Consider the following 72,089-nt stretch of genomic DNA (forward strand, 5'->3'; position numbering starts at 1 on the left):
GTACAAGGTGAATCACGGTGCTGTGGGTCTGGGTACACATGTAGGGACGGTCCAGGTCAATGTGAATCACGGTGCTGTGTGTCTGTGTACACATGTAGGGACAGTATAGTACAATGTGAATCAAGGTGCTGTGGGTCTGTGTACACATGTAGGGACGGCACAGTACAATGTGAATCACGGTGCTGTGGGTCTTTGTACACATTTACGGACGGTACAGTACAATGTGAATCACGGTGCTGTGGGTTTGTGGACACCTGTAGGGACAGTACAGTACAATGTGAATCACGGTGCTGTGGGTCTGGGTACACATGTAGGGACGGTACAGTACAATGTGTGTCACGGTGCTGTGGGTCTGTGTACATTGAAGGGACAGTACAGTACATTGTGAATAACGGTGCTGTGGGTCTGTGTACACATGTAGGGACGGTACAGTACAATGTGAATCACGGTGCTGTGGGTCTGGGTACACATGTAGGGACGGTACAGTACAATGTGAATCACGGTGCTTTGGGTCTGTGAACACATGTCGGGACGGTACAGTACATTGTGAATCACGGTGCTGTGGGTATGGGTACACATGTAGGGACAGTACAGTAGAATGTGAATCACGGTGCTATGGGTCTGTGTACACATGTAGGGACGGTAGAGTACAATGTGAATCACGGTGCTGTGGGTCTGTGTACACATGAGGGACAGTACAGTACAATGTGAATCACGGTGCTGTGGGTCTGTGTACACATGTAGGGACGGCACAGTACAATGTGAATCACAATGCTGTGGGTCCGTGTACACATTTAGGGACGGTACAGTACAATGTGAATCGCGCTGCTGTGGGTCTGTGTACACATGTAGGGACGGTACAGTACAATGTGAATCACGGTGCTGTGTGTCTGTGTATACATGTAGGGACAGTACAGTACAATGTGAATCAAGGTGCTGTGGGTCTGTGTACACATGTAGGGACGGCACAGTACAATGTGAATCACGCTGCTGTGGGTCTGTGTACACATGTAGGGACAGTACAGTACAATGTGAATCACGGTGCTGTGGGTCTGTGTACACATTTAGTGACGGTACAGTACAATGTGAATCACGCTGCTGTGGGTCTGTGTACACATGTAGGGACAGTACAGTACAATGTGAATCACGTTGCTGTGGGTCTGGGTACACATGTAGGGACGGTACAGTACAAGGTGAATCACGGTGTTGTGGGACTGGGTACACATGGAGGGACGGTACAGGTCAATGTGAATCACGGTGCTGTGTGTCTGTGTACACATGTAGGGACAGTACAGTACAATGTGAATCACGGTGCTGTGGGTCTGTGTACACATGTAGGGACGGCACAGTACAATGTGAGTCACGGTGCTGTGGGTCTGTGTGCACATTTAGGGACGGTACAGTACAATGTGAATCGCGCTGCTGTGGGTCTGTGTACACATGTAAGGACAGTACAGTACAATGTGAATCACGGTGCTGTGGGTATGTGTACACATGTAGGGACAGTACAGTAGAATGTGAATCACGGTGCTGTGGGTTTGTGTACACATGCAGGCCCGGTACAGTACAATGTGAATTACGGTGCTGTGGGTCTGTGTACACATTTAGGGACGGTACAGTACAATGTGAATCACGCTGCTGTGGGTCTGGGTACACATGTAGGGACGGTACAGGTCAATGTGAATCACGGTGCAATTGGTCTGGGTACACATGTAGGGACGGTACAGGTCAATGTGATTCACGATGCTGTGGGTCTGTGTACACATGTAGGGACGGTACGGTACAATGTGAATCACGGTGCTGCGGGTCTTTGAACACATGTGGGGGCGGTACAGTACAATGTCAATCATGGTGCTGTGGGTCTGGGTACACGTGTAGGGACGGTACAGTACAATGTGAATCACGGTGCTGTGGGTATTTGTGCACATATAGGGACGGGAAAGTACAATGTGAATCACGGTGCTGTGGGTCTGTGAACACATGTAGGGACGGTACAGTACAACGTGAATCACATTGGTTTGGTCTGGGTACACATGTAGGGACGGTACAGTACAATGTGAATCACGGTGCTGTGGGTCTGTGTACACATGTAAGGACGGTACAGTACAATGTGAATTACGGTGCTGTGGGTCTGTGTACACATGTAGGGACGATACAGTACAATGTGAATCACGGTGCTGTGGGCCTGTGTACACATGTAGGGACAGTGCAGTACAATGTGAATCACAGTGCTTTGGGTCTGTGAACACATGTAGGGACGGTACAGTACATTGTGAATCACGGTGCTGTGGGTCTGTGTACACATGTAGGGACGGTACAGTACAATGTGAATCACGGTGCTTTGGGTCTGTGAACACATGTAGGGACGGTACAGTACAATGTGAAACACGGTGCTGTGGGTCTGTGTACACATGTAGGGACGGTACAGTACAATGTCAATCACGGTACTGTGGGTCTGTGTACACATGTAGGGACAGTACAGTACAATGTGAATCACGGTGCTGTGGGTCTGTGTACACATTTAGGGACGGTGCAGTACCATGTGAATCACGGTGCTGTGGGTCTGTGTACACATGTAGGGACGGTACAATACATTGTGAATCACGGTGCTGTGGGTCTGTGTACACATGTAGGGACAGTACAGTACAATGTGAATCACGGTGCTGTGGGTCTGAGTACACATGTAGGGACGATACAGTTCAAGGTGAATCACGGTGCTGTGGGTCTGGGTACACATGTAGGGACGGTACAGGTCAATGTGAATCACGGTGCTGTGTGTCTGTGTACACATGTAGGGACAGTACAGTACAATGTGAATCACGTTGCTGTGGGTCTGGGTACACATGTAGGGACGGTACAGTACAAGGTGAATCACGGTGCTGTGGGACTGGGTACACATGGAGGGACGGTACAGGTCAATGTGAATCACGGTGCTGTGTGTCTGTGTACACATGTAGGGACAGTCCAGTACAATGTGAATCACGGTGCTGTGGGTCTGTGTACACATGTAGGGACGGCACAGTACAATGTGAGTCGCGGTGCTGTGGGTCTGTGTGCACATTTAGGGACGGTACAGTACAATGTGAATCGCGCTGCTGTGGGTCTGTGTACACATGTAGGGACAGTACAGTACAATGTGAATCACGGTGCTGTGGGTATGTGTACACATGTAGGGACAGTACAGTAGAATGTGAATCACGGTGCTGTGGGTCTGTGTACACATTTAGGGACGGTACAGTACAATGTGAATCACGCTGCTGTGGGTCTGGGTACACATGTAGGGACGGTACAGGTCAATGTGAATCACGGTGCAATTGGTCTGGGTACACATGTAGGGACGGTACAGGTCAATGTGATTCACGATGCTGTGGGTCTGTGTACACATGTAGGGACGGTACGGTACAATGTGAATCACGGTGCTGCGGGTCTATGAACACATGTGGGGGCGGTACAGTACAATGTCAATCATGGTGCTGTGGGTCTGGGTACACGTGTAGGGACGGTACAGTACAATGTGAATCACATTGGTTTGGTCTGGGTACACATGTAGGGACGGTACAGTACAATGTGAATCACGGTGCTGTGGGTCTGTGTATACATGTAAGGACGGTACAGTACAATGTGAATTACGGTGCTGTGGGTCTGTGTACACATGTAGGGACGATACAGTACAATGTGAATCAAGGTGCTGTGGGCCTGTGTACACATGTAGGGACAGTGCAGTACAATGTGAATCACAGTGCTTTGGGTCTGTGAACACATGTAGGGACGGTACAGTACATTGTGAATCACGGTGCTGTGGGTCTGTGTACACATGTAGGGACGGTACAGTACAATGTGAATCACGGTGCTTTGGGTCTGTGAACACATGTAGGGACGGTACAGTACAATGTGAAACACGGTGCTGTGGGTCTGTGTACACATGTAGGGACGGTACAGTACAATGTCAATCACGGTACTGTGGGTCTGTGTACACATGTAGGGACAGTACAGTACAATGTGAATCACGGTGCTGTGGGTCTGTGTACACATTTAGGGACGGTGCAGTACCATGTGAATCACGCTGCTGTGTGTCTGTGTACACATGTAGGGACAGTACAGTACAATGTGAATCACGTTGCTGTGGGTCTGGGTACACATGTAGGGACGGTACAGTACAAGGTGACTCACGGTGCTGTGGGACTGGGTACACATGGAGGGACGGTACAGGTCAATGTGAATCACGGTGCTGTGTGTCTGTGTACACATGTAGGGACAGTCCAGTACAATGTGAATCACGGTGCTGTGGGTCTGTGTACACATGTAGGGACGGCACAGTACAATGTGAGTCACGGTGCTGTGGGTCTGTGTGCACATTTAGGGACGGTACAGTACAATGTGAATCGCGCTGCTGTGGGTCTGTGTACACATGTAGGGACAGTACAGTACAATGTGAATTACGGTGCTGTGGGTATGTGTACACATGTAGGGACAGTACAGTAGAATGTGAATCACGGTGCTGTGGGTTTGTGTACACATGCAGGCCCGGTACAGTACAATGTGAATTACGGTGCTGTGGGTCTGTGTACACATTTAGGGACGGTACAGTACAATGTGAATCACGCTGCTGTGGGTCTGGGTACACATGTAGGGACGGTACAGGACAATGTGAATCACGGTGCAATTGGTCTGGGTACACATGTAGGGACGGTACAGGTCAATGTGATTCACGATGCTGTGGGTCTGTGTACACATGTAGGGACGGTACGGTACAATGTGAATCACGGTGCTGCGGGTCTATGAACACATGTGGGGGCGGTACAGTACAATGTCAATCATGGTGCTGTGGGTCTGGGTACACGTGTAGGGACGGTACAGTACAATGTGAATCACGGTGCTGTGGGTCTTGGTGCACATATAGGGACGGGAAAGTACAACGTGAATCACGGTGCTGTGGGTCTGTGAACACATGTAGGGACGGTGCAGTACAATGTGAATCACAGTGCTTTGGGTCTGTGAACACATGTAGGGACGGTACAGTACATTGTGAATCACGGTGCTGTGGGTCTGTGTACACATGTAGGGACGGTACAGTACAATGTGAATCACGGTGCTTTGGGTCTGTGAACACATGTAGGGACGGTACAGTACAATGTGAAACACGGTGCTGTGGGTCTGTGTACACATGTAGGGACGGTACAGTACAATGTCAATCACGGTACTGTGGGTCTGTGTACACATGTAGGGACAGTACAGTACAATGTGAATCACGGTGCTGTGGGTCTGTGTACACATGTAGGGACGGTACAGTACAATGTGAAACACGGTGCTGTGGGTCTGTGTACACATGTAGGGACAGTACAGTACAATGTGAATCACGGTGCTGTGGGTCTGTGTACACATTTAGGGACGGTGCAGTACCATGTGAATCACGCTGCTGTGGGTCTGTGTACACATGTAGGGACAGTACAGTACAATGTGAATCACGGTGCTGTGGGTCTGGGTACACATGTAGGGACGGTACAGTACAATGTGAATCACGGTGCTGTGGGTCTGGGTACACATGTAGGGACGGTACAGTACAATGTGAATCACGGTGCTTTGGGTCTGTGAACACATGTCGGGACGGTACAGTACATTGTGAATCACGGTGCTGTGGGTATGGGTACACATGTAGGGACAGTACAGTAGAATGTGAATCACGGTGCTATGGGTCTGTGTACACATGTAGGGACGGTAGAGTACAATGTGAATCACGGTGCTGTGGGTCTGTGTACACATGAGGGACAGTACAGTACAATGTGAATCACGGTGCTGTGGGTCTGTGTACACATGTAGGGACGGCACAGTACAATGTGAATCACAATGCTGTGGGTCCGTGTACACATTTAGGGACGGTACAGTACAATGTGAATCGCGCTGCTGTGGGTCTGTGTACACATGTAGGGACGGTACAGTACAATGTGAATCACGGTGCTGTGTGTCTGTGTATACATGTAGGGACAGTACAGTACAATGTGAATCAAGGTGCTGTGGGTCTGTGTACACATGTAGGGACGGCACAGTACAATGTGAATCACGCTGCTGTGGGTCTGTGTACACATGTAGGGACAGTACAGTACAATGTGAATCACGGTGCTGTGGGTCTGTGTACACATTTAGTGACGGTACAGTACAATGTGAATCACGCTGCTGTGGGTCTGTGTACACATGTAGGGACAGTACAGTACAATGTGAATCACGTTGCTGTGGGTCTGGGTACACATGTAGGGACGGTACAGTACAAGGTGAATCACGGTGTTGTGGGACTGGGTACACATGGAGGGACGGTACAGGTCAATGTGAATCACGGTGCTGTGTGTCTGTGTACACATGTAGGGACAGTACAGTACAATGTGAATCACGGTGCTGTGGGTCTGTGTACACATGTAGGGACGGCACAGTACAATGTGAGTCACGGTGCTGTGGGTCTGTGTGCACATTTAGGGACGGTACAGTACAATGTGAATCGCGCTGCTGTGGGTCTGTGTACACATGTAAGGACAGTACAGTACAATGTGAATCACGGTGCTGTGGGTATGTGTACACATGTAGGGACAGTACAGTAGAATGTGAATCACGGTGCTGTGGGTTTGTGTACACATGCAGGCCCGGTACAGTACAATGTGAATTACGGTGCTGTGGGTCTGTGTACACATTTAGGGACGGTACAGTACAATGTGAATCACGCTGCTGTGGGTCTGGGTACACATGTAGGGACGGTACAGGTCAATGTGAATCACGGTGCAATTGGTCTGGGTACACATGTAGGGACGGTACAGGTCAATGTGATTCACGATGCTGTGGGTCTGTGTACACATGTAGGGACGGTACGGTACAATGTGAATCACGGTGCTGCGGGTCTTTGAACACATGTGGGGGCGGTACAGTACAATGTCAATCATGGTGCTGTGGGTCTGGGTACACGTGTAGGGACGGTACAGTACAATGTGAATCACGGTGCTGTGGGTATTTGTGCACATATAGGGACGGGAAAGTACAATGTGAATCACGGTGCTGTGGGTCTGTGAACACATGTAGGGACGGTACAGTACAACGTGAATCACATTGGTTTGGTCTGGGTACACATGTAGGGACGGTACAGTACAATGTGAATCACGGTGCTGTGGGTCTGTGTACACATGTAAGGACGGTACAGTACAATGTGAATTACGGTGCTGTGGGTCTGTGTACACATGTAGGGACGATACAGTACAATGTGAATCACGGTGCTGTGGGCCTGTGTACACATGTAGGGACAGTGCAGTACAATGTGAATCACAGTGCTTTGGGTCTGTGAACACATGTAGGGACGGTACAGTACATTGTGAATCACGGTGCTGTGGGTCTGTGTACACATGTAGGGACGGTACAGTACAATGTGAATCACGGTGCTTTGGGTCTGTGAACACATGTAGGGACGGTACAGTACAATGTGAAACACGGTGCTGTGGGTCTGTGTACACATGTAGGGACGGTACAGTACAATGTCAATCACGGTACTGTGGGTCTGTGTACACATGTAGGGACAGTACAGTACAATGTGAATCACGGTGCTGTGGGTCTGTGTACACATTTAGGGACGGTGCAGTACCATGTGAATCACGGTGCTGTGGGTCTGTGTACACATGTAGGGACGGTACAATACATTGTGAATCACGGTGCTGTGGGTCTGTGTACACATGTAGGGACAGTACAGTACAATGTGAATCACGGTGCTGTGGGTCTGAGTACACATGTAGGGACGATACAGTTCAAGGTGAATCACGGTGCTGTGGGTCTGGGTACACATGTAGGGACGGTACAGGTCAATGTGAATCACGGTGCTGTGTGTCTGTGTACACATGTAGGGACAGTACAGTACAATGTGAATCACGTTGCTGTGGGTCTGGGTACACATGTAGGGACGGTACAGTACAAGGTGAATCACGGTGCTGTGGGACTGGGTACACATGGAGGGACGGTACAGGTCAATGTGAATCACGGTGCTGTGTGTCTGTGTACACATGTAGGGACAGTCCAGTACAATGTGAATCACGGTGCTGTGGGTCTGTGTACACATGTAGGGACGGCACAGTACAATGTGAGTCACGGTGCTGTGGGTCTGTGTGCACATTTAGGGACGGTACAGTACAATGTGAATCGCGCTGCTGTGGGTCTGTGTACACATGTAGGGACAGTACAGTACAATGTGAATCACGGTGCTGTGGGTATGTGTACACATGTAGGGACAGTACAGTAGAATGTGAATCACGGTGCTGTGGGTCTGTGTACACATTTAGGGACGGTACAGTACAATGTGAATCACGCTGCTGTGGGTCTGGGTACACATGTAGGGACGGTACAGGTCAATGTGAATCACGGTGCAATTGGTCTGGGTACACATGTAGGGACGGTACAGGTCAATGTGATTCACGATGCTGTGGGTCTGTGTACACATGTAGGGACGGTACGGTACAATGTGAATCACGGTGCTGCGGGTCTATGAACACATGTGGGGGCGGTACAGTACAATGTCAATCATGGTGCTGTGGGTCTGGGTACACGTGTAGGGACGGTACAGTACAATGTGAATCACATTGGTTTGGTCTGGGTACACATGTAGGGACGGTACAGTACAATGTGAATCACGGTGCTGTGGGTCTGTGTATACATGTAAGGACGGTACAGTACAATGTGAATTACGGTGCTGTGGGTCTGTGTACACATGTAGGGACGATACAGTACAATGTGAATCAAGGTGCTGTGGGCCTGTGTACACATGTAGGGACAGTGCAGTACAATGTGAATCACAGTGCTTTGGGTCTGTGAACACATGTAGGGACGGTACAGTACATTGTGAATCACGGTGCTGTGGGTCTGTGTACACATGTAGGGACGGTACAGTACAATGTGAATCACGGTGCTTTGGGTCTGTGAACACATGTAGGGACGGTACAGTACAATGTGAAACACGGTGCTGTGGGTCTGTGTACACATGTAGGGACGGTACAGTACAATGTCAATCACGGTACTGTGGGTCTGTGTACACATGTAGGGACAGTACAGTACAATGTGAATCACGGTGCTGTGGGTCTGTGTACACATTTAGGGACGGTGCAGTACCATGTGAATCACGCTGCTGTGTGTCTGTGTACACATGTAGGGACAGTACAGTACAATGTGAATCACGTTGCTGTGGGTCTGGGTACACATGTAGGGACGGTACAGTACAAGGTGAATCACGGTGCTGTGGGACTGGGTACACATGGAGGGACGGTACAGGTCAATGTGAATCACGGTGCTGTGTGTCTGTGTACACATGTAGGGACAGTCCAGTACAATGTGAATCACGGTGCTGTGGGTCTGTGTACACATGTAGGGACGGCACAGTACAATGTGAGTCACGGTGCTGTGGGTCTGTGTGCACATTTAGGGACGGTACAGTACAATGTGAATCGCGCTGCTGTGGGTCTGTGTACACATGTAGGGACAGTACAGTACAATGTGAATTACGGTGCTGTGGGTATGTGTACACATGTAGGGACAGTACAGTAGAATGTGAATCACGGTGCTGTGGGTTTGTGTACACATGCAGGCCCGGTACAGTACAATGTGAATTACGGTGCTGTGGGTCTGTGTACACATTTAGGGACGGTACAGTACAATGTGAATCACGCTGCTGTGGGTCTGGGTACACATGTAGGGACGGTACAGGACAATGTGAATCACGGTGCAATTGGTCTGGGTACACATGTAGGGACGGTACAGGTCAATGTGATTCACGATGCTGTGGGTCTGTGTACACATGTAGGGACGGTACGGTACAATGTGAATCACGGTGCTGCGGGTCTATGAACACATGTGGGGGCGGTACAGTACAATGTCAATCATGGTGCTGTGGGTCTGGGTACACGTGTAGGGACGGTACAGTACAATGTGAATCACGGTGCTGTGGGTCTTGGTGCACATATAGGGACGGGAAAGTACAACGTGAATCACGGTGCTGTGGGTCTGTGAACACATGTAGGGACGGTGCAGTACAATGTGAATCACAGTGCTTTGGGTCTGTGAACACATGTAGGGACGGTACAGTACATTGTGAATCACGGTGCTGTGGGTCTGTGTACACATGTAGGGACGGTACAGTACAATGTGAATCACGGTGCTTTGGGTCTGTGAACACATGTAGGGACGGTACAGTACAATGTGAAACACGGTGCTGTGGGTCTGTGTACACATGTAGGGACGGTACAGTACAATGTCAATCACGGTACTGTGGGTCTGTGTACACATGTAGGGACAGTACAGTACAATGTGAATCACGGTGCTGTGGGTCTGTGTACACATGTAGGGACGGTACAGTACAATGTGAAACACGGTGCTGTGGGTCTGTGTACACATGTAGGGACAGTACAGTACAATGTGAATCACGGTGCTGTGGGTCTGTGTACACATTTAGGGACGGTGCAGTACCATGTGAATCACGCTGCTGTGGGTCTGTGTACACATGTAGGGACAGTACAGTACAATGTGAATCACGGTGCTGTGGGTCTGGGTACACATGTAGGGACGGTACAGTTCAAGGTGAATCACGGTGCTGTGGGTCTGGGTACACATGTAGGGACGGTACAGGTCAATGTGAATCACGGTGCTGTGTGTCTGTGTACACATGTAGGGACAGTACAGTACAATGTGAATCAAGGTGCTGTGGGTCTGTGTACACATGTAGGGACGGCACAGTACAATGTGAATCACGGTGCTGTGGGTCTGTGTACACATGTACGGACGGTACAGTACAATGTGAATCACGGTGCTGTGGGTTTGTGGACACATGTAGGGACAGTACAGTACAATGTGAATCACGGTGCTGTGGGTCTGGGTACACATGTAGGGACGGTACAGTACAATGTGTGTCACGGTGCTGTGGGTCTGTGTACATTGAAGGGACAGTACAGTACATTGTGAATAACGGTGCTGTGGGTCTGTGTACACATGTAGGGACGGTACAGTACAATGTGAATCACGGTGCTGTGGGTCTGGGTACACATGTAGGGACGGTACAGTACAATGTGAATCACGGTGCTTTGGGTCTGTGAACACATGTAGGGACGGTACAGTACATTGTGAATCACGGTGCTGTGGGTATGGGTACACATGTAGGGACAGTACAGTAGAATGTGAATCACGGTGCTATGGGTCTGTGTACACATGTAGGGACGGTAGAGTACAATGTGAATAACGGTGCTGTGGGTCTGTGTACACATGAGGGACAGTACAGTACAATGTGAATCACGGTGCTGTGGGTCTGTGTACACATGTAGGGACGGCACAGTACAATGTGAATCACAGTGCTGTGGGTCCGTGTACACATTTAGGGACGGTACAGTACAATGTGAATCGCGCTGCTGTGGGTCTGTGTACACATGTAGGGACAGTACAGTACAATGTGAATCACGGTGCTGTGGGCCTGGGTACACATGTAGGGACGGTACAGTACAATGTGAATCACGGTGCTGTGTGTCTGTGTATACATGTAGGGACAGTACAGTACAATGTGAATCAAGGTGCTGTGGGTCTGTGTACACATGTAGGGACGGCACAGTACAATGTGAATCACGCTGCTGTGGGTCTGTGTACACATGGAGGGACAGTACAGTACAATGTGAATCACGGTGCTGTGGGTCTGTGTACACATTTAGTGACGGTACAGTACAATGTGAATCACGCTGCTGTGGGTCTGTGTACACATGTAGGGACAGTACAGTACAATGTGAATCACGTTGCTGTGGGTCTGGGTACACATGTAGGGACGGTACAGTACAAGGTGAATCACGGTGCTGTGGGACTGGGTACACATGTAGGGACGGTACAGGTCAATGTGAATCACGGTGCTGTGTGTCTGTGTAAACATGTAGGAACAGTACAGTACAATGTGAATCACGGTGCTGTGGGTCTGTGTACACATGTAGGGACGGCACAGTACAATGTGAGTCACGGTGCTGTGTGTCTGTGTGCACATTTAGGGACGGTACAGTACAATGTGAATCGCGCTGCTGTGGGTCTGTGTACACATGTAGGGACAGTACAGTACAATGTGAATCACGGTGCTGTGGGTATGTGTACACATGTAGGGACAGTACAGTAGAATGTGAATCACGGTGCTGTGGGTCTGTGTACACATTTAGGGACGGTACAGTATAATGTGAATCACGGTGCAATTGGTCTGGGTACACATGTAGGGACGGTACAGGTCAATGTGATTCACGATGCTGTGGGTCTGTGTACACATGTAGGGACGGTACGGTACAATGTGAATCACGGTGCTGCGGGTCTATGAACACATGTGGGGGCGGTACAGTACAATGTCAATCATGGTGCTGTGGGTCTGGGTACACGTGTAGGGACGGTACAGTACAATGTGAATCACGGTGCTGTGGGTCTGGGTGCACATATAGGGACGGGAAAGTACAATGTGAATCACGGTGCTGTGGGTCTGTGAACACATGTAGGGACGGTACAGTACAATGTGAATCACATTGGTTTGGTGTGGGTACACATGTAGGGACGGTACAGTACAATGTGAATCACGGTGCTGTGGGTCTGTGTACACATGTAAGGACGGTACAGTACAATGTGAATCACGGTGCTGTGGGTCTGTGTACTCATGTAGGGACGATACAGTACAATGTGAATCACGGTGCTGTGGGCCTGTGTACACATGTAGGGACAGTACAGTACAATGTGAATCACGGTGCTGTGGGTCTGTGAACACATGTAGGGACGGTACAGTACAATGTGAATCACATTGGTTTGGTCTGGGTACACATGTAGGGACGGTACAGTACAATGTGAATCACGGTGCTGTGGGTCTGTGCACACATGTAAGGACAGTACAGTACAATGTGAATCATGGTGCTGTAGGTCTAGGTACACATGTAGGGACGGTACAGTACAATGTGAGTTATGGTGCAGTGGGTCGGTGTACACATGTAGGGACGGTACAGTACAATGTGAATCACGGTGCAGTGGGTCTGTGTACACATGTAGGGACGGTACAGTACAATGTGAATCACGGTACTGTGGGTCTGTGTACACATGTAGGGACGGTACAGGACAATGTGAATCACGGTGCTGTGGGTCGGTGCACACATGTAGGGACAGTACAGTACAATGTGAATCACGGTCCTGTGGGTCTGTGCACACATTTAGGGATGGTACAGTACAATGTGAATCACGCTGCTGTGGGTCTGTGTACACATGTAGGGACAGTACAGTACAATGTGAATTACGGTGCTGTGGGTCTGTGTACACATGTAGGGACGGTACAGGTCAATGTGAATCACAGTGCTTTGGTCTGGGTACACATATAGGGACGGTACATACAATGTGAATCACGGTGCTGTGGGTCTGGGTACACATGTAGGGACGGTACAGTACAATGTGAATCACGGTGCTGTGGGTCTGTGTAAACATGTAGGGACGGTACAGGTCAATGTGAATCACAGTGCTTTGGTCTGGGTACACATGTAGGGACGGTACAGTACAATGTGAATCACGGTGCTGTGGGTCTGTGTACACATGTAAGGACGGTACAGTAGAATGTGAATCACGGTGCTGTGGGCCTGGGTACATATGAAGGGACGGTACAGTTCAATGTGAATCACGCTGCTGTGGGTCTGTGTACACATTTCGGGACAGTACAGTACAATGTGAATCATGGTGCTGTTGGTCTGGGTACACATGTAGGGACTGTACAGTATAATGTGAATCACGGTGCTGTGGGTCTGGGTACACATGTAGGGACGGTACAGTACAATGTGAATAACGGTGCTGTGGGTCTGTGTACACATGTAGGGACGGTACAGTACAATGTGAATCACGGTGCTGTGGGTCTGGGTACACATGTAGGGACGGTACAGGTCAATGTGATTCACGATGCTGTGGGTCTGTGTACACATGTAGGGACGGTACGGTACAATGTGAATCACGGTGCTGCGGGTCTATGAACACATGTGGGGGCGGTACAGTACAATGTCAATCATGGTGCTGTGGGTCTGGGTACACGTGTAGGGACGGTACAGTACAATGTGAATCACATTGGTTTGGTCTGGGTACACATGTAGGGACGGTACAGTACAATGTGAATCACGGTGCTGTGGGTCTGTGTATACATGTAAGGACGGTACAGTACAATGTGAATTACGGTGCTGTGGGTCTGTGTACACATGTAGGGACGATACAGTACAATGTGAATCACGGTGCTGTGGGCCTGTGTACACATGTAGGGACAGTGCAGTACAATGTGAATCACAGTGCTTTGGTCTGGGTACACATGTAGGGACGGTACAGTATAATGTGAATCACGGTGCTTTGGGTCTGTGAACACATGTAGGGACGGTACAGTACATTGTGAATCACGGTGCTGTGGGTCTGTGTACACATGTAGGGACGGTACAGTACAATGTGAATCACGGTGCTTTGGGTCTGTGAACACATGTAGGGACGGTACAGTACATTGTGAATCACGGTGCTGTGGGTCTGTGTACACATGTAGGGACGGTACAGTACAATGTGAATCACGGTGCTTTGGGTCTGTGAACACATGTAGGGACGGTACAGTACAATGTGAAACACGGTGCTGTGGGTCTGTGTACACATGTAGGGACGGTACAGTACAATGTCAATCACGGTACTGTGGGTCTGTGTACACATGTAGGGACAGTACAGTACAATGTGAATCACGGTGCTGTGGGTCTGTGTACACATTTAGGGACGGTGCAGTACCATGTGAATCACGCTGCTGTGTGTCTGTGTACACATGTAGGGACAGTACAGTACAATGTGAATCACGTTGCTGTGGGTCTGGGTACACATGTAGGGACGGTACAGTACAAGGTGAATCACGGTGCTGTGGGACTGGGTACACATGGAGGGACGGTACAGGTCAATGTGAATCACGGTGCTGTGTGTCTGTGTACACATGTAGGGACAGTCCAGTACAATGTGAATCACGGTGCTGTGGGTCTGTGTACACATGTAGGGACGGCACAGTACAATGTGAGTCACGGTGCTGTGGGTCTGTGTGCACATTTAGGGACGGTACAGTACAATGTGAATCGCGCTGCTGTGGGTCTGTGTACACATGTAGGGACAGTACAGTACAATGTGAATTACGGTGCTGTGGGTATGTGTACACATGTAGGGACAGTACAGTAGAATGTGAATCACGGTGCTGTGGGTTTGTGTACACATGCAGGCCCGGTACAGTACAATGTGAATTACGGTGCTGTGGGTCTGTGTACACATTTAGGGACGGTACAGTACAATGTGAATCACGCTGCTGTGGGTCTGGGTACACATGTAGGGACGGTACAGGTCAATGTGAATCACGGTGCAATTGGTCTGGGTACACATGTAGGGACGGTACAGGTCAATGTGATTCACGATGCTGTGGGTCTGTGTACACATGTAGGGACGGTACGGTACAATGTGAATCACGGTGCTGCGGGTCTATGAACACATGTGGGGGCGGTACAGTACAATGTCAATCATGGTGCTGTGGGTCTGGGTACACGTGTAGGGACGGTACAGTACAATGTGAATCACGGTGCTGTGGGTCTTGGTGCACATATAGGGACGGGAAAGTACAACGTGAATCACGGTGCTGTGGGTCTGTGAACACATGTAGGGACGGTGCAGTACAACGTGAATCACATTGGTTTGGTGTGGGTACACATGTAGGGACGGTACAGTACAATGTGAATCACGGTGCTGTGGGTCTGTGTATACATGTAAGGACGGTACAGTACAATGTGAATTACGGTGCTGTGGGTCTGTGTACACATGTAGGGACGATACAGTACAATGTGAATCACGGTGCTGTGGGCCTGTGTACACATGTAGGGACAGTGCAGTACAATGTGAATCACAGTGCTTTGGGTCTGTGAACACATGTAGGGACGGTACAGTACATTGTGAATCACGGTGCTGTGGGTCTGTGTACACATGTAGGGACAGTACAGTACAATGTGAATCACGGTGCTTTGGGTCTGTGAACACATGTAGGGACGGTACAGTACAATGTGAAACACGGTGCTGTGGGTCTGTGTACACATGTAGGGACGGTACAGTACAATGTCAATCACGGTACTGTGGGTCTGTGTACACATGTAGGGACAGTACAGTACAATGTGAATCACGGTGCTGTGGGTCTGTGTACACATTTAGGGACGGTGCAGTACCATGTGAATCACGCTGCTGTGGGTCTGTGTACACATGTAGGGACAGTACAGTACAATGTGAATCACGGTGCTGTGGGTCTGGGTACACATGTAGGGACGGTACAGTTCAAGGTGAATCACGGTGCTGTGGGTCTGGGTACACATGTAGGGACGGTACAGGTCAATGTGAATCACGGTGCTGTGTGTCTGTGTACACATGTAGGGACAGTACAGTACAATGTGAATCAAGGTGCTGTGGGTCTGTGTACACATGTAGGGACGGCACAGTACAATGTGAATCACGGTGCTGTGGGTCTGTGTACACATGTACGGACGGTACAGTACAATGTGAATCACGGTGCTGTGGGTTTGTGGACACATGTAGGGACAGTACAGTACAATGTGAATCACGGTGCTGTGGGTCTGGGTACACATGTAGGGACGGTACTGTACAATGTGTGTCACGGTGCTGTGGGTCTGTGTACATTGAAGGGACAGTACAGTACATTGTGAATAACGGTGCTGTGGGTCTGTGTACACATGTAGGGACGGTACAGTACAATGTGAATCACGGTGCTGTGGGTCTGGGTACACATGTAGGGACGGTACAGTACAATGTGAATCACGGTGCTTTGGGTCTGTGAACACATGTAGGGACGGTACAGTACATTGTGAATCACGGTGCTGTGGGTATGGGTACACATGTAGGGACAGTACAGTAGAATGTGAATCACGGTGCTATGGGTCTGTGTACACATGTAGGGACGGTAGAGTACAATGTGAATAACGGTGCTGTGGGTCTGTGTACACATGAGGGACAGTACAGTACAATGTGAATCACGGTGCTGTGGGTCTGTGTACACATGTAGGGACGGCACAGTACAATGTGAATCACAGTGCTGTGGGTCCGTGTACACATTTAGGGACGGTACAGTACAATGTGAATCGCGCTGCTGTGGGTCTGTGTACACATGTAGGGACAGTACAGTACAATGTGAATCACGGTGCTGTGGGCCTGGGTACACATGTAGGGACGGTACAGTACAATGTGAATCACGGTGCTGTGTGTCTGTGTATACATGTAGGGACAGTACAGTACAATGTGAATCAAGGTGCTGTGGGTCTGTGTACACATGTAGGGACGGCACAGTACAATGTGAATCAAGCTGCTGTGGGTCTGTGTACACATGGAGGGACAGTACAGTACAATGTGAATCACGGTGCTGTGGGTCTGTGTACACATTTAGTGACGGTACAGTACAATGTGAATCACGCTGCTGTGGGTCTGTGTACACATGTAGGGACAGTACAGTACAATGTGAATCACGTTGCTGTGGGTCTGGGTACACATGTAGGGACGGTACAGTACAAGGTGAATCACGGTGCTGTGGGACTGGGTACACATGTAGGGACGGTACAGGTCAATGTGAATCACGGTGCTGTGTGTCTGTGTACACATGTAGGAACAGTACAGTACAATGTGAATCACGGTGCTGTGGGTCTGTGTACACATGTAGGGACGGCACAGTACAATGTGAGTCACGGTGCTGTGGGTCTGTGTGCACATTTAGGGACGGTACAGTACAATGTGAATCGCGCTGCTGTGGGTCTGTGTACACATGTAGGGACAGTACAGTACAATGTGAATCACGGTGCTGTGGGTATGTGTACACATGTAGGGACAGTACAGTAGAATGTGAATCACGGTGCTGTGGGTCTGTGTACACATTTAGGGACGGTACAGTATAATGTGAATCACGGTGCAATTGGTCTGGGTACACATGTAGGGACGGTACAGGTCAATGTGATTCACGATGCTGTGGGTCTGTGTACACATGTAGGGCCGGTACGGTACAATGTGAATCACGGTGCTGCGGGTCTATGAACACATGTGGGGGCGGTACAGTACAATGTCAATCATGGTGCTGTGGGTCTGGGTACACGTGTAGGGACGGTACAGTACAATGTGAATCACGGTGCTGTGGGTCTGGGTGCACATATAGGGACGGGAAAGTACAATGTGAATCACGGTGCTGTGGGTCTGTGAACACATGTAGGGACGGTACAGTACAATGTGAATCACATTGGTTTGGTGTGGGTACACATGTAGGGACGGTACAGTACAATGTGAATCACGGTGCTGTGGGTCTGTGTACACATGTAAGGACGGTACAGTACAATGTGAATCACGGTGCTGTGGGTCTGTGTACTCATGTAGGGACGATACAGTACAATGTGAATCACGGTGCTGTGGGCCTGTGTACACATGTAGGGACAGTACAGTACAATGTGAATCACGGTGCTGTGGGTCTGTGAACACATGTAGGGACGGTACAGTACAATGTGAATCACATTGGTTTGGTCTGGGTACACATGTAGGGACGGTACAGTACAATGTGAATCACGGTGCTGTGGGTCTGTGCACACATGTAAGGACAGTACAGTACAATGTGAATCATGGTGCTGTAGGTCTAGGTACACATGTAGGGACGGTACAGTACAATGTGAGTTATGGTGCAGTGGGTCGGTGTACACATGTAGGGACGGTACAGTACAATGTGAATCACGGTGCAGTGGGTCTGTGTACACATGTAGGGACGGTACAGTACAATGTGAATCACGGTACTGTGGGTCTGTGTACACATGTAGGGACGGTACAGGACAATGTGAATCACGGTGCTGTGGGTCGGTGCACACATGTAGGGACAGTACAGTACAATGTGAATCACGGTGCTGTGGGTCTGTGCACACATTTAGGGATGGTACAGTACAATGTGAATCACGCTGCTGTGGGTCTGTGTACACATGTAGGGACAGTACAGTACAATGTGAATTACGGTGCTGTGGGTCTGTGTACACATGTAGGGACGGTACAGGTCAATGTGAATCACAGTGCTTTGGTCTGGGTACACATATAGGGACGGTACATACAATGTGAATCACGGTGCTGTGGGTCTGGGTACACATGTAGGGACGGTACAGTACAATGTGAATCACGGTGCTGTGGGTCTGTGTAAACATGTAGGGACGGTACAGGTCAATGTGAATCACAGTGCTTTGGTCTGGGTACACATGTAGGGACGGTACAGTACAATGTGAATCACGGTGCTGTGGGTCTGTGTACACATGTAAGGACGGTACAGTAGAATGTGAATCACGGTGCTGTGGGCCTGGGTACATATGAAGGGACGGTACAGTTCAATGTGAATCACGCTGCTGTGGGTCTGTGTACACATTTCGGGACAGTACAGTACAATGTGAATCATGGTGCTGTTGGTCTGGGTACACATGTAGGGACTGTACAGTATAATGTGAATCACGGTGCTGTGGGTCTGGGTACACATGTAGGGACGGTACAGTACAATGTGAATAACGGTGCTGTGGGTCTGTGTACACATGTAGGGACGGTACAGTACAATGTGAATCACGGTGCTGTGGGTCTGGGTACACATGTAGGGACGGTGCAGTACGATGTGAATCAGGGTGCTCTGGGTCTGGGTACACATGTTGGGACGGTACAGTACAATGTGAATCACGGTGCTGTCGGTCTGTGCACACATTTAGGGACGGTACAGTACAATGTGAATCACGCTGCTGTGGGTCTGTGTACACATGTAGGGACAGTACAGTACAATGTGAATCACGGTGCTGTGGGTCTGTGTACACATGTAGGGACGGTACAGGTCAATGTGAATCACAGTGCTTTGGTCTGGGTACACATGTAGGGACGGTACAGTACAATGTGAATCTCGGTGCTGTGGGTCTGGGTACACATGTAGGGACGGTACAGTACAATGTGAATCACGGTGCTGTGGGTCTGTGTGCACATGTAGGGACGGTACAGGTCAATGTGAATCACAGTGCTTTGGTCTGGGTACACATGTAGGGACGGTACAGTACAATGTGAATCACGGTGCTGTGGGTCTGTGTACACGTGTAAGGACGGTACAGTACAATGTGAATCACGGTGCTGTGGGCCTGGGTACATATGAAGGGACAGTACAGTTCAATGTGAATCACGCTGCTGTGGGTCTGTGTACACATTTAGGGACAGTACAGTACAATGTGAATCACGGTGCTGTTGGTCTGGGTACACATGTAGGGACGGTACAGTATAATGTGAATCACGGTGCTCTGGGTCTGGGTACACATGTTGGGACGGTACAGTACAATGTGAATCACGGTGCTGTGGGTCTGTGTTCACATGTAGGGATGGTACAGTACAATGTGAATCACGGTGTTTTGGGTCTGTGAACACATGTAGGGACGGCACAGTACATTGTGAATCACGTTGCTGTGGGTATGGGTAGACATGTAGGGACAGTACAGTACAATGTGAATCACGGTGCTGTGGGTCTGGGTACACATGTTGGGATGGTACAGTACGATGTGAATCACGGTGCTGTGGGTCTGGGTACACATGCACGGACGGTACAGTACAATGTGAATCACGGTGCTGTGGGTCTGTGTACGCATGTTGGGGCGGTACAGTACAATGTGAATCACGGTGCTGTGGGTCTGTGTACACATGTAGGGACCGTACAGGTCAATGTGAATCACGGTGCTGTGGGTCTGTGTACACATGTAGGGACGCTACAGTACAATGTGAATCACGGTGCTGTGGGTCTCTGTACACATTTAGGGGCGGTACAGTACAATGTGAATCACGATGCTGTGGGTCTGTGTACACATGTAGGGACGGTACAGGTCAATGTGAATCACGGTGCTGTGGGTCTGTGTACACATGTAGGGACGGTACAGTACAATGTGAATCACGGTGCTGTGGGTCTCTGTACACATTTAGGGGCGGTACAGTACAATGTGAATCACGATGCTGTGGGTCTGTGTACACATGTAGGGATGGTACAGGTCAATGTGAATCACGGTGCAATTGGTCTGGGTACAATGTAGGGACGGTACAGTACAATGTGAATCACGGTGCTGTGAGTCTGTGTACACATGTAGGGACGGTACAGTGCAATGTCAATCATGGTGCTGTGGGTCTTGGTACACATGTAGGGACGGTACATTACAATGTGAATCACGATGCTGTGTGTTGGGTACACATGTAGAGAGGGTACAGTACAATGTGAATCACGGTGCTGTGGGTCTGGGTACACATGTAGGGACGGTACAGGTCAATGTGAATCACGATGCTGTGTGTTGGGTACACATGTAGGGACAGTACAGTACAATGTGAATCACGGTGCTGTGGGTCTGTGTACACATGTAGGGACAGTACAGTACAATGTGAATCACGGTGCTGTGGGTCTGTGCACACATTTAGGGACGGTACAGTACAATGTGAATCACGCTGCTGTGGGTCTGTGTACACATGTAGGGACAGTACAGTACAATGTGAATCACAGTGCTGTGGGTCTGTGTACACATGTAGGGACGGTACAGGTCAATGTGAATCACAGTGCTTTGGTCTGGGTACACATGTAGGGACGATACAGTAAATTGTGGATCACGGTGCTGTGGGTATGGGTAGACATGTAGGGACACTACAGTACAATGTGAATCACGGTGCTGTGGGTGTGGGTACATATGTAGGGACAGAACAGTTCAATGTGAATCACGGTGCTGTGGGTCTGTGTAGACATTTCGGGACGGTACAGTGCAATGTCAATCATGGTGCTGTGGGTCTTGGTACACATGTAGGGACGCTACATTACAATGTGAATCACGATGCTGTGTGTTGGGTACACATGTAGAGAGGGTACAGTACAATGTGAATCACGGTGCTGTGGGTCTGGGTACACATTTAGGGACGGTACAGGTCAATGTGAATGACGATGCTGTGTGTTGGGTACACATGTAGGGACAGTACAGTACAATGTGAATCACGGTGCTGTGGGTCTGTGTACACATGTAGGGACAGTACAGTACAATGTGAATCACGGTGCTGTGGGTCTGTGCACACATTTAGGTACGGTACAGTACAATGTGAATCACGCTGCTGTGGGTCTGTGTACACATGTAGGGACAGTACAGTACAATGTGAATCACAGTGCTTTGGGTCTGTGTACACATGTAGGGACGGTACAGGTCAATGTGAATCACAGTGCTTTGGTCTGGGTACACATGTAGGGACGGTACAGTAAATTGTGGATCACGGTGCTGTGGGTATGGGTAGACATGTAGGGACAGTGCAGTACAATGTGAATCACGGTGCTGTGGGTGTGGGTACATATGTAGGGACAGAACAGTTCAATGTGAATCACGGTGCTGTGGGTCTGTGTAGACATTTCGGGACGGTACAGTACAATGTGAATCACGGTGCTGTGGGTCTGGGTACACATGTAGGGATGGTACAGTACAATGTGAATCACGGTGCTGTGGGTCTGGGTACACATGTAGGGACGGTACAGTACAATGTGAATCACGGTGCTCTGGGTCTGGGTACACATGTTGGGACGGTACAGTACAATGTGAATCACGGTGCTGTGGGTCTGTGTACACATGTAGGGACAGTACAGTGCAATGTGAATCACTGTGCTGTGGGTCTGTGTACACATGTAGGGACGGTACAGTACGATGTGAATCACGGTGCTTTGGGTCTGTGAACACATGTAGGGACGGTACAGTACATTGTGAATCACGGTGCTGTGGGTATGGGTAGACATGTAGGGACAGTACAGTACAATGTGAATCACGGTGCTGTGGGTCTGGGTAGACATGTTGGGATGGTACAGTACGATGTGAATCACGGTGCTGTGGGTCTGGGTACACATGTACGGACGGTACAGTACAATGTGAATCACGGTGCTGTGGGTCTGTGTACACATTTAGGGACGGTACAGTACAATGTGAATCACGGTGCTGTGGGTCTGTGTGCACATGTAGGGACGGTACAGGTCAATGTGAATCACGGTGCTGTGGGTCTGTGCACACATGTAGGGACGGTACAGTACAATGTGAATCACGGTGCTGTGGGTGTCTGTACACATTTAGGGGCGGTACAGCACAATGTGAATCACGATGCTGTGGGTCTGTGTACACATGTAGGGACGGTACACGTCAATGTGAATCACGGTGCAATTGGTCTGGGTACAATGTAGGGACGGTACAGTACAATGTGAATCACGGTGCTGTGAGTCTGTGTACACATGTAGGGACGGTACAGTGCAATGTCAATCATGGTGCTGTGGGTCTGGGTACACATGTAGGGACGGTACATTACAATGTGAATCACGATGCTGTGTGTTGGGTACACATGTAGGGACTTTACAGTACAATGTGAATCACGGTGCTGTGGGTCTGTGTACACATGTAGGGACAGTACAGTACAATGTGAATCACGGTGCTGTGGGTCTGTGCACACATTTAGGGACGGTACAATACAATGTGAATCACGCTGCTGTGGGTCTGTGTACACATGTCGGGACAGTACAGTACAATGTGAATCACAGTGCTGTGGGTCTGTGTACACATGTAGGGACGGTACGGATCAATGTGAATCACAGTGCTTTGCTCTGGGAACACATGTAGGGACGGTACAGTACAATGTGAATCACGTTGCTGTGGGTCTGGGTACACAAGTAGGGACGGTACAGTACAATGTGAATCACGGTGCTGTGGGTCTGTGTACACATGTAGGGATGGTACAGTTCAATGTGAATCACAGTGCTTTGGTCTGGGTACACGTGTAGGGACGTTATAGTACAATGTGAATCACGGTGCTGTGGGTCTGTGTACACATGTAAGGACGGTACAGTACAATGTGAATCACGGTGCTGTGGGTGTGTGTGCATATGTAGGGACAGAACAGTTCAATGTGAATCACGGTGCTGTGGGTCTGTGTACACATTTCGGGACGGTACAGTACAATGTGAATCACGGTGCTGTGGGTCTGGGTACACATGTAGGGATGGTACAGTACAATGTGAATCACGGTGCTGTGGGTCTGGGTACACATGTAGGGACCGTACAGTATAATGTGAATCACGGTGCTGTGGGTCTGTGTACACATGTAGGGACGGTACAGTACAAGGTGAATCACGGTGCTGAGGGTCTGGGTACACATGTAGGGACGGTACAGCACAATGTGAATCACGGTGCTGTTGGTCTGGGTACACATGTAGGGACGGTTCAGTACAATGTGTGTCACGGTGCTGTGGGTCAGTGTACATTGAAGGGACAGTACAGTACATTGTGAATAACGGTGCTGTTGGTCTGAATACACATGTAGGGACGGTACAGTACAATGTGAATCACGGTGCTGTGGGTCTGGGTACACATGTAGGAACGGTACAGTACAATGTGAATCACTGTGCTTTGGGTCTGTGAACACATGTAGGGACGGTATAGTACATTGTGAATCACGGTGCTGTGGGTATGGGTACACATGTAGGGACGGTACAGGTCAATGTGAATCACGGTGCTGTGTGTCTGTGTACACATGTAGAGACAGTACAGTACAATGTGAATCAAGGTGCTGTGGGTCTGTGTACACGTGTAGGGACGGCACAGTACAATGTGAATCACGGTGCTGTGGGTCTGTGTACACATTCAGGGACGGTACAGTACAATGTGAATCACGGCGCTCTGGGTCTGTGAACACATGTAGGGATGGTACAGTACAATGTGAATCACGGTGGTGTTGGTCTGGGTACACATGTAGGGACGGTTCAGTACAATGTGTGTCACGGTGCTGTGGGTCTGTGTACATTGAAGGGACTGTACAGTACATTGTGAATAACGGTGCTGTGGGTCTGAGTACACATGTAGGGACGGTACAGTACAATGTGAATCACGGTGCTGTGGGTCTGGGCACACATGTTGGAACGGTACAGTACAATGTGAATCACTGTGCTTTGGGTCTGTGAACACATGTAGGGACGGTACAGTACATTGTGAATCACGGTGCTGTGGGTATGGGTACACATGTATGGACAGTACAGTAGAATGTGAATCACGGTGCTGTGGGTCTGTGTACACATGTAGGGACGGTACAGTACAATGTGAATCACGGTGCTGTGGGTCTGTGTACACATGCAGGGACAGTACAGTACGATGTGAATCACGGTGCTGTGGGTCTGTGTACACATTTAGGGATGGTACAGTACAATCTGAATCACGGTGCTGTGGGTCTGATTACACATGTAGGGACGGTACAGTACAATGTGAATCACGGTGCTGTGCACCTGTGTACACATGTGGGGACGGTACAGTACAATGTGAATCACGGTGCTGTGGGTCTGTGTACGCATGTTGGGGCGGTTCAGTACAATGTGAATGACGGTGCTGTGCGTCTGTGTACACATGTAGGGACGGTACAGGTCAATGTGAATCACGGTGCTGTGGGTCTGGGTACACATGTAGGGACGGTACAGGTCAATGTGAATCACGCTGCTGTGGGTCTGTGTACACATGTAGGGACGGTACAGTACAATGTGAATCACGGTGCTGTGGGTCTGGATACACATGTAGGGACGGTACAGGTCAATGTGAATCACGCTGCTGTGGGTCTGTGTACACATGTAGGGACGGTACAGTACAATGTGAATCACAGTTCTGTGGGTCTGGGTAAACATGCCGGGCCGGTACAGTACAATGTGAATCACGGTGCTGTAGGTCTGTGTACACATTTAGGGACGGTACAGTACAATGTGAATCACGCTGCTGTGGGTCTGTGTACACATGTAGGGACGGTACAGGTCAATGTGAATCACGGTGCAATTGGTCTGGGTACACATGTAGGGACGGTACAGGTCAATGTGAATCACGATGCTGTGGGTCTGTGTACACATGTAGGGACGGTACGGTACAATGTGAATCCCGGTGCTGTGAGTCTGGGAACACATGTCGGGGCGGTACAGTACAATGTGAATCACGGTGCTGTGGGTCTGGGTGCACATGTAGGGACGGGAAAGTACAATGTGAATCACGGTGCTGTGGGTCTGGGTACACATGTAGAGATGGTACAGGACAATGTGTGTCACGGTGCTGTGGGTCAGGGTACACTTGTAGGGACGGGAAAGTACAATGTGAATCACGGTGCTGTTGGTCTGTGTACACATGTAGGGACGGTACAGTACAATGTGAATCACGGTGCTGTGGGTCTGTGTGCACATGTAGGGACAGTACAGTACAATGTGAATCACGGTGCTGGGGGTCTGTGTACACATGTAGGGACGGTACAGTACAATGTGAATCACGGTGCTGTGGGTCTGTGTACACATGTAGGGACAGTACAGTACAATGTGAATCACGGTGCTGTAGGTCTAGGTACACATGTAGGGACGGTACAGTACAATGTGAGTTACGGTGCAGTGGGTCTGTGTACACATGTAGGGACGGTACAGTACAATGTGAATCACGGTGCAGTGGGTCTGTGTACACATGTAGGGACGGTGCAGTACAATGTGAATCACGGTGCTGTGGGTCGGTGCACACATGTAGAGACCGTACAGTACAATGTCAATGATGGTGCTGTGGTTCTGGGTACACATGTAGGGACGGTACAGTACAATGTGAATCACGGTGCTGTGGGTCTGTGTACACATGTAGGGACAGTACAGTACAATGTGAATCACGGTGCTGTCGGTCTGTGTACACATGTAGGGACAGTACAGTACAATGTGAATCACGGTGCTGTGGGTCTGTGTGCACATGTAGGGACGGTACAGGTCAATGTGAATCACAGTGCTTTGGTCTGGGTACACATGTAGGGACGGTACAGTACAATGTGAATCACGGTGCTGTGGCTCTGTGTACACATGTAGGGACAGTACAGTGCAATGTGAATCACGGTGCTGTTGGTATGGGTACACATGTCGGGACGGTACAGGTCAATGTGAATCACGGTGCTGTGGGTCTGGGTACACATGCAGGGACGGTACAGTACAATGTCAATCACGGTGCTGTGGGTCTGTGTGCACATGTAGGGATGGTACAGTACAATCTGAATCACGGTGCTGTGGGTCTGGGTACACATGTAGGGACGGTACAGTACAATGTGAATCACGGTGCTGTGCATCTGTGTACACATGTAGGGACGGTACAGTACAATGTGAATCACGGTGCTGTGGGTCTGTGTACACATGTAAGGACGGTACAGTACAATGTGAATCACGGTGCTGTGGGCCTGGGTACATATGAAGGGACAGTACAGTTCAATGTGAATCACGCTGCTGTGGGTCTGTGTACACATTTAGGGACAGTACAGTACAATGTGAATCATGGTGCTGTTGGTCTGGGTACACATGTTGGGACGGTACAGTATAATGTGAATCACGGTGCTCTGGGTCTGGGTACACATGTTGGGACGGTACAGTACAATGTGAATCACGGTGCTGTGGGTCTGTGTTCACATGTAGGGACGGTACAGTACAATGTGAATCACGGTGCTGTCGGTCTGGATGCACATGTAGGGACGGTACAGTACGATGTGAATCACGGTGCTTTGGGTCTGTGAACACATGTAGGGACGGTACAGTAAATTGTGAATCACGGTGCTGTGGGTATGGGTAGACATGTAGGGACAGTACAGTACAATGTGAATCACGGTGCTGTGGGTCTGGGTACACATGTTGGGATGGTACAGTACGATGTGAATCACGGTGCTGTGGGTCTGGGTACACATGTACGGACGGTACAGTACAATGTGAATCACGGTGCTGTGGGTCTGTGTACGCATGTTGGGGCGGTACAGTACAATGTGAATCACGGTGCTGTGGGTCTGTGTACACATGTAGGGACGGTACAGGTCAATGTGAATCACGGTGCTGTGGGTCTGTGTACACATGTAGGGACGGTACAGTACAATGTGAATCACGGTGCTGTGGGTCTCTGTACACATTTAGGGGCGGTACAGTACAATGTGAATCACGATGCTGTGGGTCTGTGTACACATGTAGGGATGGTACAGGTCAATGTGAATCACGGTGCAATTGGTCTGGGTACAATTTAGGGACGGTACAGTACAATGTGAATCACGGTGCTGTGAGTCTGTGTACACATGTAGGGACGGTACAGTGCAATGTCAATCATGGTGCTGTGGGTCTTGGTACACATGTAGGGACGGTACATTACAATGTGAATCACGATTCTGTGTGTTGGGTACACATGTAGAGAGGGTACAGTACAATGTGAATCACGGTGCTGTGGGTCTGGGTACACATTTAGGGACGGTACAGGTCAATGTGAATCACGATGCTGTGTGTTGGGTACACATTTAGGGACGGTACAGTACAATGTGAATCACGCTGCTGTGGGTCTGTGTACACATGTAGGGACAGTACAGTACAATGTGAATCACAGTGCTGTGGGTCTGTGTACACATGTAGGGACGGTACAGGTCAATGTGAATCACAGTGCTTTGGTCTGGGTACACATGTAGGGACGGTACAGTAAATTGTGGATCACGGTGCTGTGGGTATGGGTAGACATGTAGGGACAGTACAGTACAATGTGAATCACGGTGCTGTGGGTGTGGGTACATATGTAGGGACAGAACAGTTCAATGTGAATCACGGTGCTGTGGGTCTGTGTAGACATTTCGGGACGGTACAGTACAATGTGAATCACGGTGCTGTGGGTCTGGGTACACATGTAGGGATGGTACAGTACAATGTGAATCACGGTGCTGTGGGTCTGGGTACACATGTAGGGACGGTACAGTACAATGTGAATCACGGTGCTCTGGGTCTGGGTACACATGTTGGGACGGTACAGTACAATGTGAATCACGGTGCTGTGGGTCTGTGTACACATGTAGGGACAGTACAGTACAATGTGAATCACGGTGCTGTGGGTCTGTGTACACATGTAGGGACGGTACAGTACGATGTGAATCACGGTGCTTTGGGTCTGTGAACACATGTAGGGACGGTACAGTACATTGTGAATCACGGTGCTGTGGGTATGGGTAGACATGTAGGGACAGTACAGTACAATGTGAATCACGGTTCTGTGGGTCTGGGTAGACATGTTGGGATGGTACAGTACGATGTGAATCACGGTGCTGTGGGTCTGGGTACACATGTACGGACGGTACAGTACAATGTGAATCACGGTGCTGTGGGTCTGTGTACACATGTAGGGACGGTACAGTACAATGTGAATCACGGTGCTGTGGGTCTGTGTACACATGTAGGGACGGTACAGTACAATGTGAATCACGGTGCTGTGGGTGTCTGTACACATTTAGGGGCGGTACAGTACAATGTGAATCACGATGCTGTGGGTCTGTGAACACATGTAGGGACGGTACAGTAAATTGTGAATCACGGTGCTGTGGGTATGGGTAGACATGTAGGGACAGTACAGTACAATGTGAATCACGGTGCTGTGGGTCTGGGTACACATGTTGGGATGGTACTGTACGATGTGAATCACGGTGCTGTGGGTCTGTGTACACATGTAGGGACGGGAAAGTACAATGTGAATCACGGTGCTGTGGGTCTGAGTTAACATGTCGGGACGGTACAGTACAATGTGAATCCCGGTGCTGTGGGTCTGGGGACACATGTCGGGACGGTACAGTACAATGTGAATCACGGTGCTGTGGGTCTGTGTACACATGTAGGGACGATACAGTTCAATATAAATCACAGTGCTGTGCGTCTGGGTACACATGTAGGGACTGTACAGGTCAATGTGAATCACGTTGCTGTGGGTCTGGGCACACATTTAGGATCGGCACAGTACAATGTGAATCACGGTGCTGTGTGTCTGTGTACACATGTAGGGACTGTACAGTACAATGTGAATCACGGCGCTATGGGTCTGTGTACACATGTAGGGACAGTACAGTACATTATGAATCACGGTGCTGTGGGTCAGTGTACACATGTAAGGACGGTACAGTACAATGTGAATCACGTTGCTGTGGGTCTGGGCACACATTTAGGATCGGCACAGTACAATGTGAATCACGGTGCTGTGTGTCTGTGTACACATGTAGGGACAGTACAGTACATTATGAATCACTTTGCTGTGGGTCTGTGTACACATGTAGGGACGGTAGAGTACGATGTGAATCACGGTGCTGTGGGTCTGTGTACACATGTAGGGACTGGAAAGTACAATGTGAATCACGGTGCTGTGGGTCTGAGTTAACAGGTCGGGACGGTACAGGTCAATGTGAATCCCGGTGCTGTGGGTCTGGGTACACATGTAGGGATGGTATAGTACAATGTGAATCACGGTGCTGTGGGTCTGTGTACACATGTAGGGACGGTACAGTACAATGTGAATCACGGTGCTGTGCGTCTGGGTACACATGTAGCGACGGTACAGTACAATGTGAATCACGGTGCTGTGGGTCTGGGTACACATGTAAGGACAGTACAGGTCAATGTGAATCACAGTGCTGTGGGTCTGGGTACACATGTAGGGACGGTACAGGTCAATGTGAATCATGGTGCTCTGGGTCTGTGTACACATGTAGGGACGGTACTGTGCAATGTGAATCACGGTGATGTGGGTCTGTGTAAACATGTAGGGACGGTACAGGTCAATGTGAATCACGGCGCTGTGGGTCTGGGTACACATGTAGGGACAGTACAGTACAATGTGAATTACGGCGCTGTGGGTCTGGGTACACATGTAGGGACCGTACAGTTTAATGTGAATCACCGTGCTGTGGGTCTTTGTACACATGTCGGTACGGTACAGTACATTGTGAATCACGGTGCTGTGGGTCTGTGTACACATGTAGGGACGGTACTGTACAATGTGAATCACGGTGCTGTGGGTCTGGGTACACATGTCGGGACGGAACAAGTCAATGTGGATCACGGTGCTGTGGGTCTGGGTACACATGTAGGGACGGTACAGTACAATGTGAATTACGGCGCTGTGGGTCTGGGTACACATGTAGGGACCGTACAGTTTAATGTGAATCACCGTGCTGTGGGTCTGTGTACACATGTAGGGACGGTACAGTACAAAGTGAATCACGGTGCTGTGGGTCTGTGTACACATGTAGGGACGTTACAGTACAATGTGAGTCACGGTGCTGTGGGTCTGTGTACACATGTAGGGACTGTACAGGTCAATCTAAATCACGGTGCTGTGGGTCTGGGTACACATGTAGGGACGGTCCAATACAATGTGAATCACGGTGCTGTGGGTCTGTGTTCACATGTAGGTACAGTACACTACAATATGAATCACGGTGCTGTGGGTCTGGGTACACATGTTGGGACGGTACAGGACAATGTGAATCTCATTGCTGTCAGTCTGTGTACACATGGAGGGACGGTACAGTACAATGTGAGTCACGGTGCTGTGGGTCTGTGTACACATGTAGGGACGGTACAGGTCAATGTGAATCACGGTTCTGTGGGTCTGTGTACACATGTAGGGACGGTCCAATACAATGTGAATCACGGTGCTGTGGGTCTGTGTACACATGTAGGTACAGTACACTACAATATGAATCACGGTGCTGTGGGTCTGGGTACACATGTAGGGACGGTACAGGACAATGTGAATCTCATTGCTGTCAGTCTGTGTACACATGGAGGGACGGTACAGTACAATGCGAATCACGGTGCTGTGGGTCTGGGTATACATGTAGGGACAGTACAGTACAATGTGAATCACGGTGCTGTGGGTCTGGGTACACATGTAGGGACGGTACAGGACAATGTGTATCACGGTGCTGTGGGTCTGTGTACACATGTAGGTACAGTACACTACAATGTGAATCACGGTGCTGTGGGTCTGGGTACACATGTAGGGACAGTACAGTACAATATGAATCACGGTGCTGTGTGTCTGTGTACACATGTCGGGACGGTACAGTACAATGTGAATCACGGTGCTGTCCGTTTGGGTACAAATGTAGGTACATTACAGTACAATGTGAATCACGGTGCTGTGGATCTGTGTACACATGTAGGGACAGTACAGTACAATGTGAATCACGGTGCTGTGGGTCTGGGTACTCATGTAGGGACGGGAAAGTACAATGTGATTAACCGTACTGTGGGTCTGTGTACACATTTAGGGACGGTACAGTACAATGTGAATCACGGTGCTGTGGGTGTGGGTACACATGTAGGGACGTTACAGTACAATGTGAATCACGGTGCTGTGGGTCTGTTTACACATGTAGGGACGGTACAGTACATTGTGAATCACGGTGCTATGGGTCTGTGTACACATGTAGGGGCGGTACAGTACAATGTGAATCTCATTGCTGTCAGTCTGTGTACACATGGAGGGACGGTACAGTATAACGTGAATCACGGTGCTGTGGGTCTGTGTACACATGTAGGGACGGTACAGTACAATGTGAATCTCATTGCTGTCAGTCTGTGTACACATGGAGGGACGGTACAGTATAACGTGAATCACGGTGCTGTGGGTCTGTGTACACATGTAGGGACGGTACAGTACAATGTGAATCTCATTGCTGTCAGTCTGTGTACACATGGAGGGACGGTACAGTACAATGTGAATCACGATGCTGTGGGTCTGTGTACACATGTAGGGACGGTACAGTACGATGTGAATCACGGTGCTGTGGGTCTGTGTACACTTGTAGTGACAGTACAGTACAATGTGAATCACGGTGCTCTGGGTCTATGTACACATGTAGGGACGGTACAGTACAATGTGAATCACGGTGCTGTGGGTGTGGGTACACATGTAGGGACGGTACAGTACAATGTGAATCACGGTGCTGTGAGTCTGTGTACACATGTAGGGATTGTACAGTACGATGTAAATCACGGTGCTGTGGGTCGGTGCACACATGTAGGGACGGTACAGTACAATGTGAATCACGGTGCTGTGGGTCTGTGTAAACATGTAGGGACAGTACAGTACAATGTGAATCACGGCGCTATGGGTCTGGGTACACATGTAGGGACAGTACAGTACATTGTGAATCACGGTGCTGTGGGTCAGTGTACACATGTAGCGATGGTACAGTACAATGTGAATCCCGGTGCTGTGGGTCTGTGAACACATGTAGGGACGGTACAGTACAATGTGAATCACGGTGCTGTGGGTCTGTGTACACATGTAGGGACGGTACAGGTCAATATGAATCACAGTGCTGTGGGTCTGGGTACACATGTTGGGACGTTACAGGTCAATGTGAATCACGTTGCTGTGGGTCTGTGCACACATTTAGGATCGGCACAGTACAATGTGAATCACGGTGCTGTGTGTCTGTGTACACATGTAGGGACAGTACAGTACATTATGAATCACTTTGCTGTGTGTCTGTGTACACATGTAGGGACGGTACAGTACAAGGTGAATCACGGTGCTGTGGGTCGGTGCACACATGTAGAGACGGTACAGGACAATGTGAATCACGGTGCTGTGGGTCTGGGTACACATGTAGGGACGGTACAGGACAATGTGAATCTCATTGCTGTCAGTCTGTGTACACATGGAGGGACGGTACAGTACAATGCGAATCACGGTGCTGTGGGTCTGGGTATACATGTTGGGACAGGACAGTACAATGTGAATCACGGTGCTGTGGGTCTGGGTACACATATAGGGACGGTACAGGACAATGTGTATCACGGTGCTGTGGGTCTGTGTACACATGTAGGTACAGTACACTACAATGTGAATCACGGTGCTGTGGGTCTGGGTACAAATGTAGGTACATTACAGTACAATGTGAATCACGGTGCTGTGGATCTGTGTACACATGTAGGGACAGTACAGTACAATGTGAATCACGGTACTGTGGGTCTGGGTACTCATGTAGGGACGGGAAAGTACAATGTGATTAACCGTACTGTGGGTCTGTGTACACATTTAGGGACGGTACAGTACAATGTGAATCACGGTGCTGTGGGTGTGGGTACACATGTAAGGACGTTACAGTACAATGTGAATCACGGTGCTGTGGGTCTGTTTACACATGTAGGGACGGTACAGTACATTGTGAATAACGGTGCTGTGGGTCTGTGTACACATGTAGGGGCGGTACAGTACAATGTGAATCACACTGCTGTGCGTCTGTGTACACGTGTAGGGATGGTACAGGTCAATGTGAATCACGGTGCAATTGGTCTGTGTACACATGTAGGGACGGTACAGTACAATGTGAATCACGGCGCTGTGGGTCTGGGTACACATGTAGGGACGTTACAGTACAATGTGAATCACGGTGCTGGGGATCTGTGTACACATGTAGGGGCGGGACAGTACAATGTGAATCTCATTGCTGTCAGTCTGTGTACACATGGAGGGAAGGTACAGTATAACGTGAATCACGGTGCTGTGGGTCTGTGTACACATGTAGGGACGGTACAGTACAATGTGAATCTCATTGCTGTCAGTCTGTGTACACATGGAGGGACGGTACAGTACAATGTGAATCACGGTGCTGTGGGTCTGTGTACACATGTAGGGACGGTACAGTACGATGTGAATCACGGTGCTGTGGGTCTGTGTACACTTGTAGTGACAGTACAGTACAATGTGAATCACGGTGCTCTGGGTCTATGTACACATGTAGGGACGGTACAGTACAATGTGAATCACGGTGCTGTGGGTGTGGGAACACATGTAGGGACGGTACAGTACAATGTGAATCACGGTGCTGTGAGTCTGTGAACACATGTAGGGACGGTACAGTACGATGTGAATCACGGTGCTGTGGGTCGGTGCACACATGTAGGGACGGTACAGTACAATGTGAAAAACGGTGTTGTGGGTCGGTGCACACATGTAGGGACGGTACAGTACAATGTGAATCACGGTGCTGTGGGTCTGTGTAAACATGTAGGGACGGTACAGTACAATGTGAATCACGGCGCTATGGGTCTGGGTACACATGTAGGGACAGTACAGTACAATGTGAATCACGGTGCTGTGGGTCAGTGTACACATGTAGCGATGGTACAGTACAATGTGAATCCCGGTGCTGTGGGTCTGTGTACACATGTAGGGACGGTACAGTACAATGTGAATCACAGTGCTGTGGGTCTGGGTACACATGTTGGGACGTTACAGGTCAATGTGAATCACGTTGCTGTGGGTCTGTGCACACATTTAGGATCGGCACAGTACAATGTGAATCACGGTGCTGTGTGTCTGTGTACACATGTAGGGACAGTACAGTACATTATGAATCACTTTGCTGTGTGTCTGTGTACACATGTAGGGACGGTACAGTACAAGGTGAATCACGGTGCTGTGGGTCGGTGCACACATGTAGAGACGGTACAGGACAATGTGAATCACGGTGCTGTGGGTCTGGGTACACATGTAGGGACGGTACAGGACAATGTGAATCTCATTGCTGTCAGTCTGTGTACACATGGAGGGACGGTACAGTACAATGCGAATCACGGTGCTGTGGGTCTGGGTATACATGTAGGGACAGTACAGTACAATGTGAATCACGGTGCTGTGGGTCTGGGTACACATGTAGGGACGGTACAGGACAATGTGTATCACGGTGCTGTGGGTCTGTGTACACATGTCGGTACAGTACACTACAATGTGAATCACGGTGCTGTCCGTTTGGGTACAAATGTAGGTACATTACAGTACAATGTGAATCACGGTGCTGTGGATCTGTGTACACATGCAGGGACAGTACAGTACAATGTGAATCACGGTACTGTGGGTCTGGGTACTCATGTAGGGACGGGAAAGTACAATGTGATTAACCGTACTGTGGGTCTGTGTACACATTTAGGGACGGTACAGTACAATGTGAATCACGGTGCTGTGGGTGTGGGTACACATGTAAGGACGTTACAGTACAATGTGAATCACGGTGCTGTGGGTCTGTTTACACATGTAGGGACGGTACAGTACATTGTGAATAACGGTGCTGTGGGTCTGTGTACACATGTAGGGGCGGTACAGTACAATGTGAATCACACTGCTGTGCGTCTGTGTACACGTGTAGGGATGGTACAGGTCAATGTGAATCACGGTGCAATTGGTCTGTGTACACATGTAGGGACGGTACAGTACAATGTGAATCACGGCGCTGTGGGTCTGGGTACACATGTAGGGACGTTACAGTACAATGTGAATCACGGTGCTGGGGATCTGTGTACACATGTAGGGACGGTACAGTACAATGTGAATCACGGCGCTGTGGGTCTGGGTACACATGTAGGGACGGTACAGTACAATGTGAATCACGGTGCTGTCAGTCTGTGTACACATGGAGGGACGGTACAGTATAACGTGAATCACGGTGCTGTGGGTCTGTGTACACATGTAGGGACGGTACAGTACAATGTGAATCTCATTGCTGTCAGTCTTTGTACACATGGAGGGACGGTACAGTACAATGTGAATCACGGTGCTGTGGGTCTGTGTACACATGTAGGGACGGTACAGTACGATGTGAATCACGGTGCTGTGGGTCTGTGTACACTTGTAGTGACAGTACAGTACAATTTGAATCACGGTGCTCTGGGTCTATGTACACATGTAGGGACGGTACAGTACAATGTGAATCACGGTGCTGTGGGTGTGGGTACACATGTAGGGACGGTACAGTACAATGTGAATCACGGTGCTGTGAGTCTGTGTACACATGTAGGGACGGTACAGTACGATGTGAATCACGGTGCTGTGGGTCGGTGCACACATGTAGGGACGGTACAGTACAATGTCAAAAACGGTGTTGTGGGTCGGTGCACACATGTAGGGACGGTACAGTACAATGTGAATCACGGTGCTGTGGGTCTGTGTAAACATGTAGGGACGGTACAGTACAATGTGAATCACGGCGCTATGGGTCTGGGTACACATGTAGGGACAGTACAGTACAATGTGAATCACGGTGCTGTGGGTCAGTGTACACATGTAGCGATGGTACAGTACAATGTGAATCCCGGTGCTGTGGGTCTGGGTACACATGTAGGGACGGTACAGTACAATGTGAATCACGGTGCTGTGGGTCTGTGTACACATGTAGGGACGGTACAGGTCAATATGAATCACAGTGCTGTGGGTCTGGGTACACATGTTGGGACGTTACAGGTCAATGTGAATCACGTTGCTGTGGGTCTGTGCACACATTTAGGATCGGCACAGTACAATGTGAATCAAGGTGCTGTGTGTCTGTGTACACATGTAGGGACAGTACAGTACATTATGAATCACTTTGCTGTGTGTCTGTGTACACATGTAGGGACGGTACAGTACAAGGTGAATCACGGTGCTGTGGGTCGGTGCACACATGTAGAGACGGTACAGGACAATGTGAATCACGGTGCTGTGGGTCTGGGTACACATGTAGGGACAGGAAAGTACAATGTGAATCACGGTGCTGTGGGTCTGTGTACACGTGTAGGGACGGTACAGTACAATGTGAATCACGGTGCTGTGGGTCTGTGTACACATGTAGGGACGGTACAGGTCAATATGAAACACAGTGCTGTGGGTCTGGGTACACATGTTGGGACGTTACAGGTCAATGTGAATCACGTTGCTGTGGGTCTGTGCACACATTTAGGATCGGCACAGTACAATGTGAATCACGGTGCTGTGTGTCTGTGTACACATGTAGGGACTGTACAGTACAATGTGAATCACGGTGCTGTGTGTCTCTGTACACATGTAGGGACAGTACAGTACATTATGAATCACTTTGCTGTGTGTCTGTGTACACATGTAGGGACGGTACAGTACAAGGTGAATCACGGTGCTGTGGGTCGGTGCACACATGTAGAGACGGTACAGGACAATGTGAATCACGGTGCTGTGGGTCTGGGTACACATGTAGGGACAGGAAAGTACAATGTGAATCACGGTGCTGTGGGTCTGTGTACACATGTAGGGACGGTAGAGTACGATGTGAATCACGGTGCTGTGGGTCTGTGTACACATGTAGGGAGTGGAAAGTACAATGTGAATCACGGTGCCGTGGGTCTGAGTTAACATGTCGGGACGGTACAGGTCAATGTGAATCCCGGTGCTGTGGGTCTGGGTACACATGTAGGGATGGTATAGTACAATGTGAATCACGGTGCTGGGTCTGTGTTCACATGTAGCGACGGTACTGTACAATGTGAATCACGGTGCTGTGGGTCTGGGTACACATGTAGGGACGGTACAGTACAATGTGAATCACGGTGCTGTGGGTCTGGGTACACATGTAGGGACGGTACAGGTCAATGTGAATCACAGTGCTGTGGGTCTGGGTACACATGTCGGGACAGTACAGTACAATGTGAATTACGGCGCTGTGGGTATGGGTACACATGTAGGGACCGTACAGTTTAATGTGAATCACCGTGCTGTGGGTCTGTGTACACATGTAGGGACGTTACAGTACAATGTGAATCACGGTGCTGGGGATCTGTGTACACATGTAGGGGCGGTACAGTACAATGTGAATCTCATTGCTGTCAGTCTGTGTACACATGGAGGGTCGGTACAGTATAACGTGAATCACGGCGCTGTGGGTCTGTGTACACATGTAGGGACGGTACAGTACAATGTGAATCTCATTGCTGTCAGTCTGTGTACACATGGAGGGACGGTACAGTACAATGTGAATCACGGTGCTGTGGGTCTGTGTACACATGTAGGGACGGTACAGTACAATGTGAATCACGGTGCTGTGGGTCTGTGTACACTTGTAGTGACAGTACAGTACAATGTGAATCACGGTGCTCTGGGTCTATGTATACATGTAGGGACGGAACAGTACAATGTGAATCACGGTGCTGTGGGTGTGGGTACACATGTAGGGACGGTACAGTACAATGTGAATCACGGTGCTGTGAGTCTGTGTACACATGTAGGGACGGTACAGTACAATGTGAATAACGGTGCTGTGGGTCTGGGTACACATGTAGGGATGGTATAGTACAATGTGAATCACGGTGCTCTGGGTCTGTGTACACATGGAGGGACAGTACAGTACAATGTGAATCACGGTGCTGTGGATCTGTGTACACATGTAGGGACAGTACTGTACAATGTGAATCACGGTGCTGTGGGTCTGGGTACACATGTAGGGACGGTACAGGTCAATGTGAATCACGGTGCTGTGTGTCTGTGTACACATGTAGGGACGGTACAGTACAATGTGAATCACGGTGCCGTGGGTCTGTGTGCACATGTATGGACGGTACAGTACAATGTGAATCACGATGCTGTGGGTCTGTATACACATGTAGGGACGGTACAGTACAATGTGAATCACGGCGCTGTGGGTCTGTGTACACATGCAGGGACGGTACAGTACTTTGTGAATAACGGTGCTGTGGGTCTGTGTACACATGTAGGGACGGTACAGTACAATATGAACCACGGTGCTGTGGGTCTGTGTACACATGTAGGGACGATACAGTACAATGCGAATCACGGTGCTGTGGGTCTGTGGACACATGCAGGGACGGTACAGTACAATGTGAATCACGGTGCTGTGGGTCTGTGTACACATGTAGGGACGGTACAGTACAATGTGAATCACGGCGCTGTGGGTCTGGGTACACATGTAGTGACGTTACAGTACAATGTGAATCACGTTGCTGGGGATCTGTGTACACATGTAGGGGCGGTACAGTACAATGTGAATCTCATTGCTGTCAGTCTGTGTACACATGGAGGGACGGTACAGTATAACGTGAATCACGGTGCTGTGGGTCTGTGTACACTTGTAGGGACGGTACAGTACAATGTGAATCACGGTGCTGTGGGTCTGTGTACACATGTAGGGACGGTACAGTACAATGTGAATCACGGTGCTGTGGGTCTGTGTACACTTGTAGTGACAGTACAGTACAATGTGAATCTCATTGCTGTCAGTCTGTGTACACATGGAGGGACGGTACAGTACAATGTGAATCACGGTGCTGTGGGTCTGTGTACACATGTAGGGACGGTACAGTACGATGTGAATCACGGTGCTCTGGGTCTGTGTACACTTGTAGTGACAGTACAGTACAATGTGAATCACGGTGCTCTGGGTCTATGTACACATGTAGGGACGGTACAGTACAATGTGAATCACGGTGCAGTGGGTGTGGGTACACATGTAGGGACGGTACAGTACAATGTGAATCACGGTGCTGTGAGTCTGTGTACACATGTAGGGACGGTACAGTACGATGTGAATCACGGTGCTGTGGGTCGGTGCACACATGTAGGGACGGTACAGTACAATGTGAAAAACGGTGTTGTGGGTCGGTGCACACATGTAGGGACGGTACAGTACAATGTGAATCACGGTGCTGTGGGTCTGTGTAAACATGTAGGGACGGTACAGTACAATGTGAATCACGGCGCTATGGGTCTGGGTACACATGTAGGGACAGTACAGTACAATGTGAATCACGGTGCTGTGGGTCAGTGTACACATGTAGCGATGGTACAGTACAATGTGAATCCCGGTGCTGTGGGTCTGTGTACACATGTAGGGACGGTACAGGTCAATATGAATCACAGTGCTGTGGGTCTGGGTACACATGTTGGGACGTTACAGGTCAATGTGAATCACGTTGCTGTGGGTCTGTGCACACATTTAGGATCGGCACAGTACAATGTGAATCACGGTGCTGTGTGTCTGTGTACACATGTAGGGACAGTACAGTACATTATGAATCACTTTGCTGTGTGTCTGTGTACACATGTAGGGACGGTACAGTACAAGGTGAATCACGGTGCTGTGGGTCGGTGCACACATGTAGAGACGGTACAGGACAATGTGAATCACGGTGCTGTGGGTCTGGGTACACATGTAGGGACAGGAAAGTACAATGTGAATCACGGTGCTGTGGGTCTGTGTACACATGGAGGGACGGTACAGTACAATGTGAATCACGGTGCTGTGGGTCTGTGTACACATGTAGGGACGGTACAGGTCAATATGAATCACAGTGCTGTGGGTCTGGGTACACATGTTGGGACGTTACAGGTCAATGTGAATCACGTTGCTGTGGGTCTGTGCACGCATTTAGGATCGGCACAGTACAATGTGAATCACGGTGCTGTGTGTCTGTGTACACATGTAGGGACTGTACAGTACAATGTGAATCACGGTGCTGTGTGTCTCTGTACACATGTAGGGACAGTACAGTACATTATGAATCACTTTGCTGTGTGTCTGTGTACACATGTAGGGACGGTACAGTACAAGGTGAATCACGGTGCTGTGGGTCGGTGCACACATGTAGAGACGGTACAGGACAATGTGAATCACGGTGCTGTGGGTCTGGGTACACATGTAGGGACAGGAAAGTACAATGTGAATCACGGTGCTGTGGGTCTGTGTACACATGTAGGGACGGTAGAGTACGATGTGAATCACGGTGCTGTGGGTCTGTGTACACATGTAGGGAGTGGAAAGTACAATGTGAATCACGGTGCCGTGGGTCTGAGTTAACATGTCGGGACGGTACAGGTCAATGTGAATCCCGGTGATGTGGGTGTGGGTACACATGTAGGGATGGTATAGTACAATGTGAATCACGGTGCTGGGTCTGTGTTCACATGTAGCGACGGTACTGTACAATGTGAATCACGGTGCTGTGGGTCTGGGTACACATGTAGGGACGGTACAGTACAATGTGAATCACGGTGCTGTGGGTCTGGGTACACATGTAGGGACGGTACAGTACAATGTGAATTACGGCGCTGTGGGTATGGGTACACATGTAGGGACCGTACAGTTTAATGTGAATCACCGTGCTGTGGGTCTGTGTACACATGTAGGGACGGTACAGTACAATGTGAATCACGGTGCTGTGGGTCTGTGTACACATGTAGGGACGGTACTGTACAATGTGAATCACGGTGCTGTGGGTCTGGGTACACATGTCTGGACGGTACAAGTCAATGTGGATCACGGTGCTGTGGGTCTGGGTACACATGTAGGGACGGTACAGTACAATGTGAATTACGGCGCTGTGGGTCTGGGTACACATGTAGGGACCGTACAGTTTAATGAGAATCACCGTGCTGTGGGTCTGTGTACACATGTAGGGACGGTACAGTACAATGTGAATCACGGTGCTGTGGGTCTGTGTACACATGTAGGGGCGGTACAGTACAATGTGATTCACGGTGCTGTGGGTCTGTGTACACATGTAGGCACGGTACAGGACAATGTGAATCACAGTGCTCAGGGTCTGCGTACACATGTAGGGACGTTACAGTACAATGTGAGTCACGGTGCTGTGGGTCTGTGTACACATGTAGGGACTGTACAGGTCAATCTAAATCACGGTGCTGTGGGTCTGGGTACACATGTAGGGACGGTACAGGTCAATGTGAATCACGGTTCTGTGGGTCTGGGTACACATGTAGGGACGGTACAGGACAATGTGAATCTCATTGCTGTCAGTCTGTGTACACATGGAGGGACGGTACAGTACAATGCGAATCACGGTGCTGTGGGTCTGGGTATACATGTAGGGACAGTACAGTACAATGTGAATCACGGTGCTGTGGGTCTGGGTACACATGTAGGGACGGTACAGGACAATGTGTATCACGGTGCTGTGGGTCTGTGTACACATGTAGGTACAGTACACTACAATGTGAATCACGGTGCTGTGGGTCTGGGTACACATGTAGGGACAGTACAGTACAATATGAATCACGGTGCTGTGTGTCTGTGTACACATGTAGGGACGATACAGTACAATGTGAATCACGGTGCTGTCCGTTTGGGTACAAATGTAGGTACATTACAGTACAATGTGAATCACGGTGCTGTGGATCTGTGTACACATGTAGGGACAGTACAATACAATGTGAATCACGGTGCTGTGGGTCTGGGTACTCATGTAGGGACGGGAAAGTACAATGTGATTAACCGTACTGTGGGTCTGTGTACACATTTAGGGACGGTACAGTACAATGTGAATCACGGTGCTGTGGGTCTGGGTACACATGTAGGGACGTTACAGTACAATGTGAATCACGGTGCTGGGGATCTGTGTACATATGTAGGGGCGGTACAGTACAATGTGAATCTCATTGCTGTCAGTCTGTGTACACATGGAGGGACGGTACAGTATAACGTGAATCACGGCGCTGTGGGTCTGTGTACACATGTAGGGACGGTACAGTACAATGTGAATCTCATTGCTGTCAGTCTGTGTACACATGGAGGGACGGTACAGTACAATGTGAATCACGGTGCTGTGGGTCTGTGTACACATGTAGGGACGGTACAGTACAATGTGAATCACGGTGCTGTCAGTCTGTGTACACTTGTAGTGACAGTACAGTACAATGTGAATCACGGTGCTCTGGGTCTATGTACACATGTAGGGACGGTACAGTACAATGTGAATCACGGTGCTGTGGGTGTGGGTACACATGTAGGGACGGTACAGTACAATGTGAATCACGGTGCTGTGAGTCTGTGTACACATGTAGGGACGGTACAGTACAATGTGAATAACGGTGCTGTGGGTCTGGGTACACATGTAGGGATGGTATAGTACAATGTGAATCACGGTGCTCTGGGTCTGTGTACACATGGCGGGACAGAACAGTACAATGTGAATCACGGTGCTGTGGATCTGTGTACACATGTAGGGACAATACTGTACAATGTGAATCACGGTACTGTGGGTCTGGGTACACATGTAGGGACGGTACAGGTCAATGTGAATCACGGTGCTGTGTGTCTGTGTACACATGTAGGGACGGTACAGTACAATGTGAATCACGGTGCCGTGGGTCTGTGTGCACATGTATGGACGGTACTGTACAATGTGAATCACGGTGCTGTGGGTCTGTATACACATGTAGGGACGGTACAGTACAATGTGAATCACGGCGCTGTGGGTCTGTGTACACATGCAGGGACGGTACAGTACTTTGTGAATAACGGTGCTGTGGGTCTGTGTACACATGTAGGGACGGTACAGTACAATATGAACCACGGTGCTGTGGGTCTGTGTACACATGTAGGGACGGTACAGGTCAATGTGAATCACGGTTCTGTGGGTCTGGGTACACATGTAGGGACGGTACAGGACAATGTGAATCTCATTGCTGTCAGTCTGTGTACACATGGAGGGACGGTACAGTACAATGCGAATCACGGTGCTGTGGGTCTGGGTATACATGTAGGGACAGTACAGTACAATGTGAATCACGGTGCTGTGGGTCTGGGTACACATGTAGGGACGGTACAGGACAATGTGTATCACGGTGCTGTGGGTCTGTGTACACATGTAGGTACAGTACACTACAATGTGAATCACGGTGCTGTGGGTCTGGGTACACATGTAGGGACAGTACAGTACAATATGAATCACGGTGCTGTGTGTCTGTGTACACATGTAGGGACGATACAGTACAATGTGAATCACGGTGCTGTCCGTTTGGGTACAAATGTAGGTACATTACAGTACAATGTGAATCACGGTGCTGTGGATCTGTGTACACATGTAGGGACAGTACAATACAATGTGAATCACGGTGCTGTGGGTCTGGGTACTCATGTAGGGACGGGAAAGTACAATGTGATTAACCGTACTGTGGGTCTGTGTACACATTTAGGGACGGTACAGTACAATGTGAATCACGGTGCTGTGGGTCTGGGTACACATGTAGGGACGTTACAGTACAATGTGAATCACGGTGCTGGGGATCTGTGTACATATGTAGGGGCGGTACAGTACAATGTCAATCTCATTGCTGTCAGTCTGTGTACACATGGAGGGACGGTACAGTATAACGTGAATCACGGCGCTGTGGGTCTGTGTACACATGTAGGGACGGTACAGTACAATGTGAATCTCATTGCTGTCAGTCTGTGTACACATGGAGGGACGGTACAGTACAATGTGAATCACGGTGCTGTGGGTCTGTGTACACATGTAGGGACGGTACAGTACAATGTGAATCACGGTGCTGTGGGTCTGTGTACACTTGTAGTGACAGTACAGTACAATGTGAATCACGGTGCTCTGGGTCTATGTACACATGTAGGGACGGTACAGTACAATGTGAATCACGGTGCTGTGGGTGTGGGTACACATGTAGGGACGGTACAGTACAATGTGAATCACGGTGCTGTGAGTCTGTGTACACATGTAGGGACGGTACAGTACAATGTGAATAACGGTGCTGTGGGTCTGGGTACACATGTAGGGATGGTATAGTACAATGTGAATCACGGTGCTCTGGGTCTGTGTACACATGGAGGGACAGAACAGTACAATGTGAATCACGGTGCTGTGGATCTGTGTACACATGTAGGGACAATACTGTACAATGTGAATCACGGTACTGTGGGTCTGGGTACACATGTAGGGACGGTACAGGTCAATGTGAATCACGGTGCTGTGTGTCTGTGTACACATGTAGGGACGGTACAGTACAATGTGAATCACGGTGCCGTGGGTCTGTGTGCACATGTATGGACGGTACTGTACAATGTGAATCACGGTGCTGTGGGTCTGTATACACATGTAGGGACGGTACAGTACAATGTGAATCACGGCGCTGTGGGTCTGTGTACACATGCAGGGACGGTACAGTACTTTGTGAATAACGGTGCTGTGGGTCTGTGTACACATGTAGGGACGGTACAGTACAATATGAACCACGGTGCTGTGGGTCTGTGTACACATGTAGGGACGATACAGTACAATGCGAATCACGGTGCTGTGGGTCTGTGGACACATGCAGGGACGGTACAGTACAATGTGAATCACGGTGCTGTGGGTCTGTGTACACATGTAGGGACGGGACAGTACAATGTGAATCACGGCGCTGTGGGTCTGTGTACACATGTAGGGACGGTACAGTGCAATGTGAATCACGGTGCTGTGGGTCTGTGTACACATGTAGGGGCGGTACAGTACAATGTGAATCTCATTGCTGTCAGTCTGTGTACACGTGTAGGGATGGGACAGGTCAATGTGAATCACGGTGCGCAATTGGTCTGTGTACACATGTAGGGACGGTACAGTACAATGTGAATCACGGCGCTGTGGGTCTGGGTACACATGTAGTGACGTTACAGTACAATGTGAATCACGTTGCTGGGGATCTGTGTACACATGTAGGGGCGGTACAGTACAATGTGAATCTCATTGCTGTCAGTCTGTGTACACATGGAGGGACGGTACAGTATAACGTGAATCACGGTGCTGTGGGTCTGTGTACACATGTAGGGACGGTACAGTACAATGTGAATCACGGTGCTGTGGGTCTGTGTACACATGTAGGGACGGTACAGTACAATGTGAATCACGGTGCTGTGGGTCTGTGTACACTTGTAGTGACAGTACTGTACAATGTGAATCACAGTGCTGTGGGTGTGGGTACACATGTAGGGACGGTACAGTACAATGTGAATCACGGTGCTGTGGGTCCGCGCACACATGTAGGGACGGTACAGTACAATGTGAATAACGGTGCTGTGGGTCTGGGTACACATGTAGGGATGGTATAGTACAATGTGAATCACGGTGCTGTGGGTCTGTGTACACATGGAGGGACAGTACTGTACAATATGAATCACGGTGCTGTGGGTCTGTGTACACATGTAGGGACAGTACTGTACAATATGAATCACGGTGCTGTGGGTCTGGGTACACATGTCGGGACGGTACAGTACAATGTGAATCATGGCGGTGTGGGTCTGTGAACACATGTAGGGACGGTACAGGTCAATGTGAATCACAGTGCTGTGGGTCTGGGTACACATGTAGGGACGGTACAGTACAATGTGAATCACGGTGCTGTGGGTCTGTGTAAACATGTAGGGACGTTAAAGGTCAATGTGAATCACGGTGCTGTGGGTCTGTGTACACATGTAGGGACGGTACTGTACAATGTGAATCACGGTGCTGTGGGTCTGGGTACACATGTCGGGACGGTACAAGTCAATGTGAATCACGGTGCTGTGGGTCTGGGTACACATGTAGGGACGGTACAGTACAATGTGAATTACGGCGCTGTGGGTCTGGGTACACATGTAGGGACCGTACAGTTTAATGTGAAGCTCCGTGCTGTGGGTCTGTGTACACATGTAGGGACGGTACAGTACAATGTGAATCACGGTGCTGTGGGTCTGTGTACACATGTAGTGGCGGTACAGTACAATGTGATTCACGGTGCTGTGGCTCTGGGTACACATGTAGGGACTGTACAGGTCAATGTAAATCACGGTGCTGTGGGTCTGGGTACACATGTAGGGACGGTACAGTACAATGTGAATCACCGTGCTGTGGGTCTGTGTACACATGTAGGCACGGTACAGGACAATGTGAATCACAGTGCTGTGGGTCTGCGTACACATGTAGGGACGTTACAGTACAATGTGAATCACGGTGCTGTGGGTCTGTGTACACATGTAGGGACTGTCCAGGTCAATCTAAACCACGGTGCTGTGGGTCTGGGTACACATGTAGGGACGGTACAGGTCAATGTGAATCACGGTTCTGTGGGTCTGTGTACACATGTAGGGACGGTCCAATACAATGTGAATCACGGTGCTGTGGGTCTGTGTACACATGTAGGTACAGTACACTACAATGTGAATCACGGTGCTGTGGGTCTGGGTACACGTGTAGGGACGGTACAGGACAATGTGAATCTCATTGCTGTCAGTCTGTGTACACATGGAGGGACGGTACAGTACAATGCGAATCACGGTGCTGTGGGTCTGGGTATACATGTAGGGACAGTACAGTACAATGTGAATCACGGTGCTGTGGGTCTGGGTACACATGTAGGGACAGTACAGTACAATATGAATCACGGTGCTGTGTGTCTGTGTACACATGTAGGGACGGTACAGTACAATGTGAATCACGGTGCTGTCCGTTTGGGTACAAATGTAGGTACATTACAGTACAATGTGAATCACGGTGCTGTGGATCTGTGTACACATGTTGGGATGGTACAGGACAATGTGAATCACAGTTCTGTGGGTCTGGGTACACATGTAGGGACGGTACAGTACAATGTGAATCACGGTGCTGTGGGTCTGTGTAAACATGCAGGGACGTTACAGCTCAATGTGAATCACGGTGCTGTGGGTGTGGGTACACATGTAGGGACGGTACAGTACAATGTGAATCACGGTGCTCTGGGTCTGTTTACACATGTAGGGACGGTACAGTATAACGTGAATCACGGTGCTGTGGGTCTGTGTACACATGTAGGGACGGTACAGTACAATGTGAATCTCATTGCTGTCAGTCTGTGTACACATGGAGGGACGGTACAGTACAATGTGAATCACGGTGCTGTGGGTCTGTGTACACTTGTAGTGACAGTACAGTACAATGTGAATCACGGTGCTCTGGGTCTATGTACACATGTAGGGACGGTACAGTACAATGTGAATCACGGTGCTGTCGGTCTGGGTACACATGTACGGACGGTACAGTACAATGTGAATCACGGTGCTGTGGGTCCGCGTACACATGTAGGGACGGTACAGTACAATGTGAATAACGGTGCTGTGGGTCTGTGTACACATGTAGGGATGGTATAGTACAATGTGAATCACGGTGCTCTGGGTCTGTGTACACATGGAGGGACAGTACAGTACAATGTGAATCACGGTGCTGTGGGTCTGTGTACACATGTAGGGACGGTACAGTACAATGTGAATCACGGTGCTGTGGGTCTGTGTGCACATGTAGAGACGGTACAGGACAATGTGAATCACGGTGCTGTGGGTCTGGGTACACATGTAGGGACAGGAAAGTACAATGTGAATCACGGTGCTGTGGGTCTGTGTACACATGTACGGACGGTAGAGTACGATGTGAATCACGGTGCTGTGGGTCTGTGTACACATGTACGGACGGTATAGTACAATGTGAATCACGGTGCTGTGGGTCTGAGTTAACATGTCGGGACGGTACAGGTCAATGTGAATCCCGGTGCTGTGGGTCTGGGTACACATGTAGGGACAGTACAGTACAATGTGAATCACGGTGCTGTGGGTCTGGGTACACATGTAGGGACGGTACAGTACAATGTGAATCACGGTGCTGTGGGTCTGGGTACACATGTCGGGACGGTACAGGTCAATGTGAATCACGGTGCTGTGGGTCTGGGTACACATGTAGGGATGGTATAGTACAATGTGAATCACGGTGCTGTGGGTCTGTGTACACATGTAGGGACGGTACAGTACAATGTGAATCACGGTGCTGTGGGTCTGGGTACACATGTAGGGACGGTACAGGTCAATGTGAATCACAGTGCTGTGGGTCTGGGTACACATGTAGGGACGGTACAGGTCAATGTGAATCACGGCGTTGTGGGTCTGGGTTCACATGTAGGGACAGTACAGTACAATTTGAATTACGGCTCTGTGGGTCTGGGTACACATGTAGGGACCGTACAGTTTAATGTGAATCACCGTGCTGTGGGTCTGTGTACACATGTAGGGACGGTACAGTACAATGTGAATCACGGTGCTGTGGGTCTGTGTACACATGTAGGGACGGTACTGTACAATGTGAATCACGGTGCTGTGGGTCTGGGTACACATGTCGGGACGGTACAAGTCAATGTGAATCACGGTGCTGTGGGTCTGGGTACACATGTAGGGACGGTACAGTACAATGTGAATTACGGCGCTGTGGGTCTGGGTACACATGTAGGGACCGTACAGTTTAATGTGAATCACCGTGCTGTGGGTCTGTGTACACATGTAGGGACGGTACAGTACAATGTGAATCGCGGTGCTGTGGGTCTGTGTACACATGTAGGGACAGTACAGTACGATGTGAATCACGGTGCTGTGGGTCTGTGTACACATGTAGGCACGGTACAGGACAATGTGAATCAAAGTGCTGTGGGTCTGCGTACACATGTAGGGACGTTACAGTACAATGTGAGTCACGGTGCTGTGGGTCTGTGTACACATGTAGGGACTGTACAGGTCAATCTAAATCACGGTGCTGTGGGTCTGGGTACACATGTAGGGACGGTACAGGTCAATGTGAATCACGGTTCTGTGGGTCTGTGTACACATGTAGGGACGGTCCAATACAATGTGAATCACGGTGCTGTGGGTATGTGTACACATGTAGGTACAGTACACTACAATGTGAATCACGGTGCTGTGGGTCTGGGTACACATGTAGGGACGGTACAGGACAATGTGAATCTCATTGCTGTCAGTCTGTGTACACATGGAGGGACGGTACAGTACAATGCGAATCACGGTGCTGTGGGTCTGGGTATACATGTAGGGACAGTACAGTACAATGTGAATCACGGTGCTGTGGGTCTGGGTACACATGTAGGGACGGTACAGGACAATGTGTATCACGGGGCTGTGGGTCTGTGTACACATGTAGGTACAGTACACTACAATGTGAATCACGGTGCTGTGGGTCTGGGTACAAATGTAGGTACATTACAGTACAATGTGAATCACGGTGCTGTGGATCTGTGTACACATGTAGGGACAGTACAGTACAATGTGAATCACGGTGCTGTGGGTCTGGGTACTCCTGTAGGGACGGGAAAGTACAATGTGATTAACCGTACTGTGGGTCTGTGTACACATTTAGGGACGGTACAGTACAATGTGAATCACGGTGCTGTGGGTGTGGGTACACATGTAGGGACGTTACAGTACAATGTGAATCACGGTGCTGTGGGTCTGTTTACACATGTAGGGACGGTACAGTACATTGTGAATAACGGTGCTGTGGGTCTGTGTACACATGTAGGGGCGGCACAGTACAATGTGAATCACACTGCTGTGCGTCTGTGTACACGTGTAGGGATGGTACAGGTCAATGTGAATCACGGTGCAATTGGTCTGTGTACACATGTAGGGACGGTACAGTACAATGTGAATCACGGCGCTGTGGGTCTGGGTACACATGTAGGGACGTTACAGATCAATGTGAATCACGGTGCTGGGGGTCTGTGTACACATGTAGGGGCGGTACAGTACAATGTGAATCTCATTGCTGTCAGTCTGTGTACACATGGAGGGACGGTACAGTATAACGTGAATCACGGTGCTGTGGGTCTGTGTACACATGTAGGGACGGTACAGTACAATGTGAATCTCATTGCTGTCAGTCTGTGTACACATGGAGGGACGGTACAGTACAATGTGAATCACGGTGCTGTGGGTCTGTGTACACATGTAGGGACGGTACAGTACAATGTGAATCACGGTGCTGTGGGTCTGTGTATACTTGTAGTGACAGTACAGTACAATGTGAATCACGGTGCTCTGGGTCTATGTACACATGTAGGGACGGTACAGTACAATGTGAATCACGGTGCTGTGGGTGTGGGTACACATATAGGGACGGTACAGTACAATGTGAATCACGGTGCTGTGAGTCTGTGTACACATGTAGGGACGGTACAGTACAATGTGAATAACGGTGCTGTGCGTCTGGGTACACATGTAGGGATGGTATAGTACAATGTGAATCACGGTGCTCTGGGTCTGTGTACACATGGAGGGACAGTACAGTACAATGTGAATCACGGTGCTGTGGGTCTGTGTACACATGTAGGGACAGTACTGTACAATGTGAATCACGGTGCTTTGGGTCTGGGTACACATGTAGGGACGGTACAGGTCAATGTGAATCACGGTGCTGTGTGTCTGTGTACACATGTAGGGACGGTACAGTACAATGTGAATCACGGTGCTGTGAGTCAGTGTGCACATGTATGGACGGTACAGTACAATGTGAATCACGGTGCTGTGGGTCTGTATACACATGTAGGGACGGTACAGTACAATGTGAATCACGGCGCTGTGGGTCTGTGTACACATGCAGGGACGGTACAGTACTTTGTGAATCACGGTGCTGTGGGTCTGTGTACACATGTAGGGACGGTACAGTACAATATGAACCACGGTGCTGTGGGTCTGTGTACACATGTGGGGACGATACAGTACAATGCGAATCACGGTGCTGTGTGTCTGGGTACTCATGTAGGGACGGGAAAGTACAATGTGATTAACCGTGCTGTGGGTCTGTGTACACATTTAGGGACGGTACAGTACAATGTGAATCACGGTGCTGTGGGTGTGGGTACACATGTAGGGACGTTACAGTACAATGTGAATCACGGTGCTGTGGGTCTGTTTACACATGTAGGGACGGTACAGTACATTGTGAATCACGGCGCTGTGGGTCTGGGTACACATGTAGGGACAGTACAGTACAATGTGAATTACGGCGCTGTGGGTCTGGGTACACATGTAGGGACCGTACAGTTTAATGTGAATCACCGTGCTGTGGGTCTGTGTACACATGTAGGGACGGTACAGTACAATGTGAATCACGGTGCTGTGGGTCTGTGTACACATGTAGGGACGGTACTGTACAATGTGAATCACGGTGCTGTGGGTCTGGGTACACATGTCGGGACGGTACAAGTCAATGTGAATCATGGTGCTGTGGGTCTGGGTACACATATAGGTACGGTACAGTACAATGTGAATTACGGCGCTGTGGGTCTGGGTACACATGTAGGGACCGTACAGTTTAATGTGAATCACCGTGCTGTGGGTCTGTGTACACATGTAGGGACGGTACAGTACAATGTGAATCACGGTGCTGTGAGTCTGTGTACACATGTAGGGACAGTACAGTACGATGTGAATCACGGTGCTGTGGGTCTGTGTACACATGTAGGCACGGTACAGGACAATGTGAATCACAGTGCTGTGGGTCTGCGTACACATGTAGGGACGTAACAGGACAATGTGAGTCACGGTGCTGTGGGTCTGTGTACACATGTAGGGACTGTACAGGTCAATCTAAATCACGGTGCTGTGGGTCTGGGTACACATGTAGGGACGGTACAGGTCAATGTGAATCACGGTTCTGTGGGTCTGTGTACACATGTAGGGACGGTCCAATACAATGTGAATCACGGTGCTGTGGGTCTGTGTACACATGTAGGTACAGTACACTACAATGTGAATCACGGTGCTGTGGGTCTGGGTACACATGTAGGGACGGTACAGGACAATGTGAATCTCATTGCTGTCAGTCTGTGTTCACATGCAGGGACGGTACAGTACAATGCGAATCACGGTGCTGTGGGTCTGGGTATACATGTAGGGACAGTGCAGTACAATGTGAATCACGGTGCTGTGGGTCTGGGTACACATGTAGGGACGGTACAGGACAATGTGTATCACGGTGCTGTGGGTCTGTGTACACATGTAGGTACAGTACACTACAATGTGAATCACGGTGCTGTGGGTCTGGGTACACATGTAGGGACAGTACAGTACAATATGAATCACGGTGCTGTGTGTCTGTGTACACATGTAGGGACGGTACAGTACAATGTGAATCACGGTGCTGTCCGTTTGGGTACAAATGTAGGTACATTACAGTACAATGCGAATCACGGTGCTGTGGGTCTGGGTATACATGTAGGGACAGTACAGTACAATGTGAATCACGGCGCTGTGGGTCTGGGTACTCATGTAGGGACGGGAAAGTACAATGTGATTAACCGTACTGTGGGTCTGTGTACACATTTAGGGACAGTACAGTACAATGTGAATCACGGTGCTGTGGGTGTGGGTACACATGTAGGGACGTTACAGTACAATGTGAATCACGGTGCTGTGGGTCTGTTTACACATGTAGGGACGGTACAGTACATTGTGAATAACGGTGCTGTGGGTCTGTGTACACATGTAGGGACGGTACAGTACAATGTGAATCACACTGCTGTGCGTCTGTGTACACGTGTAGGGATGGTACAGGTCAATGTGAATCACGGTGCAATTGGTCTGTGTACACATGTAGGGACGGTACAGTACAATGTGAATCACGGCGCTGTGGGTCTGGGTACACATGTAGGGACGTTACAGTACAATGTGAATCACGATGCTGTGGGTCTGTGTACACATGTAGGGACGGTGCAGTACAATGTGAATCTCATTGCTGTCCGTCTGTGTACACATGTAGTGACAGTACAGTACAATGTGAATCACGGTGCTCTGGGTCTATGTACACATGTAGGGACGGTACAGTACAATGTGAATCACGGTGCTGTGGGTGTGGGTACACATGTAGGGACGGTACAGTACAATGTGAATCACGGTGCTGTGGGTGTGGGTACACATGTAGGGACGGTACAGTACAATGTGAATCACGGTGCTGTGAGTCTGTGTACACATGTAGGGACGGTACAGTTCAATGTGAATAACGGTGCTGTGGGTCTGGGTACACATGTAGGGATGGTACAGTACAATGTGAATCACGGTGCTCTGGGTCTGTGTACACATGGAGGGACAGTACAGTACAATGTGAATCACGGTGCTGTGGGTCTGTGTACACATGTAGGGACAGTACTGTACAATGTGAATCACGGTGCTGTGGGTCTGGGTACACATGTAGGGACGGTACAGGTCAATGTGAATCACGGTGCTGTGGGTCTGTGTACACATGTAGGGACGGTACAGTACAATGTGAATCACGGTGCTGTGGGTCAGTGTGCACATGTATGGACGGTACAGTACAATGTGAATCACGGTGCTGTGGGTCTGTATACACATGTAGGGACGGTACAGTACAATGTGAATCACGGCGCTGTGGGTCTGTGTACACATGCAGGGACGGTACAGTACTTTGTGAATAACGGTGCTGTGGGTCTGTGTACACATGTAGGGACGGTACAGTACAATATGAACCAAGGTGCTGTGTGTCTGTGTACACATGTAGGGACGATACAGTACAATGCGAATCACGGTGCTGTGGGTCTGTGGACACATGCAGGGACGGTACAGTACAATGTGAATCACGGTGCTGTGGGTCTGTGTACACATGTAGGGACGGTACAGTACAATGTGAATCACGGCGCTGTGGGTCTGTGTACACATGTAGGGACGGTACAGTGCAATGTGAATCACGGTGCTGTGGGTCTGTGTACACATGTAGGGGCGGTACAGTACAATGTGAATCACGCTGCTGTGCGTCTGTGTACACGTGTAGGGATGGTACAGGTCAATGTGAATCACGGTGCAATTGGTCTGTGTACACATGTAGGGACGGTACAGTACAATGTGAATCACGGTGCTGTGTGTCTGTGTACACATGTAGGGACTGTACAGTACAATGTGAATCACGGTGCTGTGGGTCTGTGTACACATGTAGGGGCGGTACAGTACAATGTGAATCACGCTGCTGTGCGTCTGTGTACACGTGTAGGGATGGTACAGGTCAATGTGAATCACGGTGCAATTGGTCTGTGTACACATGTAGGGGCGGTACAGTACAATGTGAATCACGGTGCTGTGGGTCTGTGTACACATGTAGGGACTGTACAGTACAATGTGAATCACGGCGCTGTGGGTCTGGGTACACATGTAGGGACGTTACAGTACAATGTGAATCACGGTGCTGGGGATCTGTGTACACATGTAGGGGCGGTACAGTACAATGTGAATCTCATTGCTGTCAGTCTGTGTACACATGGAGGGACGGTACAGTATAACGTGAATCACGGTGCTGTGGGTCTGTGTACACATGTAGGGACGGTACAGTACAATGTGAATCTCATTGCTGTCCGTCTGTGTACACATGGAGGGACGGTACAGTACAATGTGAATCACGGTGCTGTGGGTCTGTGTACACATGTAGGGACGGTACAGTACAATGTGAATCACGGTGCTGTGGGTCTGTGTACACTTGTAGTGACAGTACAGTACAATGTGAATCACGGTGCTCTGGGTCTATGTACACATGTAGGGACGGTACAGTACAATGTGAATCACGGTGCTGTGGGTGTGGGTACACATGTAGGGACGGTACATTACAATGTGAATCACGGTGCTGTGGGTCCGCGTACACATGTAGGGACGGTACAGTACAATGTGAATAACGGTGCTGTGGGTCTGGGTACACATGTAGGGATGGTATAGTACAATGTGAATCACGGTGCTGTGGGTCTGTGTACACATGGAGGGACAGTACAGTACAATGTGAATCACGGTGCTGTGGGTCTGTGTACACATGTAGGGACAGTACTGTACAATGTGAATCACGGTGCTGTGGGTCTGAGTACACATGTAGGGACGGTACAGTACAATGTGAATCATGGCGGTGTGGGTCTGTGAACACATGTAGGGACGTTACAGGTCAATGTGAATCACAGTGCTGTGGGTCTGGGTACACATGTAGGGACGGTACAGTACAATGTGAATCACGGTGCTGTGGGTCTGTGTAAACACGTAGGGACATTACAGGTCAATGTGAATCACGGTGCTGTGGGTCTGTGTACACATGTAGGGACGGTACTGTACAATGTGAATCACGGTGCTGTGGGTCTGGGTACACATGTCGGGACGGTACAAGTCAATGTGAATCACGGTGCTGTGGGTCTGGGTACACATGTAGGGACGGTACAGTACAATGTGAATTACGGCGCTGTGGGTCTGGGTACACATGTAGGGACCGTACAGTTTAATGTGAATCACCGTGCTGTGGGTCTGTGTACACATGTAGGGACGGTACAGTACAATGTAAATCACGGTGCTGTGGGTCTGTGTACACATGTAGTGGCGGTACAGTACAATGTGATTCACGGTGCTGTGGCTCTGGGTACACATGTAGGGACTGTACAGGTCAATGTAAATCACGGTGCTGTGGGTCTGGGTACACATGTAGGGACGGTACAGTACAATGTGAATCACCGTGCTGTGGGTCTGTGTACACATGTAGGCACGGGACAGCACAATGTGAATCACAGTGCTGTGGGTCTGCGTACACATGTAGGGACGTTACAGTACAATGTGAATCACGGTGCTGTGGGTCTGTGTACACATGTAGGGACTGTACAGGTCAATCTAAATCACGGTGCTGTGGGTCTGGGTACACATGTAGGGACGGTACAGGTCAATGTGAATCACGGTTCTGTGGGTCTGTGTACCCATGTAGGGACGGTCCAATACAATGTGAATCACGGTGCTGTGGGTCTGTGTACACATGTAGGTACAGTACACTACAATGTGAATCACGGTGCTGTGGGTCTGGGTACACGTGTAGGGACGGTACAGGACAATGTGAATCTCATTGCTGTCAGTCTGTGTACACATGGAGGGACGGTACAGTACAATGTGAATCACGGTGCTGTGGGTCTGTGTACACATGTAGGGACGGTACAGTACAATGTGAATCACGGTGCTGTGGGTCTGTGTACACTTGTAGTGACAGTACAGTACAATGTGAATCACGGTGCTCTGGGTCTATGTACACATGTAGGGACGGTACAGTACAATGTGAATCACGGTGTTGTGGGTGTGGGTACACATGTAGGGACGGTACAGTACAATGTGAATCACGGTGCTGTGGGTCTGTGTAAACACGTAGGGACATTACAGGTCAATGTGAATCACGGTGCTGTGGGTCTGTGTACACATGTAGGGACGGTACTGTACAATGTGAATCACGGTGCTGTGGGTCTGGGTACACATGTCGGGACGGTACAAGTCAATGTGAATCACGGTGCTGTGGGTCTGGGTACACATGTAGGGACGGTACAGTACAATGTGAATTACGGCGCTGTGGGTCTGGGTACGCATGTAGGGACCGTACAGTTTAATGTGAATCACCGTGCTGTGGGTCTGTGTACACATGTAGAGACGGTACAGTACAATGTAAATCACGGTGCTGTGGGTCTGTGTACACATGTAGTGGCGGTACAGTACAATGTGATTCACGGTGCTGTGGCTCTGGGTACACATGTAGGGACTGTACAGGTCAATGTAAATCACGGTGCTGTGGGTCTGGGTACACATGTAGGGACGGTACAGTACAATGTGAATCACCGTGCTGTGGGTCTGTGTACACATGTAGGCACGGTACAGCACAATGTGAATCACAGTGCTGTGGGTCTGCGTACACATGTAGGGACGTTACAGTACAATGTGAATCACGGTGCTGTGGGTCTGTGTACACATGTAGGGACTGTACAGGTCAATCTAAATCACGGTGCTGTGGGTCTGGGTACACATGTAGGGACGGTACAGGTCAATGTGAATCACGGTTCTGTGGGTCTGTGTACCCATGTAGGGACGGTCCAATACAATGTGAATCACGGTGCTGTGGGTCTGTGTACACATGTAGGTACAGTACACTACAATGTGAATCACGGTGCTGTGGGTCTGGGTACACGTGTAGGGACGGTACAGGACAATGTGAATCTCATTGCTGTCAGTCTGTGTACACATGGAGGGACGGTACAGTACAATGTGAATCACGGTGCTGTGGGTCTGTGTACACATGTAGGGACGGTACAGTACAATGTGAATCACGGTGCTGTGGGTCTGTGTACACTTGTAGTGACAGTACAGTACAATGTGAATCACGGTGCTCTGGGTCTATGTACACATGTAGGGACGGTACAGTACAATGTGAATCACGGTGTTGTGGGTGTGGGTACACATGTAGGGACGGTACAGTACAATGTGAATCACGGTGCTGTGAGTCTGTGTACACATGTAGGGACGGTACAGTACAATGTGAATAACGGTGCTGTGGGTCTGGGTACACATGTAGGGATGGTATAGTACAATGTGAATCACGGTGCTCTGGGTCTGTGTACACATGGAGGGACAGTACAGTACAATGTGAATCACGGTGCTGTGGGTCTGTGTACACATGTAGGGACAGTACTGTACAATGTGAATCACGGTGCTGTGGGTCTGGGTACACATGTAGGGACGGTACAGGTCAATGTGAATCACGGTGCTGTGTGTCTGTGTACACATGTAGGGACGGTACAGTACAATGTGAATCACGGTGCTGTGGGTCAGTGTGCACATGTATGGACGGGACAGTACAATGTGAATCACGGTGCTGTGGGTCTGTATACACATGTAGGGACGGTACAGTACAATGTGAATCGCGGCGCTGTGGGTCTGTGTACACATGCAGGGACGGTACAGTACTTTGTGAATAACGGTGCTGTGGGTCTGTGTACACATGTAGGGACGGTACAGTACAATATGAACCACGGTGCTGTGGGTCTGTGTACACATGTAGGGACGATACAGTACAATGCGAATCACGGTGCTGTGTGTCTGGGTACTCATGTAGGGACGGGAAAGTACAATGTGATTAACCGTACTGTGGGTCTGTGTAAACATTTAGGGACGGTACAGTACAATGTGAATCACGGTGCTGTGGGTGTGGGTACACATGTAGGGACGTTACAGTACAATGTGAATCACGGTGCTGTGGGTCTGTTTACACATGTAGGGACGGTACAGTACATTGTGAATCACGGCGCTGTGGGTCTGGGTACACATGTAGGGACAGTACAGTACAATGTGAATTACGGCGCTGTGGGTCTGGGTACACATGTAGGGACCGTACAGTTTAATGTGAATCACCGTGCTGTGGGTCTGTGTACACATGTAGGGACGGTACAGTACAATGTGAATCACGGTGCTGTATGTCTGTGTGCACATGTAGGGACGGTACTGTACAATGTGAATCACGGTGCTGTGGGTCTGGGTACACATGTCGGGACGGTACAAGTCAATGTGAATCACGGTGCTGTGGGTCTGTGTGCACATGTATGTACAGTACACTACAATGTGAATCACGGTGCTGTGGGTCTGGGTACACATGTAGGGACGGTACAGGACAATGTGAATCTCATTGCTGTCAGTCTGTGTACACATGGAGGGACGGTACAGTACAATGCGAATCACGGTGCTGTGGGTCTGTGTACACATGTAGGGACTGTACAGGTCAATCTAAATCACGGTGCTGTGGGTCTGGGTACACATGTAGGGACGGTACAGGACAATGTGTATCACGGTGCTGTGGGTCTGTGTACACATGTAGGGACTGTACAGTACAATGTGAATCACGGTGCTGTGGGTCTGTGTACACATGTAGGGACAGTACTGTACAATGTGAATCACGGTGCTGTGGGTCTGAGTACACATGTAGGGACTGTACAGTACAATGTGAATCACGCTGCTGTGCGTCTGTGTACACGTGTAGGGATGGTACAGGTCAATGTGAATCAAGGTGCAATTGGTCTGTGTACACATGTAGGGGCGGTACAGTACAATGTGAATCACGGTGCTGTGTGTCTGTGTACACATGTAGGGACTGTACAGTACAATGTGAATCACGGCGCTGTGGGTCTGGGTACACATGTAGGGACGTTACAGTACAATGTGAATCACGGTGCTGGGGATCTGTGTACACATGTAGGGGCGGTACAGTACAATGTGAATCTCATTGCTGTCAGTCTGTGTACACATGGAGGGACGGTGCAGTATAACGTGAATCACGGTGCTGTGGGTCTGTGTACACATGTAGGGACGGTACAGTACAATGTGAATCTCATTGCTGTCAGTCTGTGTACACATGGAGGGACGGTACAGTACAATGTGAATCACGGTGCTGTGGGTCTGTGTACACATGTAGGGACGGTACAGTACAATGTGAATCACGGTGCTGTGGGTCTGTGCACACTTGTAGTGACAGTACAGTACAATGTGAATCACGGTGCTCTGGGTCTGGGTACACATGTCGGGACGGTACAAGTCAATGTGAAACACGGTGCTGTGGGTCTGGGTACACATGTAGGGACGGTACAGTACAATGTGAATTACGGCGCTGTGGGTCTGGGTACACATGTAGGGACCGTACAGTTTAATGTGAATCACCGTGCTGTGTGTCTGTGTACACATGTAGGGACGGTACAGTACAATGTGAATCACGGTGCTGTGGGTCTGTGTACACATGTAGGGACAGTACAGTACGATGTTAATCACGGTGCTGTGGGTCTTTGCACACATGTAGGCACGGTACAGGACAATGTGAATCACAGTGCTGTGGGTCTGCGTACACATGTAGGGACGTTACAGTACAATGTGAGTCACGGTGCTGTGGGTCTGTGTACACATGTAGGGACTGTACAGGTCAATCTAAATCACGGTGCTGTGGGTCTGGGTACACATGTAGGGACGGTACAGGTCAATGTGAATCACGGTTCTGTGGGTCTGTGTACACATGTAGGGACGGTCCAATACAATGTGAATCACGGTGCTGTGGGTCTGTGTACACATGTATGTACAGTACACTACAATGTGAATCACGGTGCTGTGGATATGGGTACACATGTAGGGACGGTACAGGACAATGTGAATCTCATTGCTGTCAGTCTGTGTACACATGGAGGGACGGTACAGTACAATGCGAATCACGGTGCTGTGGGTCTGTGTACACATGTAGGGACTGTACAGGTCAATCTAAATCACGTTGCTGTGGGTCTGGGTACACATGTAGGGACGGTACAGGACAATGTGTATCACGGTGCTGTGGGTCTGTGTACACATGTAGGTACATTACACTACAATGTGAATCACGGTGCTGTGGGTCTGGGTACACATGTAGGGACAGTACAGTACAATATGAATCACGGTGCTGTGTGTCTGTGTACACATGTAGGGACGGTACAATACAATGTGAATCACGGTGCTTTCCGTTTGGGTACAAATGTAGGTATATTACAGTACAATGTGAATCACGGTGCTGTGGATCTGTGTACACATGTAGGGACAGTACAGTACAATGTGAATCACGGTGCTGTGGGTCTGGGTACTCATGTAGGGACGGTACAGTACAATGTGAATCACGGTGCTGTGGGTGTGGGTACACATGTAGGGACGGTACATTACAATGTGAATCACGGTGCTGTGGGTCCGCGTACACATGTAGGGACGGTACAGTACAAGGTGAATAACGGTGCTGTGGGTCTGGGTACACATGTAGGGATGGTATAGTACAATGTGAATCACGGTGCTGTGGGTCTGTGTACACATGGAGGGACAGTACAGTACAATGTGAATCACGGTGCTGTGGGTCTGTGTACACATGTAGGGACAGTACTGTACAATGTGAATCACGGTGCTGTGGGTCTGAGTACACATGTAGGGACGGTACAGTACAATGTGAATCATGGCGGTGTGGGTCTGTGAACACATGTAGGGACTGTACAGTACAATGCGAATCACGGTGCTGTGGGTCTGAGTACACATGGAGGAACGGTACAGTACAATGTGAATCACGGTGCTGTGGGTCTGTGTACACATTTAGGGACAGTACTGTACAATGTGAATCACGGTGCTGTGGGTCTGAGTACACAAGTAGGGACTGTACAGTACAATGCGAATCACGGTGCTGTGTGTCTGGGTACTCATGTAGGGACGGGAAAGTACAATGTGATTAACCGTACTGTGGGTCTGTGTACACATTTAGGGACGGTACAGTACAATGTGAATCACTGTGCTGTGGGTCTGGGTACACATGTAGGGACGTTACAGTACAATGTGAATCACGGTGCTGTGGGTCTGTTTACACATGTAGGGACGGTACAGTACATTGTGAATCACGGCGCTGTGGGTCTGGGTACACATGTAGGGACAGTACAGTACAATGTGAATTACGGCGCTGTGGGTCTGGGTACACATGTAGGGACCGTACAGTTTAATGTGAATCACCGTGCTGTGGGTCTGTGTACACATGTAGGGACGGTACAGTACAATGTGAATCACGGTGCTGTGGGTCTGTGTACACATGTAGGGACGGTACTGTACAATGTGAATCACGGTGCTCTGGGTCTGGGTACACATGTCGGGACGGTACAAGTCAATGTGAAACACGGTGCTGTGGGTCTGGGTACACATGTAGGGACGGTACAGTACAATGTGAATTACGGCGCTGTGGGTCTGGGTACACATGTAGGGACCGTACAGTTTAATGTGAATCACCGTGCTGTGTGTCTGTGTACACATGTAGGGACGGTACAGTACAATGTGAATCACGGTGCTGTGGGTCTGTGTACACATGTAGGGACAGTACAGTACGATGTTAATCACGGTGCTGTGGGTCTTTGCACACATGTAGGCACGGTACAGGACAATGTGAATCACAGTGCTGTGGGTCTGCGTACACATGTAGGGACGTTACAGTACAATGTGAGTCACGGTGCTGTGGGTCTGTGTACACATGTAGGGACTGTACAGGTCAATCTAAATCACGGTGCTGTGGGTCTGGGTACACATGTAGGGACGGTACAGGTCAATGTGAATCACGGTTCTGTGGGTCTGTGTACACATGTAGGGACGGTCCAATACAATGTGAATCACGGTGCTGTGGGTCTGTGTACACATGTATGTACAGTACACTACAATGTGAATCACGGTGCTGTGGATCTGGGTACACATGTAGGGACGGTACAGGACAATGTGAATCTCATTGCTGTCAGTCTGTGTACACATGGAGGGACGGTACAGTACAATGCGAATCACGGTGCTGTGGGTCTGTGTACACATGTAGGGACTGTACAGGTCAATCTAAATCACGTTGCTGTGGGTCTGGGTACACATGTAGGGACGGTACAGGACAATGTGTATCACGGTGCTGTGGGTCTGTGTACACATGTAGGTACAGTACACTACAATGTGAATCACGGTGCTGTGGGTCTGGGTACACATGTAGGGACAGTACAGTACAATATGAATCACGGTGCTGTGTGTCTGTGTACACATGTAGGGACGGTACAGTACAATGTGAATCACGGTGCTTTCCGTTTGGGTACAAATGTAGGTACATTACAGTACAATGTGAATCACGGTGCTGTGGATCTGTGTACACATGTAGGGACAGTACAGTACAATGTGAATCACGGTGCTGTGGGTCTGGGTACTCATGTAGGGACGGGAAAGTACAATGTGATTAACCGTACTGTGGGTCTGTGTACACATTTAGGGACGGTACAGTACAATGTGAATCACGGTGCTGTGGGTGTGGGTACACATGTAGGGACGTTACAGTACAATGTGAATCACGGTGCTGTGGGTCTGTTTACACATGTAGGGACGGTACAGTACATTGTGAATAACGGTGCTGTGGGTCTGTGTACACATGTAGGGACGGTACAGTACAATGTGAATCTCATTGCTGTCAGTCTGTGTACACATGGAGGGACGGTACAGTACAATGTGAATCACGGTGCTGTGGGTCTGTGTACACATGTAGGGACGGTACAGTACAATGTGAATCACGGTGCTGTGGGTCTGTGTACACTTGTAGTGACAGTACAGGACAATGTGAATCACGGTGCTCTGGGTCTATGTACACATGTAGGGACGGTACAGTACAATGTGAATCACGGTGCTGTGGGTGTGGGTACACATGTAGGGACGGTACAGTACAATGTGAATCACGGTGCTGTGAGTCTGTGTACACATGTAGGGACGGTACAGTACAATGTGAATAACGGTGCTGTGGGTCTTGGGTACACATGTAGGGATGGTTTAGTACAATGTGAATCACGGTGCTCTGGGTCTGTGTACACATGGAGGGACAGTACAGTACAATGTGAATCACGGTGCTGTGGGTCTGTGTACACATGTAGGGACAGTACTGTACAATGTGAATCACGGTGCTGTGGGTCTGGGTACACATGTAGGGACGGTACAGGTCAATGTGAATCACGGTGCTGTGTGTCTGTGTACACATGTAGGGACGGTACAGGTCAATGTGAATCACGGTGCTGTGGGTCAGTGTGCACATGTATGGACGGTACATTACAATGTGAATCACGGTGCTGTGGGTCTGTATACACATGTAGGGACGGTACAGTACAATGTGAATCACGGCGCTGTGGGTCTGTGTACACATGCAGGGACGGTACAGTACTGTGTGAATAACGGTGCTGTGGGTCTGTGTACACATGTAGGTACAGTACACTACAATGTGAATCACGGTACTGTGGGTCTGGGTACACATGTAGGGACAGTACAGTACAATATGAATCACGGTGCTGTGTGTCTGTGTACACATGTAGGGACGGTACAGTACAATGTGAATCACGGTGCTTTCCGTTTGGGTACAAATGTAGGTACATTACAGTACAATGTGAATCACGGTGCTGTGGATCTGTGTACACATGTAGGGACAGTACAGTACAATGTGAATCACGGTGCTGTGGGTCTGGGTACTCATGTAGGGACGGGAAAGTACAATGTGATTAACCGTACTGTGGGTCTGTGTTCACATTTAGGGACGGTACAGTACAATGTGAATCACGGTGCTGTGGGTGTGGGTACACATGTAGGGACGTTACAGTACAATGTGAATCACGGTGCTGTGGGTCTGTTTACACATGTAGGGACGGTACAGTACATTGTGAATAACGGTGCTGTGGGTCTGTGTACACATGTAGGGACGGTACAGTACAATGTGAATCTCATTGCTGTCAGTCTGTGTACACATGGAGGGACGGTACAGTACAATGTGAATCACGGTGCTGTGGGTCTGTGTACACATGTAGGGACGGTACAGTACAATGTGAATCACGGTGCTGTGGGTCTGTGTACACTTGTAGTGACAGTACAGGACAATGTGAATCACGGTGCTCTGGGTCTATGTACACATGTAGGGACGGTACAGTACAATGTGAATCACGGTGCTGTGGGTGTGGGTACACATGTAGGGACGGTACAGTACAATGTGAATCACGGTGCTGTGAGTCTGTGTACACATGTAGGGACGGTACAGTACAATGTGAATAACGGTGCTGTGGGTCTGGGTACACATGTAGGGATGGTATAGTACAATGTGAATCACGGTGCTCTGGGTCTGTGTACACATGGAGGGACAGTACAGTACAATGTGAATCACGGTGCTGTGGGTCTGTGTACACATGTAGGGACGGTACAGGTCAATGTGAATCACGGTGCTGTGTGTCTGTGTACACATGTAGGGACGGTACAGTACAATGTGAATCACGGTGCTGTGGGTCAGTGTGCACATGTATGGACGGGACAGTACAATGTGAATCACGGTGCTGTGGGTCTGTATACACATGTAGGGACGGTACAGTACAATGTGAATCGCGGCGCTGTGGGTCTGTGTACACATGCAGGGACGGTACAGTACTTTGTGAATAACGGTGCTGTGGGTCTGTGTACACATGTAGGGACGGTACAGTACAATATGAACCACGGTGCTGTGGGTCTGTGTACACATGTAGGGACGATACAGTACAATGCGAATCACGGTGCTGTGTGTCTGGGTACTCATGTAGGGACGGGAAAGTACAATGTGATTAACCGTACTGTGGGTCTGTGTACACATTTAGGGACGGTACAGTACAATGTGAATCACGGTGCTGTGGGTGTGGGTACACATGTAGGCACGTTACAGTACAATGTGAATCACGGTGCTGTGGGTCTGTTTACACATGTAGGGACGGTACAGTACATTGTGAATAACGGTGCTGTGGGTCTGTGTACACATGTAGGGACGGTACAGTACAATGTGAATCTCATTGCTGTCAGTCTGTGTACACATGGAGGGACGGTACAGTACAATGTGAATCACGGTGCTGTGGGTCTGTGTACACATGTAGGGACGGTACAGTACAATGTGAATCACGGTGCTGTGGGTCTGTGTACACTTGTAGTGACAGTACAGGACAATGTGAATCACGGTGCTCTGGGTCTATGTACACATGTAGGGACGGTACAGTACAATGTGAATCACGGTGCTGTGGGTGTGGGTACACATGTAGGGACGGTACAGTACAATGTGAATCACGGTGCTGTGAGTCTGTGTACACATGTAGGGACGGTACAGTACAATGTGAATAACGGTGCTGTGGGTCTGGGTACACATGTAGGGATGGTATAGTACAATGTGAATCACGGTGCTCTGGGTCTGTGTACACATGGAGGGACAGTACAGTACAATGTGAATCACGGTGCTGTGGGTCTGTGTACACATGTAGGGACGGTACAGGTCAATGTGAATCACGGTGCTGTGTGTCTGTGTACACATGTAGGGACGGTACAGTACAATGTGAATCACGGTGCTGTGGGTCAGTGTGCACATGTATGGACGGGACAGTACAATGTGAATCACGGTGCTGTGGGTCTGTATACACATGTAGGGACGGTACAGTACAATGTGAATCGCGGCGCTGTGGGTCTGTGTACACATGCAGGGACGGTACAGTACTTTGTGAATAACGGTGCTGTGGGTCTGTGTACACATGTAGGGACGGTACAGTACAATATGAACCACGGTGCTGTGGGTCTGTGTACACATGTAGGGACGATACAGTACAATGCGAATCACGGTGCTGTGTGTCTGGGTACTCATGTAGGGACGGGAAAGTACAATGTGATTAACCGTACAGTGGGTCTGTGTAAACATTTAGGGACGGTACAGTACAATGTGAATCACGGTGCTGTGGGTGTGGGTACACATGTAGGGACGTTACAGTACAATGTGAATCACGGTGCTGTGGGTCTGTTTACACATGTAGGGACGGTACAGTACATTGTGAATCACGGCGCTGTGGGTCTGGGTACACATGTAGGGACAGTACAGTACAATGTGAATTACGGCGCTGTGGGTCTGGGTACACATGTAGGGACCGTACAGTTTAATGTGAATCACCGTGCTGTGGGTCTGTGTACACATGTAGGGACGGTACAGTACAATGTGAATCACGGTGCTGTGGGTCTGTGTACACATGTAGGGACGGTACTGTACAATGTGAATCACGGTGCTGTGGGTCTGGGTACACATGTCGGGACGGTACAAGTCAATGTGAATCACGGTGCTGTGGGTCTGGGTACACATGTAGGGACGGTACAGTTTAATGTGAATCACCGTGCTGTGGGTCTGTGTACACATGTAGGGACGGTACAGTACAATGTGAATCACGGTGCTGTGGGTCTGTGTACACATGTAGGGACAGTACAGTACGATGTTAATCACGGTGCTGTGGGTCTGTGTACACATGTAGGCACGGTACAGGACAATGTGAATCACAGTGCTGTGGGTCTGCGTACACATGTAGGGACGTTACAGTACAATGTGAGTCACGGTGCTGTGGGTCTGTGTACACATGTAGGGACTGTACAGGTCAATCTAAATCACGGTGCTGTGGGTCTGGGTACACATGTAGGGACGGTACAGGTCAATGTGAATCACGATTCTGTGGGTCTGTGTACACATGTAGGGACGGTCCAATACAATGTGAATCACGGTGCTGTGGGTCTGTGTGCACATGTATGTACAGTACACTACAATGTGAATCACGGTGCTGTGGGTCTGGGTACACATGTAGGGACGGTACAGGACAATGTGAATCTCATTGCTGTCAGTCTGTGTACACATGGAGGGACGGTACAGTACAATGCGAATCACGGTGCTGTGGGTCTGTGTACACATGTAGGGACTGTACAGGTCAATCTAAATCACGGTGCTGTGGGTCTGGGTACACATGTAGGGACGGTACAGGACAATGTGTATCACGGTGCTGTGGGTCTGTGTACACATGTAGGGACTGTACAGTACAATGTGAATCACGGTGCTGTGGGTCTGTGTACACATGTAGGGACAGTACTGTACAATGTGAATCACGGTGCTGTGGGTCTGAGTACACATGTAGGGACTGTACAGTACAATGTGAATCACGCTGCTGTGCGTCTGTGTACACGTGTAGGGATGGTACAGGTCAATGTGAATCAAGGTGCAATTGGTCTGTGTACACATGTAGGGGCGGTACAGTACAATGTGAATCACGGTGCTGTGTGTCTGTGTACACATGTAGGGACTGTACAGTACAATGTGAATCACGGCGCTGTGGGTCTGGGTACACATGTAGGGACGTTACAGTACAATGTGAATCACGGTGCTGGGGATCTGTGTACACATGTAGGGGCGGTACAGTACAATGTGAATCTCATTGCTGTCAGTCTGTGTACACATGGAGGGACGGTACAGTATAACGTGAATCACGGTGCTGTGGGTCTGTGTACACATGTAGGGACGGTACAGTACAATGTGAATCTCATTGCTGTCAGTCTGTGTACACATGGAGGGACGGTGCAGTACAATGTGAATCACGGTGCTGTGGGTCTGTGTACACATGTAGGGACGGTACAGTACAATGTGAATCACGGTGCTGTGGGTCTGTGCACACTTGTAGTGACAGTACAGTACAATGTGAATCACGGTGCTCTGGGTCTGGGTACACATGTCGGGACGGTACAAGTCAATGTGAAACACGGTGCTGTGGGTCAGGGTACACATGTAGGGACGGTACAGTACAATGTGAATTACGGCGCTGTGGGTCTGGGTACACATGTAGGGACCGTACAGTTTAATGTGAATCACCGTGCTGTGTGTCTGTGTACACATGTAGGGACGGTACAGTACAATGTGAATCACGGTGCTGTGGGTCTGTGTACACATGTAGGGACAGTACAGTACGATGTTAATCACGGTGCTGTGGGTCTGTGTACACATGTAGGCACGGTACAGGACAATGTGAATCACAGTGCTGTGGGTCTGCGTACACATGTAGGGACGTTACAGTACAATGTGAGTCACGGTGCTGTGGGTCTGTGTACACATGTAGGGACTGTACAGGTCAATCTAAATCACGGTGCTGTGGGTCTGGGTACACATGTAGGGACGGTACAGGTCAATGTGAATCACGGTTCTGTGGGTCTGTGTACACATGTAGGGACGGTCCAATACAATGTGAATCACGGTGCTGTGGGTCTGTGTACACATGTATGTACAGTACACTACAATGTGAATCACGGTGCTGTGGATCTGGGTACACATGTAGGGACGGTACAGGACAATGTGAATCTCATTGCTGTCAGTCTGTGTACACATGGAGGGACGGTACAGTACAATGCGAATCACGGTGCTGTGGGTCTGTGTACACATGTAGGGACTGTACAGGTCAATCTAAATCACGTTGCTGTGGGTCTGGGTACACATGTAGGGACGGTACAGGACAATGTGTATCACGGTGCTGTGGGTCTGTGTACACATGTAGGTACAGTACACTACAATGTGAATCACGGTGCTGTGGGTCTGGGTACACATGTAGGGACAGTACAGTACAATATGAATCACGGTGCTGTGTGTCTGTGTACACATGTAGGGACGGTACAATACTATGTGAATCACGGTGCTTTCCGTTTGGGTACAAATGTAGGTACATTACAGTACAATGTGAATCACGGTGCTGTGGATCTGTGTACACATGTAGGGACAGTACAGTACAATGTGAATCACGGTGCTGTGGGTCTGGGTACTCATGTAGGGACGGTACAGTACAATGTGAATCACGGTGCTGTGGGTGTGGGTACACATGTAGGGACGGTACATTACAATGTGAATCACGGTGCTGTGGGTCCGCGTACACATGTAGGGACGGTACAGTACAAGGTGAATAACGGTGCTGTGGGTCTGGGTACACATGTAGGGATGGTATAGTACAATGTGAATCACGGTGCTGTGGGTCTGTGTACACATGGAGGGACAGTACAGTACAATGTGAATCACGGTGCTGTGGGTCTGTGTACACAAGTAGGTACAGTACTGTACAATGTGAATCACGGTGCTGTGGGTCTGAGTACACATGTAGGGACGGTACAGTACAATGTGAATCATGGCGGTGTGGGTCTGTGAACACATGTAGGGACTGTACAGTACAATGCGAATCACGGTGCTGTGGGTCTGAGTACACATGGAGGAACGGTACAGTACAATGTGAATCACGGTGCTGTGGGTCTGTGTACACATTTAGGGACAGTACTGTACAATGTGAATCACGGTGCTGTGGGTCTGAGTACACAAGTAGGGACTGTACAGTACAATGCGAATCACGGTGCTGTGTGTCTGGGTACTCATGTAGGGACGGGAAAGTACAATGTGATTAACCGTACTGTGGGTCTGTGTACACATTTAGGGACGGTACAGTACAATGTGAATCACTGTGCTGTGGGTCTGGGTACACATGTAGGGACGTTACAGTACAATGTGAATCACGGTGCTGTGGGTCTGTTTACACATGTAGGGACGGTACAGTACATTGTGAATCACGGCGCTGTGGGTCTGGGTACACATGTAGGGACAGTACAGTACAATGTGAATTACGGCGCTGTGGGTCTGGGTACACATGTAGGGACCGTACAGTTTAATGTGAATCACCGTGCTGTGGGTCTGTGTACACATGTAGGGACGGTACAGTACAATGTGAATCACGGTGCTGTGGGTCTGTGTACACATGTAGGGACGGTACTGTACAATGTGAATCACGGTGCTGTGGGTCTGGGTACACATGTCGGGACGGTACAAGTCAATGTGAAACACGGTGCTGTGGGTCTGGGTACACATGTAGGGACGGTACAGTACAATGTGAATCACGGTGCTGTGGGTCTGGGTACACATGTAGGGACCGTACAGTTTAATGTGAATCACCGTGCTGTGTGTCTGTGTACACATGTAGGGACGGTACAGTACAATGTGAATCACGGTGCTGTGGGTCTGTGTACACATGTAGGGACAGTACAGTACGATGTTAATCACGGTGCTGTGGGTCTGTGCACACATGTAGGCACGGTACAGGACAATGTGAATCACAGTGCTGTGGGTCTGCGTACACATGTAGGGACGTTACAGTACAATGTGAGTCACGGTGCTGTGGGTCTGTGTACACATGTAGGGACTGTACAGGTCAATCTAAAACACGGTGCTGTGGGTCTGGGTACACATGTTGGGATGGTACAGGTCAATGTGAATCACGGTTCTGTGGGTCTGTGTACACATGTAGGGACGGTCCAATACAATGTGAATCACGGTGCTGTGGGTCTGTGTACACATGTATGTACAGTACACTACAATGTGAATCACGGTGCTGTGGATCTGGGTACACATGTAGGGACGGTACAGGACAATGTGAATCTCATTGCTGTCAGTCTGTGTACACATGGAGGGACGGTACAGTACAATGCGAATCACGGTGCTGTGGGTCTGTGTACACATGTAGGGACTGTACAGGTCAATCTAAATCACGTTGCTGTGGGTCTGGGTACACATGTAGGGACGGTACAGGACAATGTGTATCACGGTGCTGTGGGTCTGTGTACACATGTAG

The sequence above is a fragment of the Chiloscyllium punctatum genome, chromosome 51 (genome assembly GCF_047496795.1).
Source record: "Chiloscyllium punctatum isolate Juve2018m chromosome 51, sChiPun1.3, whole genome shotgun sequence".
NCBI classification, from domain to species: domain Eukaryota; kingdom Metazoa; phylum Chordata; class Chondrichthyes; order Orectolobiformes; family Hemiscylliidae; genus Chiloscyllium; species Chiloscyllium punctatum.